Genomic DNA, 60,920 nt, shown 5'->3' on the forward strand with positions numbered 1-60,920 from the left:
TCAATAAAACGTTTAAGTCCAAAAAGTCAACTTGGAAATCTTTTTAAAAAAAAAAAAATTACTGATTGCTTCTTAACTTCTGGTAGTTTTTGTACTTGCAAGTGGTATGCCAAACGGACCAAGAGCGCCAAAATTTATGTGTGGACGCCCACACAGAAAACACCGCACGAAGACAACCTCTTCGGCGTCTTCTGACGGGGGAAGCGAACCCCCCTGCCGCCCGCGTGGCCCCGGTGCCGGCCGGTGGCTGAGACGAGCCGGCGGAGCGGGGGGCGAGGGGCGGAGCGGGGCGCGAAGGCGGGAAGCGCCAACGGCCGCCCCAACGGTCGCGGAGGGGGCGGGGCCTCCCGTGGGTCTCGCCCGGCGGGAGCGCTCCCCGCACGTAGCCGGCCTTGGGGCGTGGCCTGGTCCATGGGGGCGTGGCCCTGGGGCCGAGGGGCGTGGCGAGCGGCGGCGGCGGGGCCGGGCCCGCGCTCGGGGCGGTGGGGCGGCCGGGGCGGCCGGAGGCGGGGCCGGGGCGGTGGCCGGGGGGCGTGGCCGGCGCGGGGCGGGGGCGTGGCCGCGCGGCCGTTGGCCATGTTGCGCGGCGGGTGCAGCCCGCGCTAGGGACACAAACAGCGCGGGCCGCGCGCGGGGGCGGTGGCGCGGGCGGGCAGCGGCAGCCGTGGGGGCAGCGCGGCCGCCCCGCCTCCCCCCTTCTGCTCCCTCCCCTTCCCCGCGGCTCTCCGGCTGGTGCAGGACAATGGAAGAGGCGGCGGTTGTAGCGGCGGCCGCGGCGGCAGGGGGGCCGTGCCCGTCGGAGCGGGCAGCGGCGCCGAGCGGCGAGAACGAGGCCGAGAGCCGCCAGGGCCCGTCGGAGCGCGGCGGCGACGCGGCACCGCTCAACCTGTTGGACACTTGTGGCGTGTGCGGGCAGCCCATCCAGAGCCGGCAGCCCAAGCTGCTGCCCTGCCTGCACTCGCTGTGCCTGCGCTGCCTGCCGCCGCCCGAGCGCTACCTCATGCTGCCGCCCGCCCTGCCCGCCGCCAAGGAGCCGCCGCCGCCGCCCGCCTCGCCGGGCGCCTCGCCCACCTCGCCCCTGCACTGCACGCCCGGTGAGTGGCCCCGCGGGGAGGGCCTCGCCTCGGGGGTGGAGCGGGGGGAACCCGTAATGGGGCGGGGGAGCGGGGAGCGGCAGCGGCTCCCTCTGGGGAGGGTGTCCCGGAACGGGGCCGCCCTGCAGGAGGCCCTCGCCGGCACCGCCGCGGGGCGCAACGAGCCGCAGCGGAGCCTTTCGCCGGGGCACCTAGTGCCGAAGTGTCCCCCGGCGGGACGGGGCCGCGGGGAAGTTTTGGCGGGCTCGTGTCCCCACAGCAGTCACATTTAAAAAATGCACCTTGCTCTGGGAGGGTGCATGATCCGAGCTCCGGCGAATGAAGTTACTTTCTCCGGCGCGCCCCCCTGGCTGCGTTTGGTCTCGGGAGTCGCGCTGCGCTTTCGCGTGGGAGTTCGTCGTGGGAGCGTGTGCGGGCAAGGGCGTGAGGAGCCGCCGGGCTTTACTGGAATGGGAACGGGCTGCGGGACAAATTGAGTTCCTCTCCACAGAAATCAATGGATAGTTGTGCTTGTTGGGAGGGCTAGGGAGGCTCGAGTCATAAGCTCAGCAGTAACTTCCCATAAGTTACCCCCGAGTCGTTGCCTTGGGGCTGCGTTTCAGCACATCTCCCTTTTGAAGCTTTTTTTCCCACGCTGTAAGTAGTCCCGCCCAACAGGAGCGAGGTTTTAATGTGCTCTTTAAGCTTCCTGCGTGTCTGCCTTAGCGTAGGATTTTGTTCATTTTAAACAAGGCTTCTCAACAATCTTTAGCTTCAGTGAGTAGTTTGTGTAGTAGTGGAAGTGCCCAGCCAGAAGTTCCAAAGACGAAAATCTGCAAGACCCAAACCCGGTGCTTTTAAACTTGGTTGACAGATGAGGTGGTTCTGCGCACAGTAAGTCTAGGAGGAGGAGAACTGTGAAATCCTGCTTAAGAGGAACTGAGAAGTCCAAATCTTGGTGGATGATAGGATATTTGAAAATGAGATAGTTGGAAATGAGAAAAGGGGCAGAGAAGCAGCGAGCTGCAGTTGTGATGTAGGCTCAGAGGTTATATAATCATTTTCTCAGGAGCTTTGAGTCATGAAGAGCATAGCTCAATTCCCAGATGTCCTGCTTAAATATAGCGGAAATAGGGGTCTACAGCTGGAGTAGCAACTGAGATACATTATAAGAATTAAAAGGTTAGTGTTCAAAATCTAGCTAAGAGGGGACAAAGGATAGAGATGGCAAGAAAGAGGGAACTTGATTACCTGTGCTGGCTCTTTTGTTTTCTAACAGATATTAAACAATTGTGAACTCAGTTTATAGCTTAAAAAAAATGGTGTCACTGTTTTAAGCTGAGTATACTGAGGAGAAATGTGTTATGATGGGAGGAGTTCCCAAACCATTAGATAGTAGAAGGAGGGACAGAGCAGTACAAAACTGTCATCTCTTCTGGTAATCTGCTGTGTGAGGTGTTTGAAGAATGAACTGAAGAAATAAGCTGAAGAATATAGGCCTAGAAAGCTGGACAGTGAATGCCTATCATGATGAAAACTATAAAGCACTGTGACTAAACTGGAGAAAACTTAAACAGCAAGAAAGCTATTCATGTCGGAAGGAATGCCTTAAGTGACACAACAGAATTGTAAACTTGGAAGTGCTCCTGAAAGATAAGCAGGAAGACAACTTACGCACATGCACAACTGAGCAGTACATGGTGTGCGAAAATAAGCCTGAAGAAAGATTGGTAGAAGAGAAGAAAGGGAGTCTGTCTTGAACAAAAGAAAAGATACAGTTTGAAAAGCTCGTCAGTGAGACAGCCTTGATGTGGACTGCTGTACTGTGCTAATATCCAAATTCGCTGAGAGGCAGGTAGTAAAAGAACCGAGAGGTTGAATATAGTCTATATAAGTGGCATTTTATTGACTTGCTTCTTGTCTTCAGTAAACTGTTTACAAACAGAAACAGAATCCTTTACATTACTAGAATAATGTGTTTTAAGCTTGTCTGCACACTTAAAGTGGACTTGCAGAGATCCTCCCAACATTCTCCCTTCTTTAAAGGTGCTGCCGAATAATAAAGGAGTGTTGTCTTTAAAATTCAAGAAATCCTCAAAGAGCTAAGCATTCTGGTGCTGCTCACTTGATTGCAAAAATCAGCACGGGTGATGGCAATGACACGTGTCTCCTCAATGGCAGGAGAAGGAGATTCCTGTGGTAGGTGTTAATCAGTATTCCTCTTGCAAATGTTGGCTGATGGTTAGGCCATCTGCGACACGGATATGCTCCATATTGTCACACGCACTCATTTATGAAATGAAATAGTAATTGCTACAGGAAAGAAGACTTGGAGAGTTTCTGATCTCTCTACCTGAAGTTTGAGATGTTGAAGGATCGGCTGTATGTGTCTGTCTCGAATTCTAGTAGCATTGGAGGACTTACTGCTTGATTTTATTTATTTATTTATTTATTTTAAGGTCCAGTGGCAACTTATTTCCTGCAGTTGATGTTTTTGTTGTTGCAGTGCCAAACAATTGGTTGCCTGGCACAGAGCACCATGAACTGTGGAGAATGCAGCAAGAGTGGATCTCTAAATGTGATAGAGCTCGTGAGCAAGGGTTGCACTACATCACCTACTGCTACTAGATATCTTGGCTTCCTTTTGTTTCTCTGATTGACATTCTTTGCTATTTGATATGAGAGTTCTGACTAGAGAGTACAAGAAAGTAGGTACTAGGAATCTGCTGTTTGCCCAAATCTATGCCAGGTGGTGCTTCAGTGGCAGGTTGAGTAGGAGCCTATAATTAAAGGACAATGTTCTTACTGAAGGGACTATCTGAACACAGAGTACTCACGTGGCGTTTTTAATTGTGAGAGGCATGTAGTCACCACAAATTTATAACCTGAGATCATATTCCTTTTCAAAACTACTTATTTTGCTTCAGGTTGTAAACATCCTTTTTTCTTTTTCATTTATTGTCAATCTATACACAGAATAGTAAAAAAACCTTTCTGGGTTGGAGTAGGGGAAGACATGCGGATGGAAATGCATAGCAAAACTATATGCAGTTATGCTAATTAAATCTTATTAGTGTCAATACTGAAAGAAGTAGAGTTTTTTTCTCTTTTTATCTGTAGAGAAGCCTATTTGCAAACAAATCGTACAAAGCTGTTAAAAGCATGTAATGTTTGGACACTCCCAGGATATAAATTCTTGGGGAGTGTCCAGACTGACGACTCAAATATGTTCAATACTTGCTGTTAATTAAGCAGTAGATACTTGAGAGTTACCAAACAAGGATTTCGGTGTTGTTCATGTTTTAGCTGATTAATGCCCAGAAATATTTGTTTACCAATATAAGTTGGAGCTCTGCAGGGCATGGAATGAAGACTTAGCTCTTGCTTTCCCTTCCTCATGTATGCAGATGGCATCTGTCTATTTTTGTTACTTTCCACGCTTGGTCTTTATCCTGATGACTTTTAAACTCTTTTGTACAGTTATCTGTTCTTGGTAGCTAGACTTTTGATGTCATCACCTATTTTGATCTAGAAAATTCAGCTTTGGAAGTAATGTTCAGTATTCCTACTGAAAAGGCTCTGTGTTTAACATTCTCTCTATTTCAGTTGATAAAGATTAAGCTCCCTATTAATGAGCTTGAGCAAACCTATTTTATCCCTCAGACTTTCTTATGGTGATAATTTATTTTCTCTTCTAGGTCTTTCTAGCCTGAGAAATCTTCAAATTTTATCTGTAGTTATTTCTACTTCATTTTGTATTTGTCACTTGATTAAAAATGATTTTTTTTTCCATCTCTGGAACTACCAAGAGTCCATGCTGTAGAGACCTACTCTTGCATACACCCCCATACAAGCTTTGCATTATTGATCCTTTCACAAGTTTTATTCCTGCTGTGGTGCCTTCAAGAACAAATTGTTTAATTCCTAACAAGCTTAAAGAGACATGGGGATGTTGATATTTAAGAATATATATTGCAGCTAATTATATGAAATATCCATAGTTTTCATGCTCTCTTAAGGACAGCTTATATATGAAAACCTGTAACTGTATACAGGTGAAGTATAATATTGTTTTAATAGCTTGTGATAGACAAACCTCTCAGCTTAACAGCCACCACTTGAAATATTAATCTTTAAACTATATAGAGACCATGTTCTTATCTTTCTAATTATAATGCTCTCTTCAAAAAAGGTATGCACTCAAGGTACTATCCTGTCCCATCAGCTCAAATTCTAATAATGCAAGTGTGATTTTTTGGCAGATATATCCTCTGCTTCAGTTCCTCCATTCTCTTCTAGTAGAAGTCGCGCGCACACACACACAAAATACATGTTATTCAGACTTTATCCATGTAGACGGCTATATGATGCTGAAAGAAGCTGTAGTTGTGCTTGTTCCAATATGTGATTAGTATAAAATATATGCCTAATAGCTTAGAGATGGTTATGAGATAGTGTTTCCAGGGCTGGTTAGATGTCCCTCTATATTCTTGCTGCTTTCACTAGTAGGAAGTATTCTTGGTAAAACCATAGTAATGGTGCAGCCAGGGTCTTCTGAATTGGGAGCCATTTGTAAGGCCATAGAAGTTATCTAACTTCTAACTTGCTTCTAACGTTCCAAAGCAGCTTACAATGTCTCTGGTACCTTATGCTATGGGACACCTTTCTGTTGTTAATATCAACAACAAAAAGTTATGTATGCTGTTCTTTTTTTTTTTTAATGTTTTTAAACATTTAAACATTAAACATTTAAAACTCTGTTTAAAAAAAAAAAAAAAAAAGGTGTGTACCTAGTTGAAAGTACATTGGGGTTTTTAATGCCTATGATAAAGGTACCCCAAAGAGCAAGGGGAAGTGACTTAATGGAACACACATTCACAGAGAGACAAGTAGAGAGAAGAGTGTGTTCCTCCTGAGTTAGTTCATTCATCAGCAGTGTTTTGAGGAGCTAACAGACCCTGCAGGCAGCCTTGTAGGCTGGCTTGTTAGCTTGAGTGAACGCTGCACAGTGGCAGCGGTCACTCAACTTTACCCAGCTTCTTATAAGAAAGGATCTCTTTTTCTTCCTTAACTCTTGTCTCTGAATGCAGTATTATAGAAAGAAGCTGCTCTTTTATGCAGGAAAAGCTTTGTGTCGGGGGTTTTGGTCACTTGTGTTAAATGCCGTGGATGGAATTTCCACATTTTTTCAGTGGAATTTCCCATGATAATAAACTTGTGAAGTTACTATTTTACTTAATCTGAAAATGAAGCAGGGGAAAATCCCCAAATTATTTAACTTTAAAGGGAATTTTAAACTGTATTTTGGTGTGAATAACTGCCGCTTATGTTAAATCACTTAGAAGTCCAAATTTGCAGTTTTAGAAATAATGGATTTTACAATGAGATAAAATACTTACACAGTACAGTAATTTGGGTTGACTTGCCAACATTAATATGCTGGTCATGCAGGGTTTTTCAGATGAATATGGCCCTGTTGCTTGTGTTAGAATTATGTAGAGGGTTCAGCAGAACAGTAGTAAATTTCTTATGCTAAAGACTTAGCTGCTTTGTAATTAATGTCAATAGAAGTCAAAATGTAGAATTTTAGTAATTACTTTGTCCACTAAAGCATGAAGTGGGATGTGACAGCATAGCTGGGAAATTCATGTAAAAATGGAGAAATAGGGGGCAAAATAATCAAAAGATTATGGCATCTCTGAGGTCACTGTGGTATAAAAAGTTCTATACATAGGTTTTGTTTACCATTTTAATGAATAGTTACCTGAAACTTTTATGTGGGAAAAAATGTGATCTTGTGTACGTTATTAAAGGAGTGTGATGCTAAACAAGCTTTTTAGTTAGTTATTTTTTAAGCTTTCTCAGTGGCTACAGGAAAAAAAAAAAACAAGACAGTAAGCATGACTCAGCATTTTTGAACAACACTCATGGATTTGGAGTCCTTATTTGTCATAAACACATCCTCATTTTAATAAAGAAATGTGCAACTCCAGCGCTAAACTTTCCGTAAGCAGGAGTATGTGGACAAGAAAATTGAGGCACTTGCTTTCTGACTGCAGAAAGATTCTTGCTTCTCTTTTAAAAAGTAAGTTGCCTGTGGCAACTCTTTATTTAAGGGGTGATTTCCCCTTTCTGCTCTAGTATCCCACAAGTTTATACGGTGCAGTTGGAATAAAATGGAACTGTGGCTGAAATACCTTTTGAGATAAAATGTTTACCTAACTTGAGAAGTGACTGTGTATTTTCCTGGGGAGCTGAAAGATTGTCTGTAGTGTACATAGTCAAAAAGAAATGGGACTATTTTTTAATATGCAAATGCTGACTTGGAAAAGGTCTATGTATTTTGTAGGATATGTACACTTGAGTTCAAAAAGCATGTAAAGACTTAACAAGACCTCTCTCTGTCCGCTTTATTCATTTCAAGGCACCTATAATAGTCACTACATGGTTAAGAATGTGTGGCCTTGACATGCATTAAACCTAGGCTATGAGCTAGCATAAAAGAAGCTTCTGTACAATTAGGTTGCTTGTGAACTTCATATCCTGCAATAATGTTAAGAATGATGCTAGTTAAAGGAGGGGCCATTGACAGCTCTGCAGGGAGTGAGTAGTGGGAAGAAAGAAGGACAGAGGCCTGCAGCACTCTGCTAAGATGCGAGAATAAGGTATTTTAGAGCGGTAGCAAGGTTCTAATTTTGAATGCAAGGTGCAGTGCCTGGGTAAAGCATGTCAGCAACAGCATTGCCCATCACTGGCAATTATAAGTGTGTGAGATTGCTCTGAAGAACTAAAGTGTGAATTACTGTATCTTTTTTTCAATGTGGACTCTGTTTTAAAATTAGCAAGCTGTTCCTAACCTAATAATTTAGGAGTGTAAATTACTTGTTCTGCTAGCCAGTTTTTTTAAAGAGAAGTAGCTTTAAGTCATCGTTGACTATTGAAGAACTTCTGTAACATGTAACTGTTGAAACAACAATTTTCTAGTAAAATTACAAGAGTGCCCAAAGTGATAAACTAGGCTGGCAGACAACTGATCAGTCAGCAAGTGACACAGAGACAGTCTGTCTACCAGACATTGGGTGGATGTGCAAAATTGCAGTGTTATGTAGTCCCTGATAAGGGAACTGAACTAATATACTGTCTAAATGCCCTGGGAATTGGGATTTTTGGGAAAATTGGGTCTTTGGAGCTGGCCTATTTGTCAGGAGCAGATTTAACTCTTCTGAGTGATTATAGAACCTCAGTTATGTTTTCTGCTTATATATCTATATACTTTAAATCTTTGAGCTTGGTAATACCTTTAGTTTTGGGTTCAGGCATAGGTCACCTATGCAGGTTTCGGTAGAGGGGCCTGCAGGGCTGCTCTGTGTGGGAGGAGGCCACACACAACATTGTGCCAATCACAGCCCTTTCCAGATGGTTCTGAAAAGGAGAAAAATCTCTCACACAACAGCTTCAACTGTTCGGAGGAGCATATGGTGCCTCTGTTCAAGCCTATTTAAGAAAGGGAGATAGCTGCTCAGGGTAGGAGATGCAGGCAGAGACATGTGAGGATGCAAAGATGGAAGGATGTGAGGAGAGACAGAAAAAGGTACGTGAGGACACATGTAAAGGCACACAAAGATGTAAGAAGAGGGAAAGGAGGACACACAAAGAGAGGTATGTGGGAACAAATACGAAGATGATTTTAATGAAACTAAGCAAGGGGAGGCATGTGAAAGGGGGCATTGCTGGGAACACAGCTGGCGATGCAGCCTTGGCAGGAGAGGCTCCAAGCCGGGGTGTTGGCCTCTGAAGGACTTCAGCCCAGATAAGCCGTGCAATGGCGGTGCATGCTCCAAGGGATTGCGGCCCATGGAGGAACCGAGGCTGGAGGAGGCTCATCCCTGAAGAGGCTGCAGCCTATGAAGAAGCCCAGACTGCAGCAGAAGGGAGGAGTAAGAAGCCAAGGAGCAGCAGAATAAATGAGCAGGAAGCAGGGAGAGGTAGAAAGAAGCCCCTCCATCCTCCTGTGCAGCCCGTTACCTCACCGAAAGGGTTTGGGAGGGATGGAGTGCAACGTGCAGTGAAAACAGGAATCGAGCCTAAGAAAGGTGAGGAGAGCTGTTGGACTAAAGATGAGCCTGGGGGAAAGGGACAAAAGGTTTTGCCCAAGTGTGTATTTAACTGTTTGTTCATTTCTGTTTCTCAATACTCATATCAGTAATTAAAAATTTAGTTGGCAATAAAGTGAAACCCCCTGGGCCAAGACTATTTTGTCTGTGATATAACTACAGTGTTGTGCTGTGGTATAACTACTCTTTCCATGGCTAGTAGTGAGTTGGGACTTTTGGGGGTAACACTAGATTTCAGTGCTAGTAAATCTTTCTTTGAAATTCCTCAAATAAATTGAAGTAGCTAGCTATTCTAAAATTAGTGCTTAAGAAACTATGTTGATGAGCTCAATTTTAACTTTTCCTCAGTTACTTCTCTGTGCAAGAAGCTTAAGTAGATTCACTCAAGTGGAGTCAGAGTGCCAACCTGAAATCTTGCCTTAGTAAACATCATCTCAAAAGATAGATATAGGATTCTTTTCTGGGACAAGCACAGGTGCAAGCTGCCTGTCAGGATGTATGGAAGGGTAGAGGTCTTTACTTAGTAGAGTTTCCATGAGTGACAATGATTTCAGAAGACTGAGACCCCACATATTTTAAAACAACCTAGCATAGCAAGTGGGAAGCAAGGTAGCTTTTTCACCAGATCCCAACTACAAGTGTGATACTAAGTGAAGAACTGTTCCTGAAATTCATTTTGACAGGCTTCTGATCTCCAGTCTTAAATATTATATTCCAAGCTATAGAATAGAACGGTCACTCCCTGCTTCATGGCAAAAGGGGGATTTGGTATCATTGAGTCTTCAGATGTTTCTGGGATGGAACATAGGGGAGGGTCTATGGTCTTCCCACATCTTCAAGTGGTGAGAATAAACAGGCAAAACAAAAAAGTAGCATTTAAGCCCCTTAGTAGGTTTGTCATCTTTATCTATATCCTAAGTGATCTTTACAAGAGTCGTGACTGCTCAGTAAGTCAGCATTGGTTGTGTGTGCTACTGAGATGGCAGCCATCAGCAAAAGCGTGTGTCCTTTCGTGGCAAAGCACTGATGAAGCTGCAGAGTGGCAGACGGGCCCCTGCTGCCTCTGTCCCCTTAGAAAGGGTTTTACCACGAGAGCTGATTACAGCTTGGATCCAAAGCCACAGTTATTGGTAGCTCGCATGTCTTCTAGATTAGTATCGCTGCTGTTTGTATGTTTATACTCCAAACAGGGCCAAAGATGTCTTCTAAAGATAATTGTTTTGTTTTGGCAAAAAGGAGTAGTTATATATGGGCATCCCAGATGTTTTGAACTGACTGTCCTGTTTCATCCAGTCCATCCTTTCTGCAACAGTTGAATGTAGTCTATATTCTTAAAGAAGCTAAATGATAATCCTAACTTCCTTTAAAGTCCAAACCAAACATTGCTGTCTTCTCTTCCAATATGACTTTTTTTTTTTCTTTTTTTTTTTTTTTTTTAATCTCCCCAGTGTGGCTGAACTCCTGTGATCATTCCTTAAAAAAGACTGGAATAAAGCGACATTCCTAGTTCATCCTCAAAGTGGTAGTAAAAGCAAAGGTCATATTTTCAGAGTTTTATTATCTAAACTAATACAGGATTGATCCTTTCAGTGTGGGAATAGGCCAGATGAATGGTGTATATATAAAGGCCTATTCTGGTAGGAAGGTTCGTTTCTCTTGCCGCTTTGTTAGTGCTGTGTGTGCTACGCTGTGCAAGCCACTTTAGAGGAGCTCTTCTCTAGTTTTGGGAAGATGGAAGGATGTGCACAAAGACGAGATTCCCTTAGCAGATGTTTGCAGATGTGAACATCCCCAGGGACTATATCTGCTGCACATTACAGAAGGGACACGCTGGCTAAACATGAGGACACACAAAGTGGGAACACAAATAGCATTACTGCAGCCTCTGTAACATGCCCATTTGTGAGAGCTGTGGGCAGGTATTTGAAGCCACTGTAGTTCTTATTTCATTGATCAGCATCTTTTTCATGTGGAAGGAAAACTTCTGACCAGCTGCATTCAGTATTTTTTTTTCTATTAATGCATACTCAGTTGAAGGAACAGTGTTTCTCCTTGATGCTAGTTCTTGGAAGTTTTGTTGTCTACATGGATCTCAGAATTGCTCTAGCTTCCTAGCATTAAGCTGGCCTTTTGCTCCTCATACTCTTAAGAGTAGCGCCCCATGGAGCCCTGGAACAGGTAGCAGAGGAGTTAGCCTTTCATAAGCCTTTTGTTCCTCTACATCTAGTATGAATGTGTAAGTTTATACTTGCACATAACTTGGAGGCTGTTCTTTTGTTTTTCAGAATATTGGAGCGATTCTTGGCATTCAACTGGATGCCCAGTAATATGTGGGAATGTGAGTTAAATTGTATCAGTCTTGGAGTAACTGGCAGCATAGCAAAATGCAAAATTTACTGTGTAGTGTTATTACAAATAATATTATCTTTGTCACCCATATGTAGCTTTCACATATATTAGGGTTTTATGTGTTTAAATGTGCTTATTACTTTCAGATAATCATATTCGCAATATTGATGCCTTAGTTCTGTAACACATTGTGGTTTTTTAGTTTTGTGTTACAGTATTTGCAAAGCAGTAACTGTAATATGTGACTTAAAGAATATCTAGCAATTGCTGTTTTTTATAGTAGATTCAAACACTAATCTCTGAATCTCTTCTAATATGTGGATTACTCTGCAGTCCAGTTGCCTTTTATTGCAAACTTTAAAACTCCATAAACAATTAAGTGTTGAATAAAACTGTGATATAGGTTTCTGTACCTGTTCAGCAGGTAAGTTCCACAGTTTGCTTGAGATATTACAATAATGTGTCTAAGACTAGGAATCTTCTAGTAGCTTCTTTGTTGACTTGCATTGCGTACAAATATTTTTAATCAGTCCTATCTCATGTTGTGTAAGATGCTTTCTAAGTGTAAATGAAGCCAATATGTCAGTGCTAGAATTTGAAGTAAAGCAAGGGATTAGCTTTTGATTCTTGTAATTAATGTCTGGAAGGAGTTCTTTCTCATGCATACAAATTGAAAACTGCATTTATTTTTTCTTCTATTTCCCAAGGAAGAATTTTGCAAAAATTTTCAGCATTGCTACAGTTCAGCATTGCTGAAGAGTATCCTGAGGGAAATTGCTGCTTGACAGAACTAGGAAGATAGCAGTGTTCAGTAAACTGTACCAGAGCTGTTGTACAGTTCAGTGCTATCCTTAAATTCATAATATCTGGCTCTTGGATATTACAGCTCTATAATATTTTAAGCAAAAAGAATCTGTATATTGTAATTCTCATGATTCCAAGAGACTCCACAGTTTTCTTGCTTATTTCTTTTTACTAGCCATTTCTGACCTTTAAAAACAAATTACCATTGCAACTATCAGCTCAATCAGCTGTTGTGTTTTGGGGTTTCACAGATGTCAGCCTTCAGTCACCATCAGGGGCAACAAAAATAACTTGTTCCCATTCACTGTACCTGAAACAAAAAAGAAAGTGAGAACAGATACTTATTTTTCAGTGCTGTCTGCTTCTTCAGTTATTCCACAAGCTTCCACAGTTAGTGACATAACAGATGTAAACTTAACATGCACTTTATCCTCATTTTCAATGGCTGTTACTCTTGCCACAATCTCTTCTTATCCTGACTTCTCGGTAGAAGGCAGGTCTGAAATACTGTGATAGTCCAATTCTTAGGACACCACGGTGCTGTTTTGTAAAACACGCATATCAAACCCCACCATTTCTTTCCTTGCAACGGTCAAAGAAAGACTAAACCTCAAACACCATATTGGTGCTCTTGGAAATGGAGATGGTGAATTGTAACTCTTTCCCATTTCTTAGCTCTTTTCTTAGCTCTGTGCTCAGGCGCTGGCCAAGAATGTGGACATTTATTTCCTGCTCTGCCCAGGCACCTTGGGCTGGAGACTTTTATTAAGACTAGTCCTCTCACTTCAAGAAGTGTATATTTAAATTTTCCTGGAAGGATTCAAATTCGAAAAGCAGCCAATTTTAAAAAATGGAAAAGTGACAGAGCAAGTAAGGAGCAACCTCAACATCTGTTTTGAAGCTGTTTCACAAAACTGTCTAGTTTCTTGACAAGATAACAACATTTGAAATGTTTTTTCTCAAATATTTTTGTGTAAAAATATAATTTACTAATGGAGAAAGCAAGATCTTTTCTGCAGTCCCACTTGAAACCACAGATGAATATCTCTAAAATGACAAAGACTGTTCCTGGAGGGAAGCTTTTTTTTTTTTTTTTTTTGGCATTGGCTGTTGGCTGCAGAAATCTGTCTTTGCCTGTGTGGGAAGACAACTGGTTCGCACACAAGTCTAAGCTGTTGATGAGCAGTCAGCAACACGAGCGAAAGCAGCAGCCCTGCGCTGCGTGCCAGGACTCCTTGTGCAGCGCACTGGGAGCCGAGCCCGCGGGAGCGGGATGCCGAAACCGCTGGGTTCAGCCTGGGAGCGGGTTGTGCTGCTCACCCTGTCAGCCAGGCTCTCACTTGCAAGCCATGGCACAGGAGACACTGGGTGCCATGGCACTTTCTTTAAACAACAGGGAAAAAAAAAAAGCCCCACCAGATTAAAAAAAGCGTGCCTCTCCATAGTCTATGCTAAGAGAGGAGGTGGGTTTTTCAGGAGCTCGCTCCAAGCACCACAGCTGACTGAAGGCACTGCTGAGCTGAAGGCTACCATCCCTCCTGCAGGGTGGCACTGACAGCTCCACCGGAGCGCCCTGCAGACCTGCGAGTGCTTCCCAGAGTCACCGTGCCCGGCTTCAGCACGTGTGCCTACGTCACCCTCCGTGCCCATCGTTACGTGACCGTGGGTCTTTGCGAACATCGGTGTTTTCATGATGGATAAAGTCTGAAGTTTTGAAAAACTGCTGTACAAAATGTCTTTCTTTTTTTTTCCCCTCTTCCTTGTGGAAGCGTTGGCTCCCTTTGAAACCAGCTATACAGCTACAATACTGGCAAAACTACTGCTGGTAAATATTATGCCCAGAGTATAAAAAGTAACACTGGAAGGCATGATCTTGGTTCCTTGAACCCTGTTATGAATAATGCCGCATGTATGACAGTTGTCTGTGGCATGCAATCCCTTTTTCAGCCTTGCCAATCTCTGCTTTTTGGTCGTTGCTTCTCCTGCTTATTCTGCAAACCATGGTCAGTCAAGCTCTTGTGGCTGCCTCTCATATCAAACTTTCCATACTGACTGCATTATAGATTTATCTGCCTCGGCCATCACTGCCAGTACTTTACAGTATGTGCTGGGATCACGCTTGCATTTTTTATGGCTAGCTGGACAAAAGAGGCGGCCTCATGTTTAATCATGGCAGCTTCCATAAACAGTGTTTTTATTTGAGAAACTATTAGAAAAATACGTAACACCTTATACCAACCACAGTTCAATATTGGTCAACTAACCATTTGCAGAGTCTACACTTAGGCCTTCATCAAGTCAGGTGGGTTTCATGTATATATACTTACCACTTCTTGAACAGTCTTTTTTTTAATTAAGATGATGCTTATGTAGACTACCAGCTGTTGTCTTAATCATGCTTTTTTTGTTTGTTTTCATAATGGAGTAGTTGCTTATTTCAGAAACTATGTCCTAAATACTAATGAAAATTCTTTGCCAATATCTGGCCATGATCATCCTAATGATAATGGGTGGTAAAAAAGCCTGCCACTGTCATGCAAGACTAAGTATACCCATAATATGACAGAACTCTGGGAGTCTTGTTCATTTTACTCTAGACATTTTTTTAAAGCATCAGGAAAAATTCTTTCTTTTTTTTTTTTTTTTTTTTTTTTAAGATTTGGTTAACAATAGCACAGATTAGAATACATTTAAATTCACCAGACCCTTATAATTTGTTACTCAACAAAGTTTCCTTGTAGTTGTTGGTTTCCTGGTGGTTGTTGTAACCTCATTAGTTGGACTAGATGATCTCTAGAGGTCCCTTCCAACCTCAAACATTCTGTGATTCTGTGTGATTTGTTATTTAATTAATTATTATTATAAAATAATACTTTAAAAGTTTACTTGTCAAAAAAAAAGGACATCAGCATATCAAAAAATCAGGATATTTTCTTAATTTTTCTTCTGCTTATTACGTACTATCTGTGCTGATGTTTTGGTTCCACCTACCTACTGGTCTCCCCTTTTGTGTAGGACCAGAAACTTCAAATTACTGAGGTAGCCTGGGGAGAAAGTTGGACATTTAACATTCATTGTTTAATAAACATTCATACAAACATTAATAATATTTGCTATTCTCAGCTAAGAAATCAGAATCTTTACTTACAATAAAACCCTGTTGCAAAAAATTTGCAGAATCCTCTGAAAAACATGCAGCTCTTCTGTGATACTTACTTCTGATACAACTTTTTAAAAAGCTGCACTCAGTTAGTACTTCAGTTATTAGAACCTTCCCAGCAGAAGTGAAACGCAGCCCAAACCATTCCCCAGTCTGGTTTAACACCTGATGCGCTAGCAAAACTGAGGTGCAGGGTTGTGGTGAGAAGAGAACAAGCAGAATTGTTTGCAAACCTATTGTGAGATTGTTACTGTTGCCACCAGTTTTTTTTTTTTTTTTTTTTTTTAAACACCTAATCAAAATATTAGGCTGCTGTTGACCCTGCACAGCAAATTCTAGGGTCAGAGAATGTGAAATGACAGTTTGAATGCTGTGAATTGATATACTCGTTATTTATTGATATGTCCTTAATGTTCAGGATGTTTTATATATGGCATTAAGTGTGTGAGGAAGGTACTGCCATGTCTCTGCTTTGCTATTAGTATATTTTTCAGAATTGTATTAAATATTTGAAGGTTGAGAGCCGTTCTGCTTAACTTCAGATGCCTACAAAGTAGTCCTTTACAAATCTGCAAGTCCTCTTAGGCTCTCTTTGTAGTTAGTGGAGGGACATGGATGCTTTTAAGGTATAATTCATCTGACCAAGTGTAGACATCTACTCCTAGGATGAGATGACTCATGACCTAACTGTATTATATAGGTCTGCATTAACTATGAAGAGAACTTAGCATAAATCAGCACTTAGACACATTAATCCCACCCAAAGTATTACAATTTTGGCAACACTGCAGTGAAACTGAATCCATCATTCAGAAGTCTTTTGCTTTTTGGAGTACCCTGGTATAGTAAATCAGTATTATTTCTGTGCAGCCATGAGGAGTTATTTTTTTCATACATGCAAAAGGTCTGCTATGACATTTAAGATCTAGTGTGAAGCAGTATTAGTAGTAGTCTGACTACACTAAATTTGGGTTGTTCTTTTATAATAAATAAAATAGCTTCATTTTTTTCCTTCTGTTCCATTAGTACCTTCTTACAGAGCACTCCAATCTCTCTGATGGAACTGGTTAGAAGTTCCTGAAATTTCTGGAAGAAGCATTCTTCTTCTTCCTATTACTGACGACACTTATCAGAGTGAGGATTTTTGTAAAATATTGTTTGCTCCTTTTACTATCTCCGCTGCAAGCATTATATGAAAAAGAATCTTGAAATCACTATAATATTCCTGTTAATCATGGAAGTGTTTGAAAGGAAAAGTGTACGTTTATATTCAGCATTTATTCATAAATGCATATTAAAACTATCTCTCTCACTGCTAGGGATTTAAATCCTTGACCCAGTGTTCGTGTGATGAACATGCCATTACCCTGTCGTCATTGAAGGCTATATTGGAGAGATACTAATCAGCATAAATTCTAGTTCTTTACATCAGCCTATCTTCTCTTTTTCTTCCCTCATTCAAAAAACAAAACAAAACAAAAATCCTAAGCAAGGTCCATTACTCTAAATTAGCACATTATCTCTATTTACTCTTGAGCATCTGCTCCCTATATAAAATTTCTAGATGAAGCTGATGGTGACTTCCATTATAGCTGTTTTCCTTTAGAGCTGCAGACTGCAAGTTTTTCAGGTACTATTTAAGCGAACTTCTACATGCCTTTCAGTTGTACTTTCATCCAGAAATTTTAAATCACATGCAGAAGCTCTAACAGCAAAGCTAGACAAATAAGGTGAGATTCAGCTGCCCAAGCTGGAGAGTCTTGTGCCATTTTTGGACTTCTTACAGTGTATGATACTCAAAAGAGGGCTGGCACATACCCTGCAGAGTCCATAGGAGACCTGCTTTCTTTTGGAATAGTAACTGGAAAGCAAGATAATCCCTCTCAGATCAGATACCTCTGTTATGCACCAGATGTGTGTGGCCTGAAAAGGGAGTCTGGTCTCCCAAGTCCTCATAGACACATTCTGGGTATCTAACAGGGCCATCCTGAAAATGAGAGGAGACTATAAATGAGAAGATTGCAAGGGAGAAAGGGAAGAGGCGAGCAGAGCAGTAGTGTCCTATCTTGGAACATAATTTTCATCTTCTCAGCACAGGGTTGAATAGAGCCAATTCCTTCAATGATTTTCAGAAAGACTGGGGTGATTGTTCAATGTTTGTTTATGTTTTTTTGTTTTGTTTTTTTTTTTTTTTTTTGCTAGGGACTGGATCTCAGTGTCATTTCTATTTGTATTTACTTTTCTGTAACTATCATTTCTGATAACAGATGCATTGCTCTGCAACTACTGAACAGTCAACCAGCAGTAGGAGATTAGAATTTCAAATGACGAAGACCAGACTAAAAAATTTCTTGCCAAAAAGAAGTGACTAATTGTCCTGCTCAGAGCTTCAATGAGAGATCCATCTCCTTACTAATTTTTGGCAACCGTATATGTTTATCTCAGTGCTGCTATTTTTTACGTACTAATAGCAACATGCCTGCATCTTGCTTTTGAGGGAGAAAGGTATTAATTTTTGCTCAAGAAGCACATGCATAAAATGGACTGAAGCACCATTGATGGGAATTTAGAGTGTCTGCCAAATAGAATTTCAGTAGTATGTATATATCTCAGCAGTGCTAAAACCACTTTCAAAACGTTAGCAGCTTGAGAAATAAAATACTACGTTGCTCTGAGAAAACAATGCATGAATGTCACTGCATCGTAAAAATCCTTGCATACAACTTCATCGCATGTGCTTGAATTCATTCCATACTTCCAAATAGAAGCTGGAAATACTTGACAATTTCAGGACTTGAAAGAATGTATTTAAATTTTGATGAAAGAAATGCTCGTCGCATTCAGCACTGACAATTGGCATAATTGTCGGCAGCTTCTGCAGCCTCATTTAAGCATGTTCCATTCAAAGCAATGAGGTGGTTTTATATTCATCATCTTGCACTTAAATATTGTCTGCACCACAATAGCAGTGTTTCCCTTTGTTATCACTATGACACTTTTTATAATTGTGTTGTCAAAGGAAATGCACTGGACCATCGTAGATGTGGACATTAAAGTCTCCTTTCTGAAGAATTTCTTCAGGTATTCAGAAAATGACCGGAGAGCCAGACCCTTGCAGAATACATTGCTTGACAAAGCCTGTTGTGTGATCTCTGAAATGCTGGACGACTGGGCATGTAGGGCAAAAACAACAACCCATTTCACAGAGCTGCTGAAACATTTTAATTCAGCTCTGCAGCGCTTTCCAAGAAAGTCAACGCGCTGCAGCCTGCGTGCTGGCCTGCAACACTCTTGCGGAGGGGGGATCATGGCTCCCTCTTTGTCTCCCTTTTATCTATTTACATCTTAAAGGGTGATAAATCGAGCGTGTGGATTTTAATAAACCTCCTCGCTGGGTCTGTGGCGGTTTGGGGTGTCTGTGTCCTGGCGGAAAGCGGCGGCTTCCCCGCGCGAGGGGTTTGCGTGTTGGTTTAACCTGCCTCAACCCGGCTGGCAGCCGCAGGCTGTCACCGCTAGATAGAAGCAGCTTTTTCTGGAACAAACCGGTTTGAGGCAGTTGCCAGTTCTGCAGCACCGGCATTGACTTAATGAGAAACGAGAGGAAAGCAGTAATTACTTTGAAAATTTATTCAGACGTTATTGCATGTAATATCCTCCCTTGAATTAAGTATTTCAAATGTTTGGTTTTTAACAGAAAAAAACCCCCACACATGATCTATGTAAATATAACCTGCTTACCCTCAACCCCATGCATTTTTAATGAAAAACCTTGCACATATTAATGGCGTGTACACAAACAAAGAGAGGAGAAAAGGATCCTGTAGGTTATAATTGAAAAATCCCAATTTTCTGTGTAGTTATTGCTATAAATCTTACAGTTCATACAGTCTTTAGTTTCTAAAATACTGACAATGTTAACTAGCCTGATCATTTCTTAAAATTTTAGCTGTACGTGAGACTCTATTTTCTGTTCTGAAATTATGATAGTTAAAATTTCAAACCAGGCTTTTCTTAAAGTCAAGGAGAAAATAATCACCCTATTAAGCTTCACAGACCTAATTAATTTATTCAGCAATGGCTATTTCATATTAAGGAAAATTAGTCACCAGTTGCTTCCAAGTACTCTGTTTAAAGGGAGCTGTCTTTCACAAGAGGTAATTTTTTTTTTGTATTTAATGTAGTGATGAAAGGCAACTGTTAAGCCCCCCTCTTCTAATATAGCAGTGCAGTGTCCAGACCTGATTCGAGCAGAGGCAAAATGCAAGTTTTAGATTTTTTTAAAAATTGCACCCAATTACTTTATAGTAGTACCCTCCATTTATATTTACATAAAGAGTGATCTTTCTCCCTCCTTGCCGCACACTCTTGATCCAGCTCACTATTAGCTGCATGAACACCTCTCCTCGTAGAGGAACTAGATGAAAACAGGATCTTATCACTTAATGTTGCCTTTTCATTGTCACAATAATAATGTTGCTGGTTATGGAACTCCTCTCCAATTAAATAATAAATAAGTTTTTTACCTGCCCGCCAAAGCACTCCACCAATGCTTGTTCCATTAAAACAGAAAATTTTTAATGGGGTTATTTTGGCAAAAAATAAATACTGACTTGTGAACTTGATTCCTCTGAGGAGGAATAAACAAGAATGTATGCTTTTAAAATCTTACTTTCTTCAATAATTTAATGATAAACACTAGCATTGCATGAACATTTGAAAATACAATTAATTCTTCTTACAGCTTAAAGGACTGCAGACCAAATTTTGGGTATATGTTTTAGGTTCTCCCTTTGCTTGCATCAGTGTACAAAGACAGGAGGAGAAACAGACTTTTTTTTTTCTGGGTCAGCAGTAGATTATTTATTCTTGGATTGTTTTATACCTTTGAATGAAGAGACTTGGAAGTGATAACCAGTTATTAACAGAGTGCAAACTGTGCAGTCCTTGTTAGGTTTCCTGACTTTGAAAACAGCAAGCCTATGTAAAGTGGGGATGTGCTCAGCTGAATGCATTTTAATGCCTTTTAAATAACCTTTGCAGTGTTATTCTTTTGGAGATGTCAGAGTGCTTAATTCAGGGAGGTGAAGTGGTGGATGGAGTTCTGTGCTCTTGGTACGGATAATGGGAAGCACCAGAAAGTGTGTTTCTTGTTACTGCCAGAGTGAATGATGTTATGTAGAGTAGATTTTCTTAATTGAAAGAAAAGATGGTGAATTGGGTGGCAACCGACTGAAGTTTGACACAAGGTTGAGAGGGACCAGTAGGATTTGAAGCAAACAGGTAGTAAGGGCAGGACTGTCTTTTTGACTACAGTCCAGCCAAAAATGGAAGTTTTCTCTCTGAAGACCCCTGATTTCACAGCCTCTGTAGCTCTTCTGGTGTGCTGGAGTCTCCTCTGGTTGGATCCTCCGTGGTGTTTATTTTCTTAAAACTGCAAGGTGTAGATGCTTAAGATGATGTTGGGAAAGTGTGAAAAACATCCTGCACAGATGTTTTTGTACTCGTGTTTTTTTTTTTTTTTAATTCAGAATATATGTGAATAATATGCAACTACCAATTGCAATTTTGGGGTTAGTGAAAGTTTACAAAATACTGTACAGTATGTATATTGATCATGTTTTGTGCTGCAAATTTTTGTCTTATTTTTCTTCCCTAATTCCTTCTATGGAAATCAGTGCATATTCTTATGAGGAATAAGCACCAAAATAGTTTGGGGATTATTCTTCCTTTAAAGTAGTAACATAGTGTTTGTTGGTACTGTGTTGATAGCACAATATGCTTCTCTAGTAGTTTCAATAGGGGATGGTTTACTTTCCTTACCAGTTTATATAAGAAAAATCAACTAAATGGCTTTTAATAACTTGCTATTAAGAATTTGAATATTCTTGAGCAGACCACAGTACAGTACCTGCAGTTCTTAGCCATGAAAGCACTGAAGTAAATTGTGGCACAGTTCAGAAAGGAAGTGTCTTGAAGCTGAAGGGAAGTATTGGCAATATAATTAAGGCATGATTAGAAAAAGCTATTGCACACTTGCTTCCAAATCTTAACAGTAAAATTAAAAAAATTAGTTTAATTCATCATAGCACTGCAAAAGTCTTGTAGAGAGTCTTAGTGGAGGAAGTGTTAATTATTTCAGAGATTAATTTAGGAATTATATTCTGTGAATGCATAAAAAGCAGTTTAAAGGGTAACTAAATGTTTATGGGGAAAATGAACATTAAAAACAGGCACACCCATGGAATGTAATAAGAAGCTGAGGCTGTATTATATAAAACTTACCTCTCTATTGCATTCCTTCTTCTGCATGTAATTAATTGTACATCTTTGCTGAATTGCAAGCAGGAGAATCTTCAGAAAAGATAACTGTCCTTTTTGTTGTTCAGAAAAGTTACTGAGTTGGCTGCTTGCTACCGTACCTGGCTTTGCATGTGCACTGCTGTGTTTGCCTCAGATTCATCCGGCTTAACACTCATTATCAGTTATTACTGTTCAGATCAGCCCGGCTGGTTTCTTTCAGTAAAACAAACAAAAAACCCTCCTATGATCTAGTGGAGGAGAAAAGTAATATTTATAGTGCCCACTGTACTGTTTTGTTGCTACAACAACAGGATCTAGAAGAGGATATCTGACCATGGTCTGAGTTGAGACTTTTTATGCAGGAAAGCTGGATGAAACAAAATAATTCTCGAAGTGTGGTTTGATTCACTCATCAAACCAAGCACACAATATATATTATAAATAGTATACTTGGAGATAGTAGGAACTTATTTAAACTTTCGCGTCATTCTGAATGCCATTATGAATGGCATTCATTCTAACTCTTTGCATTTTTTATTGTTGATATGGAACAGTTAAGTTTCAGCAAGCATCTGTTTGGATTTTCCTAATACCTGTAACAAATGTTTTTTCTCTTTATTCTACCCTAATATACAGCATCATCTAGACTAGTTTGAGGGTGGTGGCACTATCTCAGTTCTCCTCCACATCCATTTTCCTGGGAAAACAATGAAGACTGCGATTTCTATAGTAATGTTCTGAAGTGGTAGAGGAGTTGTGTTTGGCATGAAGTTATGTATCTCCTAGATCTTTATAAGGCTGGAGCACTACAGAGTGCTATATTCTCCGTATAAATTCTTTTGAGTTGCATGCGAATCGGTATCTTTTGCTCTGTTCTTTTTATCAGCTAAATCACAATCCTAGTTTATTTATTGTATTATTCATAATCCTAGTGTGAGAAGTATTTGGCTTAAAAAAAATAGTTCTGTAATACCCATGCTACTGGACCAAATACTATTCTAAGAGAGGATTCTGCACATGAAAAAAAAATATTATTGTGTCATCTTCAGAATTAGATACTGAATAAATCCATTGATTTTCTTGCTCCCATTTGGGTTATTTCTGACTTATAATGAACTGCAGCTTGGCCTCCTCTGATATGTGCTGTTAGGGTTGTGGTGATGCTTTTTGGGCTCTAAGCAGAATAAATAATATGAATTGACATATTGACTTAATTCCAGTCAGATCTGTGAAAGTTTGGCAACTGTAATATATATATATATATGGCTGAAAACAGCTTTGCTTTGCCTGTGTAGTTTTACCATTTTAAGTTAAAAACTGTGTTGCGTAACTAATATTTCAAGGTAGATTTTTTTTTCAAAATGGCTATTTCTGAGTAAAACGAAGTCCTTAATTACCTCAGGTAACCCTCATAATGCCAGTAGAAGTATTAAAATTGAACAGATATGTTTGTCCATGAGTTCTGCTAAATTAGAGTTTGCCCTTACTGGAATATAATCAGTGTGCATTGTTTGTGTGTTTCTCCCACGTTTCTATTTAATTCCAGAGCAGTCGTTGTCTTTCCTCTTCTGCCTCTGGTTTCCCACAGGAAGCTCTGAATTCTGAATAAAATCATCGTTTTTCCTTCCCAGTAACTTGGTGTTGTCTTAGTCATATGGATTCTGGGTAATTCCTGCCTCCTCCTTGCATACCCCTGGCATGTGTAATGATTAAGTAAGTGGTGCACTCCAATGTGTCACTTGTCCACAGATGGTGTGGCTAGAAATACCACTGGTGTTGCACTGCTTATTCGTGTAAGACTGTCTGTAGAAGAGGTAGATTCAAATTATGAAGTGAACTTGCAGGAATTCATCAAGTTTGCCATGACCTTTTTGTTTCAAGTGCAACACACATCTGAGAAAAATAGTGTGAAACACTCTACTTTCATCAACTGTTTCCCATTTAGGGAGTGAGAGGAAATGACCAACACAGGGTTATACTGTTTAGTGCATTACTGAAAGAGGCTTAGATACAACAGTAGTACCAGATAAGGACCCCTAAAACACATTTCTTGGCTGAATCTTTGCTCAGGATCTGGGATATGAATTCAACTTTGTGCCATTCATCTGTTTCAAAGACAGTGGTTCCATATTTAACCCTCAGTGACACTGGCCTCATGCTCCTCTCGTATTACCTCAGCGTAAGCAGTTGTGCACTTGGCCAGTGAAGCAGACGAGGGTGCTGAAGAGGAAGCTTGGAAGAGCAGGAGAAATATATCCTTGCCTGGATCAGTTAGCCAGTCTGATTCCCTGTCTCCACCCCACTTCCAAACACGGGCAGAGACTAACACAGTCACTTGCAAAGCAGAGCTGGGGTCAGGAATGAGCAAGAGGGGAAAAGGGTCGTTTCAAATAAGTACTGCTGAAAAATGTGGGAAAAATACAGTCTGGAGTAGCTTGAATATTATAGAATTTATTCACTCCTGTGGTAAAGTGATTTGCTTAATAAATGGAGAAATTCAGTACTTGGAGTTCTTAGATACCTGACCTACTGGAATTGGATTTCTTAATTATACTTTGTGTTGATAGATAAATAAAAATGGAGATTATTTTAGACAAAATATTGAATATATATATAAAAGGAAGCTCCATAGATATGCACTGAAACACAAATTGGCAGAATGAAAATTATAATAAAAACAGTCTTCACATTATTATAACCTTACAGATGAAAGTGAAATGTCTTGTATAAAAGTGGAAGTTTTTGGCTAAATCTCAAGCAAGGAAACCTAATTTAGAGAGGAAAAAAAAAGAACTTTTTAATAAAAGATTATCTTATAGTGGATTGACTAGAAACATCTCTAACATTGATAGAAAGAACAATATGAAAATTTTACGTAACTCATGTTAAGCACTAACAATAAAGAGTTCAGTTCACTTGCAGAAATGAAATATTTAATAGTTTCTCTGTTTACATGTTTCACGCCAAAAGTGAAATGGGAACAAAATTAAAGTCATGTAAACTTAGTAAAATGAAACACTAATTTATGTTCTGGTGTTATGGTTACCGGGTTGAAACAGTGCTACACATCTCCTTCAGATTGCTTACCATTACAGAACAAAAGCCGCTCTCAGTTTGGTTTTCTGTTTTCTGAGTTTCTGTTTTGCTGTGCACTGACATCACTACATTAGGCCTCAAATGATGACTCCCTGGGACTAAGTGATTATTTCAGCCAAACTTAATATTTTTTGTTTCTGGTAACAATGACACTAGTGAGAGGACATATATATATATATATATACACATTATATATATATTTTCTTCTAAGCAAGACATTAATGCCAACATTTTAGAGATTTTCTTAGACAACAAGCCAGCTCTAGTGCTCATAAGACACACAGTCTGAATCCGGGAAAGGTATCTATTTTTAAGTGTTTCTGCAGATCCCTTCCATGTCAGTCTGGTCTCTTCACCACCGAGACCCGTGTTTTGACACTTAATCTTGTTGTTTCCTCTCTGAAATCTTAATTTTAACCTTTGAATTTCTGGTTGTGGGCCTGACGATACACTCCTTTCTTCAATCTGGAGTCCAAGCTGTGGTTAGTACCCTCGTTTTAATTGCTCCCCATGAGGTCTTGCTAGGGATTGGAGGTAAAAGGCTTTGCTTATTTATTTCTCTATCGCTTGCTTTCTCTTGCTTTTTATGAAGGTAGACACTATGATAATCCTCTCTCTCCTATTCCTCTGTTATAAAACTTGCCTTGTTGACTAGGTCATTTAGAGTACCAGTTAAATTTATTGTCTAAAGTCAGTCGTGTTGCATTGCTGGTGTGTGTGTGTGTGTGTGCGTGCGCACACACATACACGTTTCTGTGTGTAATACTGCTGGATGTCACTAATTAATACCCCGTATTTATTAATGCTTACTTTAATCCATTCTATGACAACAGATTGCCAATGGGAAGACATTCTCTTTAGAAAAAAAAAAGAGTTAGAAAGGATTATATATAGATATTCTTATCTGTAAGATAAGAGTAAGTCCAAATGTACGTAGGACTAAAGCAAATAGATGCTAGGTCTTGGTTAAAATAATATATGATGAGGAAATAATAAGCAAAAGGTTATTTTGATGATACATGAGATTTAGCTTTGCTTCAGTTGGATGTTATTGACAGGAAAATAGTAATATTTTCTTTCAGAATATTTATCCTTACAAACTGTCTTTGAAGTTGTTTGGTGAATATTTTAAGGTGCTCAAACATAATCAGTTTAATCTTTTTCCCCCTCCAGTTGGTGTTATCCGCTGTCCTATTTGTGGACAGGAATGTGCAGAGAGACACATCATAGATAACTTTTTTGTGAAGGATACCACAGAGGTTCCCAGTAGCACAGTAGAAAAATCAAATCAGGTAAGTGCATTAACATGTAATCAAATTAACATCTTTGGGATGTGTATACATGTCTTTGACTTCTTGTTTCATGTCTTTTACTGTTCATATACAGAAAAAGCCTTCAATTATCTAGTCATCATATGGAATAATGATTCTAGGCAATTAATTAAAATCAATTAAAATGCTTGTGAGGAAGAAGGGTAGGAAAGTCTAAACTGCTGCTAGTTTTGAGGGTGACAGTGATGTCAATACAAATTGCTAGATTTGGGACTGGACAAACACTTTCAGCACTCTGCAGTAGTGGCCAGAGTAATGCCATGCAAGTGCTCTCAATGTAAAATGGAAACCTCTAGTTAAATCAATTTTATTTTTATTTTTAAATTCCAGTATTTAGCTGGAGTGCAGTTATCAGACAAAAGGCTCAAATTTCCATTGAAGAAGGTAGTATATTGTGTATTTTGTAGATTGCCACTTCTTTCTTTTGTAGTCAAGTAACAGTGATCTCATAACAACAAAAGCTGCCTGTCTGGAAAAATAGTAATATCTTTTCCTTTTTTTTTTTTTTTTTAATTTTTCTGATGGTTTTCAGGAGCAGAGTGCTCCAGAGTGTAGGAGCAGTATCAAATGAATAATTGTGTCTGTGTAGGACCACAGTTTAGCAATATCTGTGGTGAAAATACTGCCTGCCATTTTGCGCTAATAAAAGGAAAACAAGCATCTCTTCACTTGTAATGTTTTAATTAAAATCCAGGAACTTAATGCATCTGAGTAAGCCTCTTTGTATGTTTGCTTTCTTCATAATACGTCCCAAAAGATTGCTTCATCAGGGTTGCATTAATTTTACAGAAATTCCCTAGTACTTGGATAGTTGTCTTTGAGAACTTTTATTTTTTGAATGTCTCTTTTGTTCGTTTGGAGTGTATGATTGATTTTGATCTGATTTGTTTTGGAAAGGTTTTTAGAGCTGCTTATACTGTGTAGTCTCTATTTCAAAGTTTAGTTGAAATTTATGCTTACACATAAGTTGCCTTTCAAGAATGGATAAATGTACTCAGACATATTCATATTAGCTTTCTGACTATTAAAGACATAAATTTTGTCATCTTCTCCCAACCAGAGGGAGAAGACTTAAACTTATGTCTCCAAAGCAATTCATTTAACTGTCTTTAGTTTCTAGGGCAGATGGCAGTTGGACTGCTGAGAAGTGATGAACCTTAACCAAAACTGAAATCTGTTTAGGAGTCTCTTAATGTGGAATAGATTGGAATTATTTTGTTTGTGTTTTCTTCTGGGTGGAGGAAAATACCTGATTTGTGGAGATGGTTGCAAGATTTAACCAAGTTTCCCAGTACCTTCCCATTAAAGTTGAGGTGATAAGTAGTTATTGTTGTACTGAAAATGTGATCATAATCGCTTTTCTAGTGATTTTAATTAGTAAGAGAAACAAGATAACAAATAACTCTGTTGCACAGAAGTGGTCATGAACTTCTTTTATATTGAGACTGCCATATCATACAGCTTAGTTACATAACAAGTCTTCTAAGATAGTACTTGGGAGAGTGGTTGTAGAATTACTTGGCTTGGTTTTGGTTACTTTTCCCTCTAGAAATTCTTTCAACAGTCTGTAAAAGTCAGGGAATTTAGGCCTTTGAGATTTGGATAAGGAATAGGAGGTGGAAAAAGGGCTCTTTGTATTCATACTTTAGGTTTTGCTGTTGGTCTTAACTGTGTAAAATTGGGTGTACCTCTCTGGGATGTAAGAGTATGAATGAGTTATTCGGCATCAACCAAAACTCAATGAAGTCAGGATAACCTGGGCACTTTGTCACAACTGAGGAAGAGCTCTTCTTGTTTATCTTGATCTGCTGGAGAGCAATCTGGAGAGATTTCATCTATTTCAGTAGCTGATCTAGAGTTATCAGTTGTTATACTGAATGGTGTCAGCAAATGCCAGGGAAGCTGTGTCTTTCTGTAGGTTTCCTTCCCTGACTTTTGTGTTACCCTTCCACTCCATGCTTTGTTTCTATCTCTCCCCGACAAAAGAAACCAGCAAACCAACCCCTCAGAAAGCTTGTGTGTTGTTCAGCTAAGTCCTTTGGCTGAGTGCTTCCTGCAGTTATTTTTTTATTATTCTTTTTTTTACATGGAGATGGTAATTTTAGCAGATGCCCACTAAGTGAACACATACCTTACACCCTGGAGAGGAACTCCTTACGGTTCTGTTTTAATAGATTTAGGTTGGTGTGTTAATAAAGAGAGTTTGAGAAATCTCTTTGTATTTTGATTGGCATCGGCACCATAAAAAGAGCTGTACCACTTCATAAACCTGTTGGTTGTGAGGTGCCAGCGTTGACTCAGTGATAGTTTAACTGATCAGTGTTGTATTCAAGACAGAATATTATGAGTAGAAAGATGCCACGTCCCTCTCATCTGTCTGTCTTGTTTTGCCTTGAAAGGGAAGAAGGGAGAAAAGAAGAATTGCCCATAGCAAGATAGGAAGAATTAAAAGTGTAAAAGATACTGCAGAAAATACTTCACCAGAGATCAAGCAGTTTCTGTCAAAATTTTATCCAAGGATGGGTTTCCTGTATAAATTTTCTATTGAAATGCTTTATCCTTGTTTTTTTTTTTTTTTTTTCTGTTTCATGTGCCTCTTATGACTTGGTGTCTTTATCATGAGTTTAAAGAAATATGAACTGGAGATAAGGCAGAGGTACTGTGCAAGCATTATGGTAGCTTAGAAAAAGTGGTGCATTTTTGTAATTAGCCTTATGTGTGCCGCCTTATCAGGAAGGACCGGCACATTTCAGTTCAAGAGAGACTTTACAAAAAGACGACTTTCAAATTCAAATCTTATTTGCTTCAGGTTCGAAACAGTAATGATGCTAAAGTAGTTTTTAGCATATGTAATTTAAACAGCAGGAGTAAATGGCATATCATGTAGCCTGGGGTTGTGGGGTGAGAAGAATAACTGTAATGGATTGAAGTGTTTCCATCTAAAATCATGTTTGTTTTATCTGAGCCGGATTTTGGCAGTTCAGTACCCTACTTACAGCTGTGCTTTCTAGCAATTACTGCTCAAACTTCAGTAGCAAAAGAAGTAAGCAGAAAGAACATGTAAAACTCCCCCGTATATGTCCCACAAGGACTTTTCTGGCTAGCAGTAAAGAGAATATTAAAGATTTTTATGCTGCCTATTGGCATAGGAAACATTCCAGCAGAAAATAACTAAATGAGCTTGAAATGCAGCTGTGATATTCCTCAAGGTAATCCTTATGGGTATCGGACAATTAGGATATGCATACTTTGAGAGAACAGATCTTTTCTAGCTTTATTACGTTATGATTCATTGAGAGATTTGGCAAAATGATTTGATGTTACAAAAATAAAATGTAATTATATTTATAAGAATTGAGTGGAAGGGCGTTTCAAGTCCAAGAGATGGTAGTAAATGCTAAATATGAATAAGATTAAAAGTTTGACAAACCAGAATATTTAGGAATTTAAGATTTAAAAAAATCAAAGTTGTGCAAAGCCAAAAAATGTGAGTGGAGGTAGAAGAGTGTGGGTGAAACACTAGAGTTGCCACAACGTATTGAACCTGTGATGCATTTTATTCCAGGTCCTTACTCTCCCAATGTCTGTGTCCAAAAGAGAGCAACATTTTGAGAGTGAGAACACTTCTTGTATCTTTACCACTTACTGAGCTGAAATTTTTAAAAGTCGTCATAGAAATGAAGAGCAATTCAACGTTTTCTAAGCAGCTGTTGGATGTCAGTACAGGAATTTGTGCTACACCGCAGGGTTCTGAGCTAGCTCTAACTACAAATGTGTGAGAACCACTCGCCTGAGGAGAAGGCAGAGGTCCCTCAACCTCGAGGAGTCTCCTCAGGCAGCGTCCCAACCCGAGGGGAGAGCTCTGCCCTGCAGACCCGCTGCTTCCAAGGTGAGCCTAGCTCCAACTTGGAAAGCCCTGGGTTATTTTTGTACCCAGCTGGATCGGGATGTGGTCAGCGTGTTCCTCTTCTATGCAACGAGTGCTGCTTGTGATTAGAGACATGCTCGGTAACCACTTCCCGTGTACGGAGGCGGTCGAAGTGCGCCCGTTCCAGGCTAAGAGGGCTGTGCCTCTCTCATGGTTGGCTTGCGCAGTGCATGCACAGTCGCTGACAAAAATACCCTCTTCTGCGGGGAAAAGCGGCTGAACTGCACCTACCACCCGTGGCAAAACTTGGCAAAAGGAAAACGGGGAGGAGAAAGATAGGAGATAGCGGGGAATAACCTGAGAAGTAGTTACCACATGGTTTTGTTTGCCTCAGAGGTAACCGTTGATAGAAGCCAGGAAAAAGAGCAGATGTTGCTTAGGGTTGATGCACTTGAGATGTCAGCGCATGATTTAGGTTTGGAATTATGTATGTGTGAGAATGTCCAAAAAGAGAGTTGCTTTCCTTAGTGAATTTGTATCTGCCTAGAAATAATGATATAACTTGTAGTATCGATTTTTTTTTCATCTGGTAGGGATAGGCTATTACATATAATCTACATTGCTGAAATTTGGAAGTGAATATTCCTCAATGAATATTCTTCTGAACTCGCCGAATGTCTTCCTTCTAAACTGGAAGCTTTTGCTTGTTTATTCAACTTATACTGGAAAGTAGTTAGTGCAGTAATAAGCCCCCCTTCCAAAAAGATATCTCCATTACCTGATCTTTTACACCTAAGTTTGTGCTGTTAAGTAAATAAACAAACTTCTTAAGAAGGAAAAATATTGACCTACCCGTAACCTACCAGAGTAACTTGAACTCTTGTTAAAATTAAATGAAGGCTGAATTAACACTTCTGAGGTTATAAATATTAACACCTAATACTAAATACTAACACTAATGCCTGAAAGGCATGACTATTTTCAAGGCCTGAGTTTCGGCCTGCATGAATAAGTTTAGAAATATCTCTCTGGCACTTGGTGACTGTGAACAGTGTAAGTTGGAATATATGTTTTGGGCTGCAAGAAAGAGGTCCCGCTCAATTTAATTTGGCAGCAGCTAGCAGGTTACTGATTCCTGAATAACACTCTCATCCCAACTATTGCAAGTCAAACCAGTTATAAAAAAAAATCTAAAGCAAATTGAACAAAAAAGAAAATAGACAAAGATATTGGAAGATAAGGAATATTCATTTTTTAAAATCCTTTGAATTCACTTCAACGTCTTGGCACGTACTAAGATTATCTGCCTAAGTTTGCTAAAGGTGACCTGGAAAGGTGTTTTTTTTTGGTTTTTTTTTGTTTTGTTTTGTTTTGTTTTTTGATTGGGGTTTTCCTTTTGATTTTGTTTTTGTTTGCTTCTTTGTATACGAAGAATGCCTGAAAAACTTCCTTCCTCCCTTCCTCCCTTCCTTTATTTCTTCCTTCCTCCCTGCCTCCCTTCCTTCTCTTCTTTTTCCTTCCCCTTCCCCTTCCCCTTCCCCTTCCCCTTCTCCTTCTCCCTGTATCTGCTTATTTTGTTTTCACTTTTGAGGGTTGTTGTTGGTTTTTTTTTTTTTTTTCACGAGAAAAGCGTATTGTCTGGTTTGCTAAAATGCCTCTGTACTTCTGGGGGTAAAGTCTGATGGTAGTTCTGTGGCAGCAAAAGTGGTTTTGAAAGTTCTTTGCCCTCCTGCAGTAGTTCGTTGCCTAAGCAGCTGTGCTTGTGTAACTGAGCCATGGGTCACATGGATGGAATTGATCTGGTTTTGCACCATAGTTTTTTAAAGGATGGCCTCACTGCAGTTGAGGAGCAGAGACCTGGGAAAGGAGATGGGAGAGCATTTCTTTAATGGTGTTTGCTGTCAGAGATGATGTTACACTGAAGTAATGTAGTGCTACTGGCCTGTTCTATGAGTTTTCTTAAGAAGCAATGCTGAACCCTTAGGAATACTTCATCTTATTTTTTTTGCAAAATGTCACTGAAATTGAAACTTAAGAAAATGTAAAAAATCAACTTCTTGATTATAATTCCCTTCCTTTAATTGTTTTACTTCCATTTTATTGACTTTTTTATGATGCACTGACTTCAATATTTCTCCTTTGAGTCCAGTATATCTGGGACTGGAGTTTTTATTAGTAAAATAAGAAGAGGGGAAAAAGAAAATCATTCAGAAAAATTAAAGTTTTAAGGCTTTTTTTTTTAATAAAACTTTCAGGCCTCCTTTATATATTCTAAAGAAACAGAAAAGGGGGCACAAGCCCATTTTTTTTTTCTTTGCAGGTCACCTTTAATGAACATGAACTGCTTCAAACTACAAGTGACAGCAAGAGGGGGTCTACAACCCTTGAGTTGTAATTTCCTTTCTCAGAAGATATTTGCTTTGAGAGGCAACATGATCTAGAAGAACAAGCCCAGCATTGGGAATCTGTTCAAATTGCGGTTCTCTCAGTAACTTGTTATGTGGCCTAAGGCAAGTCAGTTTACCTCTTTTCCCCTAATTTTCCTCATTTTCTTAAAGGGGGAAACTGGAACACAGTTCTAAATATATATTAGCTATAGGATATAAATATTTATTTCCTCTTCAGCTATATTTATGTTTTGAGGATGGGGGAGTTGCACTTTTTAGATAAAGCTTTCTTCTTGTTGCTCCTACTAGCGTATTTCTGGCAGTGGTATCTGCAGGATATACAGATCTTCAGACATATTAAGGCTTATGTTTTGCAGCAGTGCCAGATGTTGACAGAAACAGGTGTTAGTCCTAAGTATGTACCTGCATAAACATGTTCAGAAGTAGTTAAAAAAGAAATAATGCTATTCCTATGTAAAGTGGTGTTGTCTATCATTCATGGTTTTCAATCTGTTTTTCAAATTGGAGGTCCATAGAGTTTTGCTTGTGGAGATGCAGACTCTGTGCAGTGAGGTTTTGGTCTGTTTCCAGGTTTGTTTCCTTCATTACTTTTTTTTTCTTAGACATTTTTGTTATGGTCCAAAGGGTTCGAGAAGTTAACAGGCCAGAGTAAGAAAGTTATTGTGTGTTGGCTGAAGATCTCTGTTCTAGATGTCTGAACCTGTAAGCCTAAGTGAAATGCTGTCTTTCTTAAGTTGTGGTACAAAACATTCCTGAGATGAACCCTGCTGCTTAAGGCTGTTTGTATTTCTTGAAATTCTAGGCAAGTGAATGGAAAACTAGAATTAAAGCTTCTGTCGATACTGAGAAAGGCTTCTAAAACTGCAGTAGCATCGATCTCTTTCTTTAGTAAATATTTCACAAGAGTATATTGTATGTAGTAAGCATTATATGGCTTATAAGTGTGCAGTATCAGACAAAAAATAGTGTTTGACCTTTATCATGTCAGTTAAAAGTTTTATGTCAGTTTTAGAGTACCACTGAGTAAATGACCACTTTCAGTTACTTTCATGTAGTTATTTGTAGCGTTCTCATGCTTTAGTTTGCCTTCTCATTTAATTTTTTTCAGCAAATGGCAAAAGTGCACCGATAATGCATGAGCCAAAGCTTGCATGTCTATTCCATATTGATTTTGATACTTACCTTTTCTTCTTTGTGCCAGGTTTGTACAAGCTGTGAAGACAACGCAGAAGCTAATGGATTTTGTGTGGAATGTGTAGAATGGCTGTGCAAAACCTGCATCAGAGCTCACCAGAGGGTTAAGTTCACAAAGGACCATACTGTACGACAGAAAGAGGAAGTATCTCCAGGTAGCACATTTTATTTGTTCTTCTGCAGAGGATATATGCCCACACTGGAAAAAATTATTAAATTGCTGCATTTGTTTACAATGACAAAGTTCTAGGTTTTTATTCCTTAATTCTAGTAAATGTAAAAGGTCAGATTCATTATAATTTAATGGTATGTGTAAATTAGTTTCATTTTATTTTATTTTATGGTTGGTTACAGAGTAGTTTAGTAGCTTACTGCTCCCAGTTACTTACTTCTACTCCACTGCTGAAGCCTGAATCCATCTGAAGTGATTCTGATATTTGCTCTGCTGCTTTGCATTTAAGTGGATCTCTGAAATGATCCAACAACAACAACAAGAAATATTTATTTAAGCAAATCAATGAATCTGAATGTAGCCACTGAAAAGGTTGAATTTGTCATAGTTGAGGGTATGAAAGCCATGAAGGTGAGAGGTTTATCTCTCAGATATGCTATCAGTAGCATCATGGTAACAAATTCTACAGACTAGCTATTTGATATGATTTTTAAAACTAATGCATCTTAAACCAATAAATACATGTATAGATTTGATGTTTCACATGGAATGATTGGAAATAATTATACAGACACTAGAGATCAGCTGCAGAAAAGCTGCATTTGGCTGCTCTATTTTTCTAGAGCTTTGACAAATAATCACTTGAGCTTACTACTATATGTCATAGTAAAAAGAGCACTAATAGACTATATTCTTCCACTACTCTGTTAAAAAGGACATATTGTGTTAGCAGTAAAGCATGCTAAAACACACAGTTCTTGCCAAGTATATATATATGTATATATATTTTTTGCTTTAGAAACTAATGGAAAATATATAAATAAACTGTGAAAAGCTTTTCTCAGAAGGATCATAAGATAATTCAGTTTGGTAGGATCCACAGGAGGTCTTCTGGTCCAACCTCCTGCTCAGAGCAGAATCAGCTGTGAGTTCAGACCAGGTTGCTCAAGGCTTTATCTGTTTGCATCTTGATCTGATCTTGAGAATCAGCAAGGATGGAGATTGCACAGCCCCTATAGAAGTATGTTCCACTGCTTGACTATCCTTATGGTGAAAAGGCTTTCCTTATATTCAGTGAGAACCCTTTTGTTTCAATTTATGCATCTCTGTAGGACAATGGTGAGCATCACAGAATGATGATAAACATTCCACCATTTTTCATAGGTCTATTGACATTGCTTGGTTTCTCTTGTAAAAAAAAAAACACAACAGAATGAATATATATTCATCTAGTCCCATGAATTTCATATGTGATCTGGGCTCTAACTTGTGTAATCATGACTGCTCAAAGAGTAGTTTCCAAAAAGAAACTTTGAATATAAAAGCTAATTCTGTATTTCACTTTCGTTGAAAAGTGAGTACTGAGTATACATAGAAATGACAAGAGTGATGTGTAATTGTTTTTTACATGACTTCATAAGGAAACAAAGTTGATACAAATGCTTCTTGTGCATACAGTCCTCCTGAAAAATGTTTAGACTTTTTCCATGAAAGCAGAAGCTGGCTCTGTGCTAGATCAAGAATGAGAGATTATAATTTGTTTAATAATTGTATACATCTGTGGCATTCCTGATTAGGTGGCTTGATACATTCTTTTTCCATCTGGGTAAGGAATATGGTAAGGAAAAACATGAGAATGTAAAGCTTTAGCAATTTGCAGAGGCTGCACTGGGGAGTTTCAAGGGCTGACCTCTTCCTTTTCTCAACAGAGGCAGTTGGTGTGACCAGTCAACGCCCTGTATTTTGTCCTTACCACAAAAAGGAGCAGCTGAAGCTCTACTGCGAAACCTGTGACAAGTTGACCTGCCGAGATTGCCAGTTACTAGAACACAAAGAGCACAGGTATCAAAGCCAGATAGACATCTTGTGCAACTGTGTAATAAGTTATCTGGACGTTGAGGGTAGTTTTAGACATATGTGATATAGCTTGATGACAGTTGTGGAAAAAACATGCAAAATGAAATTTTCTGCTTAAAAACCCAAGAGTAAAAAGAGGTTGTGTCTGGGAAATCTTACTGAAGAGTATGTGATAGCTGAGATTAAAATCTGATTCTTCTGTCTTTTAATCTCATGACTTGACCATGAGCCTTTCTTTACTAGCAGTTTGTTTGGATGGAATTCACTGCTATGAGTTTCTGTTATGTAACTGTACATTTATGTGTACTTCTCTGTTTTGTCCTTCAGCAAGGTGATTATGTAACAGAGTATTACTAAACAAATTCAGAAAGGAAAAAATGGGCAATTTTTCCATGAAGAACCCTTTAAAAGGAAGAGTAAGCCTAAAATTTGTCTATGCTGTATTTTGAGAACACTGTTTGTAACACTCAGGTCTTTGGATTTCTTTTATTTGATCAACCTCTACTGACCACGGAAGCTGAAAAGTAGGATTGTGTACAACTTCCAAATACAGAACAATAGTCTTACTGAATAATGCATACAGATGCATACAGTAATGCACAGGGGTAGATACAGTGTTAGGCTTAGCATTAATATCCTCCCTGTTCCTGGTGCAGCCACCTGATAAACTTGCCTGCCTGGCAAGGCAGACAAGCCTGGTGAAAGAAATAGGTGGAGAAGTGTTGGTCGCTGTTGCTCATTGAAAGAGGCTAAGCCTTGATCTTGCTGAATTGCAGTCTTCCTCTTTTGTTCACCTTCTTTGAGGATTTATATCCCTTTCAGAATGTGCTACTGTTTCTCTCCCTTCAATTTGTTGATGATTTCAGTTCCTTGATTTAAAATGTTGCTGAGTTTTGTTAACTCAGCAATCTTTTCTTTGTTCTGTTTCTACATCCTTATCTTGCATGAAGTAATAGCTCACCTGCTCTTTCACTTGCAGACTAATGGCTGTAGCACAGCATTAATTTTTCATTCAACAAAATTGTGCAAAGGTCACATAATATCCCTTCACACAAAAAACATAATTCTCAAAACAGAATCAAAATTACAGGAACTATATACCATAGCTATAATATATCAGCATTTGCTGACATGTACTTCTATGGTGACAGTTAAATGTTGGACTGCTGCGTATTTTTCTTCTGGCAAAGGAGATTTTTATAAAGCATTCTGCTTTATTTTTTTTTATTGCGCATATGAGACATTTTTCATGTGTAAATACTTACTGGTTATTTACCTCAGGTACCAATTTATAGAAGAAGCTTTTCAGAACCAGAAAGTGATCATTGAGACACTGATCACCAAGTTAATGGAGAAGACTAAATACATAAAATATACAGGGAAACAGATTCAAAATAGGTATGTATCAGATTTTGAGATGGTACTGACATAGATGGCATTTTAATGTATATTGAAATTTACTAAAATATTCAGATTGGTGGATTTTATTTTACCTCTCTGTTATAATACTTCCAGAAGGAGCATTTCTGAAATGTTTTAGAACTTCTAAAAATTTCAATTTGCCATTAGTGACTGTTCCCTGTTCAGTGTGCTTGGGTTTGTTACACAACTGTTCTGTTTAGGTTGTAGACTTAATTGGCAGCAATAAAGTGAGCTCAACAAAAATGAGCTGAAAAAAATAAGACTATAGAAGGCAAGCATTATTTTTCCCTACGACCACCACACTTATTGTACATCCATCTTTGAAAGTGAAAGGTTGTGACTCATGCTTTCATAATATATGTGACAGATATATTTGTAGACTTACATAATAATTTTATGCTTGGGGCTTTAATCACCTTGTATTACAATCCTAAGAGTAAAATAAAATTTTAAAATGCATACTGTAGTAGGTCCTTGTAAATGCTCCTACAGCAGATTTTGAAGATAATACCTAGAAAGGTTCAAAACCTGGTTCAACTGGGTCCTGCATGCTGAGCACAGCTTGAGATTTTCCCCTCTCTTTACATGTCTCTGCTCAAGGGTGGTGGAGATGGAAGAAAGCAGAAATGCCCTTCACTTCCTTTGTTGCATCTAGGTGCTGTTGCCTTTTAGCAGGAACAATTTTCATAACTTGAAGTTATTCTTCCCTAGTCCTAGTTTGAGAACTGAGTGCCAAGAGAATTATTAATGGTGTTTTTTTTTCTTTAAATGATTTCAGTAGCACAACTATGTTGTTCTGTGTCTGGAGTCCCATTCGACTCTGGATGGAAAACAGAGTTAACTCTTCTGCGCTCCTGAGTTTGTTCCAAAAATATGCGGCACAATTAAAAATCCTAAACTTCAATAACAATGAGCATTTAATTTTTGTCAGTGACAGATGTGAATAATTTTACAGGCTAATGTCTTCAGAATTTTCTAGCAGTAAATTAATTTTATCACAAGTACAAAGTCATCAGTGCTTGCTGTTACTACATCTCCCATTAATATTCCTGATTAAGAGCATTTGATAGCATGTAATAATCGGTGAATATAACAAAGAAATATTATAGTCTGGGCAACAGAAGAGAATTGTTAAACTACTTGGAGGGTGGGTTTGTGAAATTAAGTACTGAATTTTATGTACTTCCTGTTTATTTGCAGAATCCTGGAGGTGAATCAAAATCAAAAGCAGGTGGAGCAGGATATTAAAGTTGCCATATTTACACTGATGGTAGAAATAAACAAAAAGGGAAAAGCTCTGCTGCATCAGTTGGAGGTAAATGCATTTATATTTTTCAGAAATGTCCGTTAGTGTATTGCAGATTCAGATTAAAATGAAATCAATTTATACTATTAGACATGCATAGAATCATAGAATCATAGAATGCTTGAGGTTGGAAGGGACCTCTAGAGATCATCTATTCCAACCCCCCTGCACACACAGGGTCACCTAGAGCACGTGGCACAGAAATGTGTGACCCATCACAGTTCCAAAGCAGAGAAGTGTTTCACACAAAAGCCATTTGGACAAATATTCTGAATTCTCATCTGTATTTTCTCTTTGTAGATCAGAGCTGTGTCCAAGTCTAGCTTCTATTTCCATGCTTTTCTAAGTCATAATTCTTTATATTATGCATGAAAAGTCTTTCCTTCAGATTTTTAAGTGTCATAAATTCAGCAATCTGATAGTATATCCTCTCACAGGAGAGAATTGTCTAGAGTGGAGAGCTAGAAAAATATTACCTCCAAGTATCCTTCTAAAAAAAAAATGTGTGTAAAGAGGCATTTATATTTATATATATAAATGTGTGTCGTAAAAGTCAATGGGAATCCATGCACACCAAACGCTGATATGTTGAAAATGCATACAGACTTTTCTGTTGCATGGCTGCAGTCTGGGAAGAAAACTTCCTAGAAGAATACAATGAAAACATTTGGTCTTTGTAGATTACAAAAGAGAGAACTAATGCATTTTATGCGTAAATTGAACTCGCTCACTGGAACTGCCTTTCCACTTGCAGACTCTGGCAAAAGAGCATCGGATGAAACTTCTGCAGCAGCAACAGGAAGTGGCAGGTCTCTCTAAACAGCTGGAACATGTCATGAATTTTTCCAAATGGGCAGTTTCCAGTGGAAGCAGCACAGCACTGCTGTACAGCAAACGCTTGGTAAAGTTAGGAAGATACCGCTCTTATATTACCAGGAAATTAAGCTTGCTGATGACCTTCTACTAATTGGAAGACCTGTTTAATTTTTCATGTTTTTCTCTCAAATATGGAATATATTTAATAATTTATCACTCCAGTCCTCATTCTGTCCTGCCACCCTAACTTAAAATTGTACCCTACAGAAGTGGACATGATCCCTGGAGGAGCACTGGGCAAAGTTACGGGTGTGCTACATCACTGGTGTGGTTCTTTTCATTACCTTTTGCAGCTTTTGTGTTCAAAGAAAGTGTATATCCTACAAAGTCTGATATCAAGCAATTAATGTATAGCCTTGTTCTAGCAGACTAACATTCCTCTAGAAGACTTAAATAACTTTTTTTAATTTATAAAAATGAAGACGAGGTTTTTGCTTCTCTGTACAGACAGCTATGAAACTAAATATTTCGGTGCTAAAATGGTACTTGCTTTCATTAAACTGACTGATGGTGAACAGAAATCCTAAAAAAAAAAAATCTGAAATCAAAAACCAAAGAAAAAGATAGATTAACTGTGTTTTATCCAGAGGATTGTACAAGTCTGACAAAGGAAATCTGTGGTAGTATTGGGGGAAATGCAGGATCTTCTATTTTCACTTCCTATAATTGGATCACAATTTTTTTTCTTTATTTTCTCATGGCTTAGTCAAGAATCTGCGGTATTTTTTTTCTGTTTTCTTCAGATATCTGATAAAATGCTGCAGGCTATAAGAGACAGAGGTGGATAGATATGGTGTTGTGGAAAATGGTTCAGATTTGCAGCTTTGACCCCAGAAGAAAAACTTCTGTTTCCTTCCTATTCTAGATTACTTACCGTCTTCGATACCTTCTCCGAGCAAGGTGTGATGCTTCGCCAGTGACTAACAATACCATCCAGTTTCACTGTGATCCTAGCTTCTGGGCTCAGAATATTTTCAATCTAGGTATGATGTAGTTTGTTAGCCCTTCGGAGTCTTGGTCCTCTTTTAGAAGCAACTTTTTTACTGTTAGGATGAATATCCTCCCCATTTTTTATTACTTTTTGTTGTTGTTATTAAAATTTTTAAAAATTTCTTTACTTATAGAAAATAAAAGTTTTTTTTTAAGTGCACTATATGGAGAAAGCATTGCTTGTTAATATTCTATTGTAGGTATTCATAAACTTGCCTTGCTTGAATGCTAGTTGTGATGGTGGAAGTAGCAGCTTTCACCTTCCTGCGCAATACACATGCCTTCTGGATTCTGATACGAGGAACACATCCCATAATCCTACTTTAAGAATTAACATCTGCATCTTACAGCCTGTTCTCCTACTTCAGTCCCATCTTCCCAAACTGCTGGAGTCTGTAGCAGCAGTTTAACATGTTTCAGAATCTCTGTTGACCTGTCATGCTGAACAGTAAGCCTGGGAGAAAAGGAAAACTCCAAAGAAAAACAGAATAGAAAATAACACTACTTTTAGAGACTTGTGTTTGACGGTCACCTGTGACTTTCACTTTCCTGATTTTCCAGGAAGGAATTTAAGAGAATCCATTTTTAGTAAGATTGCAGACACACCTCATCTTCATGACCCTAATGAGGTCTCTTTAGAATTTTCACTATTTATTATTCTTTCTGTCAACTGTTATCTTGATGGACATTTTTTTTTCAGTAGTGTGTAGAATGTCTTTGACAGATACCCATGGCCCCTTTTCTGCCTTTCATCAGAACTTGCAGTCAGCCCTACAAATTTAGAGAGAGGTGCAAATACAGATTCATCTACAGTAGAGAACGGAGAGAAGTAGAGAAGTAGAGAACGGAAGTGTTATGGTAGCACCTTAAGGTTAACAAGTTCCTTCTTTATCTTTCACTTTCTTTGGGAAAAGAACCAGTGAGTCTCTGTTTCTAGATGTGAACCATGTGGTGATGACTATGTGAATTATTACTAAATTGAGATATGTCAGGATTTTTTAGGGTGGAGGAGCTTTCTGTGCATATTTTCTTAGAAACCAACAGGCTTAAAAGGGGAAGTAATAAGGAAATGAGAGATTGGTAGGATCTTTATCTTCATGCTTCATATAGTTAATATTTTTGTTAATGCACCTGCCATGGTAAAAGCATGATATCAAAACTGAGGCAGCATTCTGCCCCTCTCTGCACCACAACATGCTGGCTCACCTGTACTCTCTCAGTGTCAGACAACTTAACAATATGTTTTTTTCCCTTTGAATCATCACCAGAAAATTGAATGGTGCTACTTGCACTGATTCTCTGGTCTTGAAATGAAAGAGAAAAAAAGTTGCGCTTTCCTTCTTCTTTAAGCTGTTCCAGGCTCTATTTTACCAGGTGCACAGGGATGCATAGATTTGGGGAGAAAGCTGGAGGAGGCTGATGTCAGGTTCTGCTGCAACAGGGATTCTCAAACTGTCTTGTTCTGCAGCCAAGGTGAACTCTTCTTGGAAGAGGTCCTACCTCTCTGGGAGACCAAGGGAGTGAAATGTGTATCCCCACTCTTTTATGGAGAAGCTGTAGTGAAATCTTCAACAGATGATGAGATCTCCCCCTTTGCTTTATACACATTTGCACTAAAGTTAATCTTTAAATTAGGATTGTTATTTCTCCTTAATAGTTAGCCCCACTATGGATTTAGAAAAAAAAGACCTTCCCCACCTCACTCTTTGCTTTAAATAAGCTAAGCTTCTTTCTGTCTTTCTTGTGAAATGCGCTTGCCATTCCCTAGAATCTAAATCAATCTAACCAGAATGCTACACGAGAGCTTTGTATAACCATGCTATATATCTCTTTGGTTAAAATTACTTGCAAACATTGTCTAGTCAAGATTCCCTCTAAATCAGTGGAGAGAGAATCTATCTCTCAGATGTGCCCATCATCCTACAATTTGTGATGTATAGCTGCTGAAGACATTACCTGCGTATTTCATGATGTTGGTTCAGAGACAAAAAAGGGATCACAATGCCATTAAGTATTATGATATAGTTAAATCTTTAGCTCAGAGGGTTGAGTCAGGGTGCTCTCTCTTTTATTAAAATTTCACTTGCTTTTTCAGACAGATGAGGCATCTCCTTAGGAAAGTCTATTTCACAGAGAAGGTTACAGCACAAGATAATTTGTCACTATCTCCTTTTTCTCCATTATAAAACACAAGCAAGCTTATACTGCAAACTTGCAGGCCAACAAAGTAAATGTTCTCCTCTATCTCATGTTTACCCATCCTTTACATTACAATAATGAACAATGACTTCATGGTATCAAAGGAGCTAGTTTTGAAAAATTACATTTCTCCTAATTGCAATAGTTTAGCACTTACTTTGTTTATTTTGTTTGAACCAGGTTCTCTAGTAATTGAGGACAAGGAAACCCCACCACATATGCCCAAGAGCCCGGTGATGGAAACAAACTTACAGCCCCCAAGCAGCTTACCATCAAACCAGCTGTCCAAGTTCCCAACGCAGATAAGCTTAGCACAGCTGCGACTGCAGCACATGCAGCAACAGGTCATGGCTCAGAGACAGCAAGCTCAGCGCAGAGCGGGTCCAGTAGGTTTATCAAATCCAAGAATGCCAGGATCCCTGCAGCAATCTCCTACTTCTCATCAGGTAAGTTTTGAATATTCCAGAGAAGACTGTTATCCGTCTAAGTGAAGAAGAAGGAAGTAAAGCTTCATGTAGCACACTTTTTTAGGACACAGGTATGCAAATGGATTAGGCAATATTTTCTTTACTGAGAATTGAATAGTAATTTAAACATGTCTAGCAGAATATGACTGAGCACTCAGCCTGTCATTGCTCAACAACAAATGATATAGTACCAGCCTGTATGAAGATCAGTTGCTGAGCTATATATTCTGTATTTTTGTCAGATGCTTATAAAGTGAACCTCTTAATTTTTTTCAAGACAATTTTGCATGGAACTGTGGTTCTCCCATATAGCTTTCAAAGTTATAAATGCTTTCACTGTTTTTTTTTTTTTTTGGTAACCTCATTTATTATAAATAATTCATAGCCACCTACTAGATTTTGTTTTTAACATTAATTTTCAGTATGTGTTCTGCAATCACTCAGATGGTGTGGTACTGTTTGTTTACATGTAATTTGTTATGTATTTCAGAAAATACATCAGTAAAATTTTCTGGAATGTTGGATAGATATCAGACATGATAAATATCAGACAGCTAACTTACAAAATCATTTCCTTTTCCACAGCCACCTCCACGCCTGATTCATTTTCAGAATCATAACCCCAAATCCAATGGATCACCTCTTCCTGCACCACAGATGAGATTTCCCTCGAACCAGAACATATCAAGACAAGGCCTAAAGCCCAACCCATTGCAGATGGCATTCTTGGCCCAGCAAGCTATAAAACAGGTAGGGTTTCTTTCCCTTTTCACTGCCCATATGAAAATAAAATATCAAATGTGCTTTGTATCATCTTACTTTTCATTATGTTTCCAGTGTGCTTTACAGTTAGAACAGAGACTGCTTTCTTGTCTGTGACAAGATACCCACAGTTTTCTTAATATTTGTCACATTTCTTTCATTCTGTGTTCTAGTCGCTGAAATATTACGGAAATGAACCACTGTGTGTGATATGTAGGTGTTTCATTCTATTGCTTTGCTGTCACTATGACTTCTGGCCACTTAAGCAAAACTTAACATGAGCATGGTCTGCACACTGCAGTCAATATCTAGATAGAATAGAAAAATTAGTCTAATTATAGTGACTTCACAAGTAATTAGATAAAAGCTTTAAAAGCTGTAGCTGCCACCATTCTCTGGAGTTTTCCAATCTGAACTCTTAAAGGTGGGGAGAGGAAAGAAATTCCACAACTGTAGGACCTCTGCTGAATGCGAATGATCAATACCCAGCTGATCAGCAGCTGAACTGGAGTACTGGAGTTCTGGAGACAGAAAACTGGATATTTTCTGTCTGTTCAGCAAGGCAAACCTTATTAAAATATGTATCAACAGAAGAGTTGTTAGATATCACCAGAAGTGTGGGGAGAGAATTAAATGAACTTCATTTGTGACCTGAGAAATGGAGTAATATCATTCACATGTCAGCAGTACTTAACGATATCTGAGAAGTAATTTCAACTAAATTGAAGAAAGCTGCACAATAATTAAGAGAACTGTAGTAACAAAAACTCTATCGTTTCTATTGAGAGCCTCTGAAAAGAAGATTGCCCTGTCTGCAAACCTATCTATCCAGTATTTCATTATCTAGTAATGTCTTTTTGAAACTGAACTAGTGAACTGAATGACTAACTGAAAAGGAATTGAGCAGAGTCAAATTTTGCCTGGTTACCGTGAAACTCCATTAAAGTCATTGAAAACTGCGTATGTCTAAATGAGAATGAAATGTAGTCCAACTTGCCCATACACATTATACCATGTTGATAAACATATAGGTGGATAGAAGCCCAGTCAGCATTTCAAATTCTTAATTGCTTTAAGTTGTTAAGGGAAGCAGCATTCATGTGACCCTATAGATTTTTACTTAATAAAAGTACTAGAGCAGTTGTGGATTTAGCCTATTATCTTTAATGCTTCTATTTCACTAAAGCAGTTATATTCCTCCCACAACACTGTCAATGCAGCATGAAATATTAATAGATACTTAACATTGAGATGGGGCTTTGAATTGAAGAATTCACACTCATTTCTTTTGTTCATAGTTGTCAGCTACTTGTCATCCTTGCTTGTCTTGTAAGATTGTTTCTTGAGATGAAATAACTTCAGAGTAAATCAGAATGTTAAACCTGAGTTCAGCTTACTAAACTAAACTGCTTGCTTGGCTGATGAATTAGAATCAGTATACATAGTAGATAAAATCATCTGCAGAAAACAAAAGTGCTGAATTGTGGATTATTATCTTTTCTTAGTGGCAGATTGGCAGTGGACAAACTTCAACTACCCCTTCAACTGCAAGCAGCACATCATCTACTCCTTCCAGCCCCACCATCACCAGTGCTGTGGGATGTGATGGGAAGACATATGTTCCTCCTGTGATAGATCTGAGTTCTCCAGTGGGTAGCTCCTACAATCTACCATCTCTTCCTGATGTAAGTGTAACACGTGAGCAATGTTTTGCAGATTTTATTTTAAAATAAATCAAAAAAGTTTTTACATTTGTGAAGTAAGCATCCTGTTAGACTGAAATTCTTCTACTTGAACAAGTCAGACGTTTCCAGAAAACCACATTGTGGGATTGCCTATACGTTACTGGTGGTATTCATGACTGTTCCAGGGAACAGCCATAAGAGGTTTAGGATTGCTAGGAAAAATAACATTGCAGGTTGTGATTGTTTGAATTGATTGATTGTTTGATTGCTGCATATTGGCCTTCAACCTTCATCATTTTTCATTTTCTTTTTTCATTTCTTTTTTTCACGTGATATTAATGAAAATGACTTAACTTAGATTTGGTTACCAGTCCCCACAGGTAACACTGATTTGATGATGATATTTCTGGAAATTTTTTAACATTTTTAAAGTTTTTTTGTATCTTATCTAAAGGACTTCTCTTATTAAGATATTAACTGTTGGTATACTGGGCTCAGATATTCCTTATTTCATTTTATTTTAGTACTTTTCTTCATATATCTTCTAACATACATATGGGCAGGTAGTGGAAGGAGCATTATAAAACTGTCTTTTTTTTGCTTCTAAAGTTCTGTTCTAGTTTCTTCTGATTGGTACATCTTTGTCAGAAGACCACATTACAGCTGTTGAGCTCAGTTGATTTTATTTTTTTAAATAACCGCTGAGCCTGTTTTTGTTGTCTAAAATTTGTAGATACTTGGCTTCTCCTGTTTTGATAGTCATAACTCACTGTTAATCCATGTTTCCCCCTCTTGTGTTTTGTTCTTCTTGATAAACTCTCTAACAAAATATTCTGTTTTTTTAAACAACATATGACAGTCACAGTATCTGTCAGGGTAAAAGGATGTACTGCACAGCACAACCATGAAACTCTCTTGAATCTCTGAGAAGTTTTAGCATGCTGATTTTTTTTTTTTGTGCAGTGTCATTTCAAATTCTTCTACTTGTATGTGTATGTGGTTATGTTTATGCTATTAAGATATATTGCCCAAATCACTGTAAATATGCTGAGCAAGCAGGTGCTTTCAATACCCTCTTGTGAATGTAGAGCAAGCTTCAGTGGTCAGCACGGTTACTACCAGTAGATTTGTGATGTGTCTGGGTAATTTGCAATACTAATATCAAGGTGACCTATTTTCTGACCAAACATTGATCTTATTTATTACAAGAAGTCTAACATTTCAGAAGCTTATTTCTTTTTATCAATACAGAATGTGCAATTCTTGCAGGAAGTTAAGATGATGGAGTGTGAGACCCTAAAATAGATTTCAGTTTTCTAGCCTGAGCCTTGGGTGAAAAGACAAGTCTTGCCTTATAGTTGTTATTTTGAGTGGATACTCATGGCTCCTGCCCTTAAGATCTGTAGGACAGATGGAGTTGAATGTCCGTCAAGATTCATCCCATCCTGTTCAATATTAGTAAATTAATGGATAGTTTGTGAATTGTTTATTATTGTTGAAATTAATAACATGAGTATCTGGAAAAAAGTTATGGAAACAACACTTTCAGTTTCTCTGATCTCTGTGTGTGTAAGTTAGCCCTCCAATGTAAACCTTCCCTGTAGCTGATAGAGAAAAATAGACGCCTCTAGAATCATCTTGTCTTAAAATAATGGTATGAAGTATTGTTTGAAATTGGCCATTTCTTTGCTTTTTAGAGCAAGCAAGATCACCTGTTTAGAGTAGCCACCTCATTTTTTAGATGGCTGAAGTTGTGAGATGCATTTTGGTCTTCAGCTCCAATATAACAAATATATGGCAGGTGCTTCTTTCCCTCACGCAACACTTAACTCCTTCTCTACCCCCACCCTGATCTTTTAGATTGACTGTTCAGGAAATATCACACTGGATAACATGGTAAGGAAGGATGGTGCTGCAGAACAGAATCAGCCAAAACCCCCTTCGAGCAGAACAGTCCAGTCACCAAATTCATCCGTGCCATCACCTGGCCTCTCAGGTAACTGGGTTGTGTTTGTGATTTAAGTGTTGCAGTGGAGGAATCTAATGTGGCTCTGCACAGTACAGCCACAGACAGATTACCACGACAGGACAATGTATCCACAAATGCATCCATGTAAATGTGGACAGCACAAATAACCCAATCTTGTTTCTCAGGATCTGTAAACAGCCTACTTAGATGAGGTGGGCCCCTTTTGGTCATCTTCTCCCCTCCATTATCCCATGCTTCTCCTCATCTTCTCATGATTTTGCATTAAATGAGATATGGGTTAAATAGGGATAAATGAGTAACTCAAGAGCAGGAACTTGACCCAAAATTTGTGTATTTCACTGACTGGAATCTCAAATTTGGCACAACTCTGTGTTTTGTTCTAATCTGATTCCTCTTTCCTAGGAGGAGTGAGTGTGACAAACATAAACCCTCCAATTCGTTCACCCAGCGCCTCCAGTGTTGGAAGCAGAGAGAGGTAAGAACTGAGTGTGAGAGAAAAAAAGCATATTTTCCATCCCCATAGAATTTGCTGTGTATAGCCCCAGCCTCTTCTGTCAATGATCCATGTTGAAGTTAATTTGTCTCACCTTCTCTGTTAAGAGATCGGGTCTGGTGCTTATTATAACACTCTTTGCAGTCTAAAAGTAGTAATTTCATTCCTAATGTATTAATAGCAGACCTAAAAATGCTGTAACTGTAGATGATGGCTAGATTTATGTTATTAATAGGTTGCCTATTGTAAATCAGGTTTGAAATTCTGCAAAATCAGCTAAGGAAAAAGTTGCATACTAAAGGTCTTTTTGGAACCATAAATGATTTAAGATTTTAGGAATTAATGTTGCAAAGACGATTATTAAGAATTTTTTGCCATAATATAGTCAGGTAAGTGAGCACTAGATATCTGAATGTCCATAAAGATGTTTTATCCCTTAGTGACGGGATATTTTGAATTAATGAACAAATAGACTTAGACATTGTTGTTTCAAGAGAGCAGGTCTGTTAATGTTTTTCAGTAAATTAGGGCATGTGTCTTAAACAGAATTAATTTTTCCACACAGAGAAAAATCAGATGACATTCATGCTACTTGAATTGGACGTGGAGATGCTTTATAGTGTAGAATACCTCTTCCTATATTCAGTTTGTTAGTAAATACTATGAAGGACTTCAGGCATCCAAATATTTAAATGTTTGAAATTCTATTTGCTGACACTTGGATTCATTCACTTTTGGATTTAAAATTTTTTATTACTATTTACTATTTATTACTATATTTATATATATATACACACATGTGTATATAACTAGTATATATACTAGTTCAGTTGCAGCATATCTATACACATGAACAAAGACAAGAGTCCAATCCTCAAAGCACGGCCCTACTTTCTCTTGAACTCAAAGATTATGAGAAGCTCTGTCAAGATAATTTAAAAATATGTGTTCTATATGCTTATTTGCTATTTAGAATGATGAATTCAGCTCTAGAGAAGCACTGATCTTCCCCCAAGATACAGCTATATCTCCTCTCAATGGAATGGTATTCAGTGGAAATGCTGTTCTGTTTATAACCTAAAAGAATTGGAGATTATTTTGCAAATCTTTCATTAATGCGAAGTAAAATCGTGAGCAACTCTGTAGTTCTGGAACTAAGTCCTCCCTTCCTGTAGTGTCTTTTCAATTTACATAAAAAGATAAAGAATTGTATTCTATGAAAGGATTTGAAGAACCGAAAATCGATTGGAATCCTGAGGTCTCAGAAAGCATCACTGTACAGAAGTTGTCCTGTCATGACTCTTAGTTTCCTTTTTCCTGCCTCTTTTTGTTGTTTAAAGTTCTTAATTTCCTTTTTCCTGCCTTGTTGTTGTTTGAAGTTCTAGCTCTTCCAGCAAACCACCAGGAGCTGATTCTACGCACAGAGTCCCAGTTGTCATGTTGGAGCCGATCAGAATTAAACAGGAGTCTAGTCCAACAAATGAGAATTTTGATTTCCCAATTGTTGTAGTGAAGCAAGAAACAGATGAAGAATCGCGGCCTCAGAATGTAATGTTAACAACTCTCTTTAAAGATTGCTTTTCCATTTGGTAGTGGAGGGTATTTTGCATGTAAAATAATTTACAAGTACTATGTTGGGGATTTATTTTTCAGGGAAAAATATCTGAAGGTATTGGCATAAAAGGAAGAGGTGAAATTCAAAATCAGACTATTTTTAATGTCAGTTCAATTAATAAACTGTTTTGATCACACTATTTTCATCCATTGAAATCCATGAAAGAAATTATAAAACATTTGTAAACATCAAATGTTTATGTGATTCTAGGAGAAGTTTCTAGTTATTAAGCAGTACATAAGACTAAGGGTACTATTGGGGGCATCAAAGTTTTATTTTATTTTTTATTACTGAAAGAGTATTTATAATGTCAGAATTTGCTCTTTATGACTAACTTCTTGTGTTTAGTTGCTTGAAGCTACAGCTATGATAGTAATTCTCGCATAGATGTTACAAGCTGTATGACTAACTGCATGTAAATTGCTAATTCCAGTCAGTATAATTGCTGTTAGTGACATTTAAATTCACTTCAACACTATAACCAAGCTGCCTGTGCTTTTCTTTCAGACGACCTTTCCAAGAAGCATACTTACTTCTCTGCTGTTAGACAGCAATCATAATTCCACTTCTGATGAAGCTGTATTGAGGACAGATGCCCCAGACAGCACAGACGATCAACCAGGGATCCTGCAGGAAAATATGTCCAGTGGGAAGACAGGATGGTTAGGCCCCCCTCACATAGCGGAGGGCAGAAAAGAGGATGATCCCAATGAAGACTGGTGTGCAGTTTGTCAGAATGGAGGGGAGCTCCTTTGCTGTGAAAAATGTCCTAAAGTATTCCATCTTTCTTGCCATGTCCCTACACTGATGAACTTTCCAAGGTGATTATGACTGAATTCATTCCCTATAAACTTTCACTAAAAGACATAAGCTTTGGATTGTGAGCCCCCATATCGGAAGTTTCAGCTTCAGGGATTTTTGTCATCTTTGAAGTTCTTGAAGTTGAAAGTTTCCTTAATTGGTGAAAATCAGAATTTGCATTGGAATATGAGTTTAAATTTATTGCTCAGGCAAGATCACTTATATCTAGGGCATCTATTATTATCTGTGGCCCTACATTGGGCTATAGAATTACCTACCTATCAGACAGCAGAACAATTAGTGTTTCTTTTAGTAATAATAAAATAAAGTACTCAAAGATATGAATATAATATCGTGTTATTTACTGTTGTATTAAAAATGGCTACACTCCTAGCATGAGATGTAGTGCTTTATACTTGCTGGTGACATTTCATTTAGCACTGAAAGAAGCAGTAGGTTTTCATGATTGGCTGTTACAATGAAACTACTCAATGTATTCAGTCCAGTTTCAAAATACAGTCTTAAAATATAGATGACAACTGAAAATAGGTTGTCATTGATATTGAAAGTATTGCTTAAGTTTGCTTCTGGAATTAATGTCTTTGATAAAATAAAAGGTATTTGGGACGTTCCAACTTGGAAATGCTGTAAAGGATAAAAGAATCTGTCTTAACATGTTAATTGTTTAAGATTTTATGTAAATATTAGATTTTCTTACTAAATATCAGTATGGTTTGTTTAAAACTGCTAGTATAATCCCTCTGAATAGTAGCTTGCAGTTTTGTAGATTGACGATAGTTCCTGTTTTTGTAGATTGACTGTAGTCCCTGTTTATGTGCAATTCAGAACAGGCATATTTCCACAATGATATTTATTCTTTCAAATATCACCAGAAATGGCACGTAAAAATGTTTCTCTTACCTCTTGAAACTTCAAATTATGGGGCTGTTTTTGAAAATAAAATGGTGTTATGTTACAGTTTTGTGTCATAAACAAAACCTAGTAAAGGTACAGCTAGTGCTTACACTAAAACATCTGTCTGTCTGATAGGAAAGAAAAATACCTAAACAGGTAGAGCTTCAAGGATATATCTTTAATTTTTCTTTCTCACTGGATCATTCTGTGGGAACTCTGAGATGCTGATGGCCAGCAGGCAAAGGAATCAGAAATAAGTTTTCTGAGAAGGGTTCCTCTCTGTAAAGGTGCATATTAACACAAGTGTGCTGTACTCCTGGACCTCAGAACCATAGTTAGCTCAAGTTTACTCCTGACTTCAGATGTGTCAAATTTTTGAATCTCAACTTTTTGGTTTTGTGGGTTTTTTTCCACAACTCTAACAGTGGACAACATACAGTTTGGTGTCTTATCATTCGACTCTCCAAATGTACACTCGTTCCTTTAGTATTATGTCAGCAGTGTCAGTCCTTCTCTTCTTTCATGATTTTTTTTTTGTTCTTCTGCAAGTGGATGGAACGTTTTCCCATATCAGTTCACAAGGTCACTTCATCTTTTTTCCTGTATGCCATCAGACTCCACCCTATGCTTCCTCGTTCTTATATGTTTAAATACATCTTCCCTCCATCTTTCACGTGTTTCTTGTTTTCTTGTATAAAATCTTTGGATCATGGCCCATATCTATTTTTTTGATTCTGGTCCAGGCTCACAGGTGAAATGGTCATATAAATAACTCTGTTGAGTTAACACAGTAGAAGACAAAGATGTTTGAAGGCAAATGGCTGCTAAGTTAAAACTAGCAGATGGTGGAAATCTTAGGATTACTCTAAAACCAGTTTGGCATACTGTTTTCCTTTCTTTTTAACTTGGAAAGTCTTCTGCATTACTGTCGAAAGGAACTCAGAGGTGCCACAGAAACTGTTTCCCATTTCCAAGGATCTTGTTATCATTATAAGAGATCTCTGGGTAAAAACATACATATTTTGTATCCTGCAACAACTGGTTATTGCTGAATTCTGTCTCCTGTGTAGGAAGTACAATTCGGCCCTCTTGTGGTTATCTGTGAAGATGCAAGTTTTTTTCATTCATAGTAAAGTAAATTAAAGCAATAGACTCTTAGAAGATCTTTTAGAAGTTTAAGGAACCTCACAAATTGTTTAAGGGAGCCTGTGGACATGGTCAGCTTGTAGAACTAGTTTCATTTTGTTCTTTTGTCTTCTTCTTTTGCTGTGTCACCTACTTTGTCATCTACAGGGTTTTCCTAGGTGCTGTGTGGTAAACTTAGAAACTGTTGAAAAGTTTACTTAGTAAGTAAAGAATTCCCAAGTTTCAGGAAAAAAAAATGTCTAAGGTAATCAATATAGAGTAGTTCAAATCTGCAAAGGGAAAATACAATTATGGTCATATGACACTAACACTCTTCTGTCCAGCCTGTTTCATATGTCTTCAGTCTCTCTAGTTAGGAAGAGGCTTTGATTAAAACTTTGGTTTAAGCACTAGCAAAAGTGGACACCATTTTGCCAGTACCATTAAATAGGAAAGTTCTAATGTGGTATTCCTCGACAACAGTCCCTTTCTTTGCCTTTTTTAGTTGTAAAAAGAAAAACACACCAAGCTTTAAAGAAACCCCAAACCCTACTAATGAAGAAAAATTTCTCCAGATGTGGAAAGCCTCTCAAGACTGTGCTACTTCTCTGACATTAACCAATCTGCTTTTCTTGTTTAGTGGAGAGTGGATTTGTACATTCTGCCGGGATCTATCCAAGCCAGAAGTTGAGTATGATTGTGATAACCCCACTCAAGGCTCTGAGAAAAGAAAATTGGAAGGCACTGTGGGCTTGGCACCAATAGACCGTAGGGTAAGAGTAAAACGGGTATTGCCTTGCTGCATTTTGTAGTATGATTTTTTTTTTTAAGGAACAGTAAATATGTGAACTAACTATTACTTAAAAGAGAAAGTGAACTTACTACTTAAATATGATTTGAGAGCTTAGCAAGCAACCTTCCTTAGAATATTCTGAATATTACATTCGGACAATTAGAGAAGTGATTGTGATGTGATACTGTGAACTGAGACTGGACTCTTAAGAATTACAAAGTGCTGCATATACACACTATCCCTTCCCTTTAGTATTTTTTTCTGTTTTTTTTTCTGTTCTCCAAATTTAGTATAGATTGACTTTATCAACTAATTTTTAGTTATTAAAATATTACAGTAATATCTTTTTAAAAATTAAGTTATTTTCTCATGAAGATGTACAAAAATGCAACACTAATCTCCTGAAGAGATTAACACAAGTCTCTGAGAAAAACAGCTGTCCTTTTGCATCTCTGAATATCCTAGTGGAAAAGTTATAAAACAAACTGTGGGACTTCAACTTTGTTTTTTCCTTAAAGCTCTGAATCAAGAGAAAAATTTTTGCCTTTTGCACAAACAGCTGAACTGGTCGTTAAAATCTTTTTTGCCTTTTAATTTCTGTTTTTGTTATTTAAAACTTAATTGATTTTAAAGTAATTCTGAGGTATATTGGAATTTTTTCAGCAATGTTTTATTTGGTTTCAGTTAGTAACTTGTGTAAATACACTGAAATTAATGTTTTGTTTGGGAGCTTAGTTCAACTGTAGAACTGTTGTTTACAAGTGTTAACTGTCCAGAGTGGAAAATCTGTTTGTTTTTTGCTTTAAATGTAGATTATAAGAAATTCTCTAAATACTCTGATGAAGGATCAGCAAGCATAAAATCAAAAAAGCAATTTTTAGAATATCCTTTAAAGCTTGTGATCCAGTTTAATTTATTTGGGTACACAGGAAAAATACTCTCCCCTATTGCTAATGAAAAGCGGTATATGCCTTATACTTACTTACAGAGAAGTTATGCTCAAGACAGAGAAATACTACTGGTATCTCTGAGTATTTGTCGAGTACAAAGAGCCATGCATACTTTATGTATTCTCTGCAACATCCATTGACCTCTATTAATACTGAATGATACTGTTGGTAACTGCATAAGGTGTCATAAGATGCATTTGAGATACAATAAATGTGTTGCAGAAAAGTAACTACAGGTCATTGGTGAAGACTGTTAAACTTGCTTCCAAATAAAACTTTTGTAATCACTCTTCTGCTGGGGGCTGGAGAAGAACCAAACATCTGTTCAATATCTTTTGCAGCCCCATTATTAAAAAACAAATTATGTAGGAATCTCTGATAACTTGGTATCTATTTTGCTTGATACAGAAGTGTGAAAGGCTGCTGCTGTACCTCTACTGTCATGAAATGAGTCTTGCTTTTCAAGATCCAGTTTCTCCCACAGTATGTACCTTATGTATTTCCTTTCCATTTTATATCAATTAGTAAAATAATTTGCATGTTCTTAATTGCCAATTGTGGCCCATTATCAGGAGGCAAATTCCCCTGGATATTGTGTGTCAGATGTGTATAATTTTATTAAAACTATCTGAAGGGAAGCTGAAAGGTAAAACATTGGTTTAAATGGGAGTTTATTAGTAAAATTCCCCAAAAGCACATTTTATTTATTGCCTAGTAAAGAGATATACACACAAAAAATCCCCAAGTTCCCACACTATCTGCTGATTTTGCAATGCTGAGTAAATGCTAATTTTACAATATCAATAAAAAAATAAATTAGGATATATGTAAAAAATATGTCTTGAGTATAAGAACAGGAACACTCCATGGCTTAGGGTTGTGCTTTGAAGATGAGAGTAAATATAAAACAGTAATATAAAAAAATGAGCAGTGAACCTGGCTGCATTTGATGAATTTTTTTTTCTTCCTTTAGGTTCCTGATTACTACAAGATAATCAAGAAGCCTATGGACTTGTCAACCATCAAGAAAAGACTTCAAGTGACTGATTCATTCTACACAAAGCCAGAAGATTTTGTGGCTGATTTCAGACTGATTTTCCAAAACTGTGCTGAATTTAATGAGGTTAGAAAAAGTAGATACCTCATCTTGTTTTGTAAAGTTAGATTTTTTCAGGAGAACAACAGTGGGGTAGAACTAATAACACAAGAACTCTTTACATTAAACTTGTTTCGTTGATGAGATCTCAGTAAAAATACAGATCACATTTTAAACTACTTTGGTCTTAGATGACCATGCATTGCAGATGCTTCCACAAAAAGGAGAGTTGTAACAAATATATTAACTGAATGGCAGGACATCACATAAGGAATAGGATAATCATTAATCTAAGAAGTTAGCAGTGGGCACTGGATAAAAAAAAATGTTTTAATTTACACTGCCTCAAGAGCAATCTACCAAATCCAAAGTTTAATGAGTGTTTCATTCTGGGAGGTCCATGCTCACCCTCCACTTCTAGTCATATGTGGGTTGATTGTTAGTATCCCTCACTGCACATAAGGGAACACATAGTGGTGGCAAACGGTTGCAGGTACTGAACAGACCACAGAAGCAGAAAGGATGCCACCGGGAATAAAGGTCTGTGTAAGTGGTTTTGGTTGGATTCTCATGCAGTTACCTTCAGTAATTGGGAACCCTTCCTATGGTAATGGCCTGCACTTCAGGAAAATAGTCAGCCATGGTGGGAATGAATGACCCTAGGGCAGCCTAGTCTTCCAAGATATAATCACCATCCATTCTAATAACATTTTACTGTAATTTAAAAATAGGGCTGTAATTTAGAGAAACTCCAGCATTTTACACAGTCTTAGGATACACCTATATTTCACAGCATTATCCACTTTTTTAACAAAAAAAAAGTCAGAAAGCTTTTAAAAGAATCTTTATATAGCTTTCAGAACCCTGGCAACAAGTCTTTTGCAATTAACTTCTGTGATAAGAGGAAAAAATTGGGATATTGGCAAAACTTCTGCCTTCTCCCTCTGTTTTGGAGGCTTTTGTTCCTTGTTACCACATGTTCCACGGGCACCATTAATACTGCTGTTTGCTTTTTATAGTTTGTAAATCACCTTATGTCCTTTAGGTATAATGCTATTTCCTGATGCAGTGATACTATTAATTTAACTATTAATTTACCCAACAGCCTGATTCAGAAGTGGCTGATGCTGGCATGAAGCTTGAAGCATACTTTGAAGAACTTCTGAAGAACCTTTATCCTGAGCGAAAGTTCCCTTTACAACCAAACTGCCAGAGTGAAAAAGATAGCCCGGAACTTACGGATGACTCGGATGATGAGTTTGTACAGCCGCGGAAAAAGCGCCTCAAAGGAGAGGAGCGTCCGTTGCTCAAATGAGTGGCACGTGTTGCTATGGAACGCTTTTTGAAACTGTGAATATTTATCACTGTTGATTGTCAGAAGGGGAAGAATCGTGACTGCTTTGACCTGTAGGTTTGTGGATGCTTACTAGACTTTCTACTTCTTTCTCTGAAACACAAATTGAATGGCGATCAAGGCATGTGGAGAGCTGTTTCTCTGAAGTTCCAGACTTTCAGCCTACTTCAGGAATGGAATTTGCTTTCCGGAAATTGCTTGTTTGAGTGGGATGACAGCTGCTTACATTTGCTTTGAGGAAGAGAAGAAGTTTGTATAGAATTCAAGTGTAAAATATTACATGGGTTCAACATGTGGCTTTCTGAGTTTGAAGAAAATGTGATTTCACCAGACATTTAATTTTACCAAAGGCATGTGGCTGGCCATAATTTGATTTTCCTGTACTGTATTTCACACAAGCCATGAAAATAGATGGTGTAACACTGTTGTCCTGCGAAACTAACTGGTACAATGAAGGTGTGTAGTTGCCCCCAGAGGAGGTATTGGTAACTTTAAAATGTAGGGAAGTGTGTATTAAAAATAATTTTAAAAAAGAGGGGGTGGAATTTGTTTGAGAGTTTTAATGGAGAAAAGATAACGTTTTGTTTTGCACCATCTTTCTCACCACCAGCAAGAAGCAATGATTTTCCTGTACTATATTGTTTAACAGATATTTCACAGCTTTGATGTATCTAAATTTCTTAGAGAACATGGTAAAACTGCAAGGAAAAAATGATTACTTGCACCTACTGTTACAGGACTTTGGATATGTTTAGGAAAAAAAGTGAATCCTTTCTGTCCGTAAGTTCTTATTATTTTACCAAGTTTCTAAATATGTTATTTTGGGAATGAAACCTGCATTGGTCTTCATTGGGAAGTACAAAAGTTTGAAAAGAAGGAAAAAAAAAAAAAAGGAACAGTAATGCTTCTTCGTCCTTTGTCAGTCCTTCTTAAAATCAGCAGAAGTTGTGACAAATTGCCCTTTTAATTTAGTTCCGGGAGGCCTGTCAGCATCATAGATGGTTGTTTAGGCCTTCAAAGCTCGCAGAGTGAAGTAGAGCTTGTCAGTGGCTGTTCCAACTTCTGGTTCGCACTCATCATTTGTGTCATCTTAAAGCTGAATTCTAGGAGGCACAGGCAGTCTCTTGGACTCGCCGTGCTTTTATTGTGCTGGAGTTTTTCAGATGGAGTTATAAAGACATCTGCGTGTACACAACGCTGTTTTCAACTTGCTGTGTGTCACTGCTGGGCATGCATCACTGAGGAGGCAAGATGCTGTCTGTGCCTCCTTCCAGGGCACATGTGTGCGCAGAAAAAGGCCTTTTATTGATTTCTCAGCAGAAGAGAAGCTGCTGCCTGCCTTGGTCATAGGGAGGCAGTGCCTAGCAGCGCGCAGCGGGCGCTCCGAGAAGAGACGACTGCCGCCCCTGTTTACTGCAGGCCTCTGGCGCTCCTAACACCTTTTGAAACGCCATGCTGATTTGATTAGCTTTTAAGTTGGTGAGTGTAACCATTTTCCCTTTTTTCTTCTACTCTTTATGGGAAGCTTTATGGCCTGAAGAGAGCTCCTGTAGCAGTTCTACCATGTGTTGTACCAGGAAAAAAAGGAGGAGAGGTGACGGAGCAGAGGAGGCCTGTGAAGGAGGGCATTTTCACAAAGCAGGTGTGATCAGCTGACACTACAGGAGCGCGGAGATGAGAAATGAGAGGTGTAGCCATTGCAACACTTGAAAGTCTTAAAAACCTAGCAGTGCCTCAAAGCCCTAGATGCCCTGTCACCAAGCATACCCATGCTGCCAGGGGAAGGTGCTGAGTATTTCTCTGGGTGATAAGATGCAAGCACAGATATGTTAGGAGGCGGAATGCATTTGGAATGCTTGCCTCTACCTTCACACTCCTGCCCTTGCAGGGAAAAATAGTAGGGGGAAAAGCATTAACTATAGAGCTAACTCTTGCATTGACTACAGAGCCAGACCGGCTGGCCATTGAGTCCCTCAGTGTTAGATCTGAATGTCCAGAGAGGGTTGTCCTTCCCATGCATTGCTCTGGCTTACCGGTTTGTACAGGAGATGGGTCAGGGCCGGCCTTGGCTCTGTTGGGCCTGGCACAGCTGCCCTCGGGCCCTGACGGCCTTCACACAGGGAACCATGTCTCTTGGCAGGTCACCAAGAGACTTGGAGTTTTGATGGCCCCTCTGGCCAGCCGCTTCTTGGGAAGCTGCTCTCTGTGCTACCACGGAGCAGTGGGGCTGAGCAAGCACGATGACAGGCTCTGCTTTTACAGCAAGTTGTCTGAAAGGTTTCTGTTAAATAATCCAGGGGAAAAATATGACTCAACTTTTGTCTTTACCCTTGAGTGTCACCCTAAGAACCCTCAGAAACTGCCTGTGTAATGGGGCTGGAGAGGTTGAATTTAACCTCTCTAATGAAGATAATAATGCATAAATATTTGAGGAATGCTGTTTTGTTTTCCTAGGGAAGTATTGCATTTTTTTACATCCTATGGCAAAGAACCTATTTGTGTATTATTTTTTACCCTCTGGCTCAATCTACAGAAGCAGATAGGATGGTCATCAATACTGATTTTAGCCTACAAGTAATCTAATCCTTGTGTAGAATACTTGCTTTGATGACTGTCATTTTCCATTCTTTTGTGGCATGGCAGCAGTAATGACACTAGGAGTGAGAGTATTCATCTTGCTGCATGGGATGGGTAGAAAATGTCTTTTTATTGAATTATAGGAAAGAGTACATAGTTGAGAAAATTGCCATTTGCCTATACAAATCACAGTCCTCCCACTGGTCGCTTGCAGTCTGTTATGATGGAAATGGTATGGTGGAGCAATCAACATCAAATGCTGCTCACAGGAAATGACAGATTCCAAAGGTTTCTTTTTCTTTTCATACCCAATCAACATCAAACACTCGCTTTCATTTAACTTGCTAAGAAGAAAGAAAATACAAAAGATTAATAAAATACACATGAAAACCAACGGAAATGGATGTAGGGGAAAAAGGTATGTGAAAATGCATGAGCTGTGTCCAGAAAGTCTCCCCTTTGATGGGCTATCCCTATGACTGCTTTGAGAGCAGGATGATGGTGTCCTAATAAACTGAAAATGGGTAGGTAAACTCTTTAAAAGTCATTATCTAGATTCCAGAAGCAATTTCTTTTATGTATATATGTATATGTATGTATATTTTCTTTCACTTAGTTGCAGGTCTGATATTGAGATCTGTGTCTACAGTCTGGAGTCTTAGCACTAAATATTGCCATGTTCGAAAGAAGAAAGCTTTTGTACGTTGTGTATTAAGTTTGTGTATGGGTTGAATAACTGTGTTGTGTGAGGTCGTTGCACGACATGCTCAGCAGCCAGGATTCAGCAGCAGTGAATTAATTTACATATGGAACTATAATCTCAGAAATGAGTACGAGATAAGAGTTTTACCCAGTTGAACATAAGATAGTGCTCTCTTCTCTTAGCACCACGATTCGTTACATCAGTTTTTGCTGTCCTTTTGACTTGTGCATATAAAGGCCAGCAACTAGAGCTGTAGCTCTTCTTTATCGCAGGATGATTTCTGCAGAAAAATTTCAACTTTTTTTTTTTCTTTATAAGAAAACTATTGAGTCAAGTCCCTAGGAAAAAAGAGCCCATCCCACTGAGGACTCATTTACACTCCCGTTTGTCTCAGGCACCGCTGGCCGAAGTTAATCCAGCTATATAAAGAAAAAACAAAGATTTTCTTTTATGTCTGAAGTGGTTTTAAGGAGGTGTTTTGCTTAGTAATAATTACTGTAAACATAGGCCCTTGAGGGCTAAGCAGCTCTCTGGTCTCTCTGCATGAGTTGAGTTTTGCCCATAGGGTTTGTCTGATATCTTTTTAAAAACTGGTTTTCCAGTCCGTAAATTTTTTTAATGACATAAAAACATGAGTCTGTATTTCTAAAATACAAGTGTTTGAGGACGAGGACAGATTAGCATGTGACCCGATTCACTTAGATGGGTACATATTTTATAATGGTTTCCTTGACTGTCTCTAGGCTTCTGCGTAATGTCCATGGTCTGGCTTACATGGGGAGCGTGGGCTGCAGAATAACGTGCAGTGCGAGGTGGAAATTTCTTTGCTGGTCACGAGCCCCAATGGCAACGCTACTCGCCATCCTCCCCTGCACTGAACTGGTACTGCACGTGCGTGGCAGGCCGGCTGGAGCTAAGCCCACCTTCCACTCCCATCTTCGTGCCTACTCTTTTAGCCTATTGCCTCCACAGCCTTTTAGGAAACACTAGCCACAGGGGCTTAGCTAACTGGCTGTGTAAACTGGGGCTTTTGACTTGTATCTATCTGATGAAGATGCAATTTGGGCAATTTAAG

The 60,920-nt window shown here is 38.6% G+C and overlaps 1 protein-coding gene across 2 annotated transcripts; it reads left to right on the plus strand.

Moving 5' to 3' along the window:
* The first annotated feature begins 668 nt into the window (after positions 1 to 668).
* Positions 669 to 57,101, plus strand: TRIM24 (tripartite motif containing 24). Of its 2 annotated transcripts, none has more exons than XM_088521612.1 (19): positions 669 to 1,094; positions 26,070 to 26,188; positions 33,705 to 33,852; positions 35,579 to 35,711; positions 37,008 to 37,124; positions 38,349 to 38,463; positions 39,209 to 39,355; positions 40,196 to 40,313; positions 42,700 to 42,965; positions 43,572 to 43,736; positions 45,254 to 45,433; positions 47,294 to 47,429; positions 47,826 to 47,898; positions 49,296 to 49,464; positions 50,039 to 50,352; positions 53,013 to 53,145; positions 54,524 to 54,598; positions 55,089 to 55,238; positions 56,317 to 57,101. In XM_088521612.1, exons 1-19 carry the CDS (start codon positions 743 to 745, stop codon positions 56,524 to 56,526), a joined length of 3,120 nt encoding a protein of 1,039 aa, XP_088377738.1. In that variant the 5' UTR covers positions 669 to 742; the 3' UTR covers positions 56,527 to 57,101. The 2 variants fall into 2 exon arrangements, with proteins under 2 accessions (XP_088377738.1, XP_088377739.1); XM_088521613.1 differs by having other exon boundaries at positions 47,829 to 47,898.
* The last annotated feature ends 3,819 nt before the right edge of the window (positions 57,102 to 60,920 follow it).

The sequence above is a fragment of the Tinamus guttatus genome, unplaced genomic scaffold, assembly GCF_059628265.1.
Source record: "Tinamus guttatus ecotype Peru unplaced genomic scaffold, ASM5962826v1 Tinamus_guttatus_pri_ptg000125l, whole genome shotgun sequence".
NCBI classification, from domain to species: Eukaryota; Metazoa; Chordata; class Aves; order Tinamiformes; family Tinamidae; genus Tinamus; species Tinamus guttatus.

Bases quoted from the DNA above. Each gene is read 5' to 3' on its own strand.
- TRIM24 (XM_088521612.1), top strand. From the start codon at position 743: ATGGAAGAGGCGGCGGTTGTAGCGGCGGCCGCGGCGGCAGGGGGGCCG. The intron at 1,095-26,069 runs GTGAGTGGCCCC...TTCCCCCTCCAG, and splicing joins GCCCCTGCACTGCACGCCCG to TTGGTGTTATCCGCTGTCCT. The intron at 39,356-40,195 runs GTAAAGTTAGGA...TTCCTATTCTAG, and splicing joins TGCTGTACAGCAAACGCTTG to ATTACTTACCGTCTTCGATA.